Here is a 70,463-nt window from a genome sequence, read left to right on the forward strand (position 1 = left end):
CTCCTTCATCCCCAAGGCTCCCTTCCCCCGCATCTGACCCCCTCTCTGTGGGAGGAAGGCAAGGACCTTTGTGGGGAGGGGGAGTGGCAGAGAGAGGCAGAGGTGGGCGTGCAGTCCCAGGCCCCATCACCAGGCAATGTCCTTCCAGCCCTTCTTCAGGTCCATGCACATTTGTGGGATTTCGCGAAAATGATCAGGCACACGACAGGAAAGGGAGCCCTGCTCAGCTACGGTGCCTACGGCTGCTACTGTGGAGTGAGTGGCAGAGGATCCCCCAAGGATGCAACGGATCGGTGAGGCCACCCCAGCCCTCCCGCCTCTGCCCACTTGTGGCCCCGGCTGGGGTGGGAGCCGAAGTCCCCACGTCAAAGAACACCAGCGAGGCTCAGCTGAAACAGCAGCCATCCTGGTCAAACTGTGCTCTAAACTAGTCCCGTGTCCCTGGGTCTCTGCTCGGGGTCAGGTGGGTGAAACCACGGGCACCGGGCTCCCTGGAGCGTGGGGAGGCCGCCCCATAGCTCAGTCTTGTCACAGGTGCTGTTGGGCACATGACTGCTGTTACAAAAAGCTGAAGCATCATGGATGTGGCACCAAGTTCCTTAACTACAATGTGTCTATCCGCCGGGGCCAAATCACGTGTGGTAAGAGCAAGTCCTACCGACTGCACCCAGCCTCCTCTGCTCTTTTTCCTGTGTTCGCGTGCCAGGCACCAGAGCTAGATACAAAGGGACAGGTCTCTGCCTCAAGGGGCTCACAGTTGAGTGGGAAGTAAGGAAAAGGAAAATACAACTCGGTGGAGTCTGATGCGCAGTGAGGAAAAGGGCGGGGCTCTGAACACAGCCTGAGGGTCAAGGAAGGCTCCTCAGAATGGTGACCTCCAAGCTGCAGCCTCAAGGCGGAGAGGAGTCAAGGGGAAGGAGGGTTGGGGCATCCCACCAAGACAACACAGCAGGGTCCAGGGGACCAGAGTGGGCTGGAGCAGTTCTGTGCTGTGGAAGGGAAATGTGAGGATGAGACAGAGTGGTGAGTAATAATGCCAGAGAGAAAGACATTTCAGAGGACTTACTCTGGCTGAGGGTGGATGGAGACTGATGGAAGGGGGTGTATTGTCATGATGCAGACAAAAGACAGCAAGCCCTTGACCTATAGCAATGGTGGTCAGCTGGGGCAGCTTCTCAGCTGTGTTGCCAAGGATCCAGTCCTTTCCCAACCTTCTGCTCTGCCACATTGGCAATGTGATTCCAAGGCACACTTAGAGCTTCAAGAGTTATGGCTTCACCCTACAAAAGAGGATTTCCTTTACAAGCCTCTTTCCAGAGAGAGGAAATTCATCCTTCCCGGAAGCCCCCAGCAGACTTACCCTTGGGGCTCACTGGTCAGGGCAAGGTCACGTGCTTCCCCTACACCAATCACTACAAAGGAAACGGACGACCATGACCTATCAAGAACCATTCCCCGGCTCCAGCGGCCCGGGACTTTGCACCTGAACACATCTGCTGGGGAGAAGAAAGAGACAGTGGCTAAGAGAAAGGCTTTTCACAGAATCCCAGTGCTCAGCTGCTGGTGCTCTCATGACACTGGGTGTGGGCTTTCTGAGGGCCCACACAGGGCCAGGCCCTCATCAGCCAGTAATATCTGAACGTCAATGCTTGTCCCAGACTAGAAACCCTGGGAGAATAGGGGCTGTGTCTTGTCCCTCGGAATTCCCAGAAGAAACCATAGAATATGAACTAACCCCCACCCTGTTTTTATTTTCTTGTGGTTTCAGCGGATCAAGGTGTGTGTAGACGTATAGTCTGTGAATGTGATAAAAAAGCTGCCCTCTGTTTTGCAAGGAACCAGAAGACTTATAATAAAAAGCTCCAATACTACAGAAACTCTCTGTGCACAGGGCGTGCCCCGCAGTGCTGAGAGGCCCCCGATCCTGGACGCCTTACCCCCCAGTGCTGAGCCTCCACTCTGACACCCAACTCCCTGCCCTAGCCACGTTCCCTTGCAAATGAAGGAAACCCCCTCTTCCATTCTAGAGACCAGCCAGGAGCCCTTCTCTCCCCCAACAGAAGCCTTCTATCTGGAAAGAGAAGCACAGATCTGGGCATGTATGCCAAGCTCCTTGCCCCCACTTCCTTGGACAGCCAGAGGTTTTGTTCCTCCCATTTCCACTCTTCTTCAAGTCCAAAGTCATGTTTAGCTGTGGCAGCTACACTCCTGGTGGGCTCTTCTGAATAAAACAATTTATTTGGCAAACTGTATGTGAGTGTGTGTGTGTGTGTGTGCGTGTGTGTGGTACTCACAGGTACTTCTAGTGTGAAAACAAACCAGTACAAGGGAATGGCTTGAGAGGGGTTAAAAATATGGGCTTCCCTGTTGGCTCAGTCGGTAAAGAGTCTGCCTGGTGTGCAGAAGACCTGAGTTCGATGCATGGTTGGGGAAGATCCCCTGGAGAAGGAAATGGCAGACCACTCCAGTATCCAGTATCCAGCCTGGCAGGCTCCATGGGGTCCACGGGGTCCCAAAACATTGGGCATGACTGAGGGATTGACACTTCACTTAGCGTCAGACTGGCTGGGTCAAATCCCCACCACCACCACTTCCCTGAGCCTTAGCGTCCTCATCTAAATGGAGATTGCTTTGTCCCAAGTGCCCCCTGGCTTACTGGGGAAGTTAAATGGATAATGGACATAAACCGGCGGCTCTGACATGTCTGCCTCTGTCCTTATTGTTACAAGAAAAACCCAGCCTTCCACCTCTCCTACCCTGGGCAAGAGCAGCTCCTGCTGGCCTGTTGGGGAGAGACAGAAGCACAGCTCCTGGTGTTTGGGGGTCTATAATCCAAGTCTTCTGTGAGGCACAGTCTTCTATGTTGCTGCCCAGAGGTGGGTCAGTGTAACACTGGCCACCAGTGGGACTCTCAGGGCACTTACCCCCTCACCCAGGGCTGGCTTCCTGGGCTTGTGACCCAGGCAGAGTCCCAGTGAGCACTGCGCCTACTTTACAGCTCTGTCCAGCCATCTCAAGTTGTTAATGACGTGGAATCCAGCATTTTGTTCTGCACAGGGACCCACAAAGTAGGTAACTGGTCCATCCCTCACCTGGATGCTACTTCCCCTCTTGTTATCCAAGGCTCCTCTGAGATATTCCCACCTGGACCAGAATTCTTCAATAATCTCCACCAGAGCTGCTGGCTCTGTACAGTGGGGAAGGGCTCAAGGAAACAAAGAGTCTGTGGCTTTTCATGGGCTGAGTCCTTACCAGGAAGGAAGAGGACTCGTTCCTTCTTCCCACTGGGCTCTGCTAACCTTCCAGGATGTAAGACCTCTGCCTTCTGGCTCCTTAATTATATTTCATTGAGGTTTCTGTTTATTTGTTTCTTACATAATTTTCACATAAATATATTTCCACATTAGAAGTTTTTTTTAAAGAGTATTAAATAATTTTTCCTCACAAAGGAAGATTAAGAATCAGAGCACAGAAAAAGTTCAGTCATAATTCTGATTTTGGAAACAATCACTTATACGAGGCTAGCTCTTCTAATTATTAATAAATGAAAACATTTCTGAGCGTTGACTATCCTGTTTGAACATGTCCATCCCATGGAAAGTAACAGGACCTCCCCTAGGATGCTCCTGCTGCCCCTCATCCATTTCTGCTGCCTCTTCCCTCTTGCTTCATCACTGTCTAACACCCCACCATTGACTCTTGAACAACAAGGATTTGAATTGCTCAGGCCCATTTATACACAGATTTTTTTTTCAGTAAATAGACATATACACTACAGTACTACAAAAAGATGGCTTAAAACTCAACATTCAGAAAACTAAGACCATGGCGTCCAGTCCCATCACTTCATAGCAAATAGATGGGGAAACAATGGAAACAGTGACAGACTTTATTTTCCTGGTCTCCAAAATCGCTGCAGATGGTGACTGCAGCCATGAAATGAAAAGACACTTATTCCTTAGAAGAAAAGCTATGAGAAACCTAGACAGCATATTAAAAAGCAGAGACAATACTTCACTGACAAAGATCTGTATAGTCAAAGCTATGGTTTTTCCAGTAATCATGTATGGATCTGAGAGTTGGAACATAAAGAGGGCTGAGTGCCAAAGAATTGATGCTTTTGAACTGTGGTGTTGGAGAAGACTTTTGAGAGTCTCTTGGACCGCAAGGAGAGTAAACCAGTCCATCCTAAAGGAGATCAGTCCTGAATATTCATTGGAAGGACTGATGCTGAAGCTGAAGCTCCAATACTTTGACCACTCTTCAGCGAAGAGCTGATTCAAAGACCCTGATGTTGGGAAAGACTGAAGGCAGAATGAGAAGGGGATGACAGAGGACGAGATGGTTGGATGGCATCACCGACTCAACGGACATGAGTTTGAGCAAGCTCCAGGAGATGGTGAAGGACAGGGAAGCCTGGCGTGCTGCAGTCCGTGGGGTCTCAAAGAGTCGGACATGACTGAGCGACTGGACGACAACAGTGCTACATAATCTGAGGTTGGCTGAAGCCACGTATATGGGGAATCACAGATACTGGGGCCCACTGTGAAGTTACAGGCAAATATCTGACTGTGCAGAGGCTCAGTGCTCCTGACCCCCATGCCATTCAAAGGTCACCTATGTATCACTCACCTATTGTATCTTTTGTTGCATAACCTGTCTCTCTCCACTAAAATGTAGGCCCCATGAGAGTACTTTTGTTTTTTTATCAAAGTACTCCAAGTGTTTAAATTAGTTCTTGGATGAAGGTCGCTGTCAAGAAGCCAGACCGCTGATTTTGAATTATTGGGAAAAATCCTGAGAAGATGGGAAAAGGCATCACCAGAGTCCTTGAGTGCTGGAACCTGGACACGATGCCAGGGGCCACCAGGATACACGAGGGTGGGGCGCGTTGCCGCCATAGAAACAGCAGTGTTCCAAAGCTGAGGTGAGTGGCAGAAGCCCAGGGTCTAGCGCATCACCTCTGCGCCTGCATCTAGACCCAGGACAGACATGAGAGCAAAAATCTGTTGATGGAAAAAATGCGGAACGTAAACATTGAGAATTATGCTTTATTGGGGGCTTTACAGAGGACTTCAGCCTGGATACATACTGTTGGGCAGGTCTGAGGGCTGTCCTCAGGGGTAAGGGAGGAGTTGGGATATGTAGGAGTTTTTGCAAAAATAAGCAAACAAAAAAGCCTGGGTGGTTAAACACCAAAAGATATCTGCCAGCTAAAAGAAAACCTGGTATCTCCAGCTAATAAATTTGGTGCTTTTCTACGTGTTAAAAGATGCAACAGTCTGGAGTTGATGCAATCATCCCTGTGCCTTACCTCGTGCACCTTACCTGCCTAGGGCTGGTACCCTGTTTTCCTCCGTTCTGAGTCCCCTCGGGGGCACTGTCAGGGCTGGTACCCTGTTTTCCTCTGTTCTGAGTCCCCGCGGGGACACTGTCGGGGTGGTACCGTTTTCCTCCATTCTGAGTCCCCGCGGGGACACTGTCGGGGTGGTACCGTTTTCCTCCATTCTGAGTCCCCACGGGGACACTGTCGGGGTGGTACCGTTTTCCTCCATTCTGAGTCCCCACGGGGACACTGTCGGGGTGGTACCGTTTTCCTCTGTTCTGAGTCCCCGCGGGGACACTGTCGGGGTGGTACCGTTTTCCTCCATTCTGAGTCCCCACGGGGACACTGTCGGGGTGGTACCGTTTTCCTCCGTTCTGAGTCCCCACGGGGACACTGTCGGGGTGGTACCGTTTTCCTCTCTTCTGAGTCCCCGCGGGGACACTGTCAGGGTGGCTGATAGCTTGACGGCCACAACGTCTTTGTCTCCTGAGATGGCAGGGGGCATTCTTTGTCCTGAAATCCCATATTGTCAAGACCCATGGGGATCTTCAGAGGCTGTGTAATTTGCTAGGAATTTGTACCAGGAACCATGACCTGAGTAGCCTAAACAACAGAAGTATCTGCTCTCTCAGTTCTGGAGCCCAGAAGTCTAAGATCAAGGCGCCGGTGAGGTTGGCTCCTTCTGTGGTCTGTGGGGGAGGGTCCGTTCCCTCCACTCCCCAGGCTCTGGTGGTGACCTGGCCGTCTTCAGGATTGCTTGGTGTATGGAAGCATCGCCACCTCCTCTCGGCCTTCACCTTCACGTGGAATTCTCCCAGTGAAGACGCATGTGCATCTTTGTTCAAACATCCCCTCTTTCTAAAGATACCAGTCATCCTGCGTTAGGTCCACCCTAGTAACCTTATCCTAACTCATCATCCCCACAAAGACCCTCTTTTCCAAATAGAGTCACATCCTGAGGTCTTACTGGAGGTCAGGATTCAATGCAGGAATTTGGCGGCGACACAAGTCAACCCTTAATGCAGGTCTAGCTCTTCAAGGAAACTATATTCAAGACGAAAGCGGCCTGGGATGGCTGTTAATAGATAGGTTACTGTAGTGTAAAGCCTGACAGTTGTGTTGGTTTTTTGTAAGGTATTTTCCTGATAACCTTCGATTGGTGCCTGATAACCTCTGGTTGCCAGGCATCCAGGTCAAAGATAGCTATCTAGAATCAACATCTTGCCAGCCATGCCTTCATTTTATAGATTTTGGTTAATTTGACTATTTGGCCACCTGTTTTTGTGGGGGTTTTTTTTCTCTTCCTGCGCTTTATATTACTGCTCATGTATTTTAAATCCACCAACTAAGAGTGAGCCAACAAAAGCCTAGGCCCCTACCCTCAACCCAAATAAAAGCAGAACCCCAGACCCAAGATCTCAGGCTCTCTCTACCCTTGACCTCACTGTGGGGCTCCAGCTGCGGTGTGTAACTTCCAGGTCGTGTAAGTAATAAACCTTTATTAAAGGATTTCTGATAATTATCATGAATGGGTGTCATGCAATCGTAACAACCATGAGGTCTAATCCAGCCACTGCATTGATTATTGATGGGCTGAGACCACCATGCTTGCTGCTCACTGATCTCAATGATCAGTAGTTTAACAAACCAAAGTGTATTTCTCACTCATGCAAAGACCACTCCCGGACAGGGTCCTCCACACGATGACTCAGGGACCCAAGCTGCCTCCATCTCCCGGTTCACCATTCAGGGCACAGAAACTGGGGCACAGGACGTGGCCTTTGCCTCACTTCCGCCTGGCGGTGACCCTCAGCACTGATGCACACATTTTGCTGGCAAGATTCAGTCTCCTGAGCCTAACCTGGAGGGGGGCCTGGAGAATGTGGGGAGCAGGCAGAATGGGGATGGGCACCGTAGCCTCTGGTCTCTGGCTTTTGGGGGGGGTGAGTGTTGGGGACTATTAACTGAAGGTCACACAAGTTAAACTCTTAGCAGTGGTGAAGGGCTTGAAAAAGGCATCTATTTGGGAAATAGAGTCACTGTCTCCCTGAGGCTGAAGAAGAAAGAGCAATAGATCCCAGGAGCATCAGTCAGCTCCATCCCCACACAGGTGAGGACTGGGGAGGAGGGGGCAGCAGTACATGCCTGGGGTGGGAGTGCCGGGACCCCTGGACAGTCTCTGGCTTTTTCTTGAAGGGGAGGGGGAGGAAGAGAGGAAGGAGGAGCCAGAGAGAAGCTGGAGGTGCTGTTCCCAGCCAGGCGAGTAGGTGTCATCTGCGTCATGCAGCTCTTTCCCTGCTGGGGCCTCCAGGGCCCCTGGGGGTGGGACAAGCTCTCATCAGCTCCTGAGAGGTTCTCGGGGGTCCTGGCACTTTGCGGAGGCTTAGCGTGTACTTCTTGAATGACTGGTTTATGGAATGAATGAATAACACCAACTGCCCTGATTCTTATTCCCAAGTGGCTTACTTAGCAGCAGAAAGGAAAAATCCTTGGTCAGCAGCAGATGGCCCTCTCCTGGAAGTGGGTTCAGGAGGGTCACACCTGGACCCAGTTATGGGGATTTATTCACTCAGGAGGGAGACCCACAGGAAAGATGACAAAATAACCGACAATTTCGGCATCAGTTAATGGAACATAAGGATGGAAAAAACCTCAGTTCTGTACTGTTGATGAGAGGGGAAAAAAGAGGATTGCCTGGGGTGAGTAGCATGCCAAACTCTGAGTCCCCCAACTAAGGGGAGTATCCCCACCCCATCCCCTACCCCACCAAGCTCCCAGAGGGATCAGCTATTTAACTGGAGTTCAGAATAAACAAGGTGGTCGCTTGGAGACACCAATTCAGGATCCTCTGAGAAGTAAAAAGCCAAAAATGAATATCCAGTCCCTGATTACTGGCCGCCTTCAAGGGTGCCTATAGTGTGTGTGTGTGTGTGTGTGTGTGTGTGTGTGTGTGTGTGTACTTGTGTGTGTGTGTACTTGTGTGTGTATACGTGTGTGTGTACTTGTGTGTGTACATGCATACATCCATGAGCACAAGCCTGCTGTGCCTAATTTGGTATGACAAGAAGGTATCTGTGCACAAGAGCATTGTGTGCATACGTGAATATATTGTGTAAGAGGGTGTCCACATTAGCAGATGAGTATAGAGTGTGTATGTGTACGTATGTGTGTGTGAGTAGTTGTGTATTTGTGCATGTACAAGTGAAAGTGAAAGTTGCTCGGTTGTGTCTGTCTCTTTGTGACCCCATGGACTGTACAGTCCATGGAGTTCTCCAGGCCAGAAGACTGGAGTGGGTAGCCTTTCTCTTCTCCAGGGGATCTTCCCAACCCAGGGATCGAACCCAGGTCTCCCACATTGCAGACGGATTCTTTACCAGCTGAGCCACAAGGGAAGCAGGTACGTGTTTAAGGTTTGAAAGAGAGGGTGCTGCTATAGTTCTGGAGAAAGACACCGCGGATCCAACTCCATGGGTGGGGTTCGCAAGCCTTGACTCCAGTGTGTGTGGGGGAGTAAGATACAGCTACTGGGGGGCACAACACACAGCCTAGGACCTCAGGGATCTCCCAGTCTGGTGGGGTGGCCTTGTCACAACCTTCCAGGAGCTCTCAGCGGGGTGAGGAGCATGGAGGTCTCTGCAGTGTTTCATGGGGGCAGGGGGTTCTTGACCAGTGAAACTCAACAGAGCTGGGAAGCGCCCCCTCCACGTGTACTGTGTGCCCGATGAAGGCAGTCACGCTGGACCCACCTAGAGCTGAGGAGCGTGTCTGCGAGTTCTCTTAAAGACGTCTTCATCTGGATCATTGAATGTGAGCAGGACAGCAGGGGTCGGGGCTGATGCTGGCGCCACCCGGGAGGGTCTGTCTGTAATTCTCTCAACATGAAGACCCTCCTGCTGCTGGCATTAATCATGGCTTTGTTAAGAGTCAACAGTGACCTTTCACCAGAAGGGGAGCAGCCCATGGAGGGAGGCACCTCCAAACCCAGCTTCCATTCCCACTGCATCTGGCCCCCTCTCAGTGGGAGGAAGAGAGGTTGTCTTGTGGGGAGGGGAGAAACAGAGGGAAGTCACAGCATCTCAGGCCCCATCACCAGGCAGTGCCCTTCCAGCCCTGCTGCAGGTCCGTGGAAACCTGGTAGATTTTCAGAAAAAGATCAAGTACATGACAGGAGGAGAACCTGTGACCACTGATGGCTTCTTGGACTGCTCCTGTGTGGTGGTGGCAGAGGACCCCCCCAAGGATGCAATGGATCGGTGAGGCCACCCCCAGCCCTCCCGTCTCTGTCCACTCGTGGCCCCAGCTGGGGTGGGAGCCGAAGTCTCGTGTTGGTATTCCATGATCAAAGAACCCCAGGAAGTCCCTGCTAAAAAAGCAGCCAGCCTGCTAGAAACTCCGCTCTAGACTATTGGAATGTGCCTGGGTCTCTGCCCAGGGTCAGTGGGGTGTGACCTGGGGCCCTGAGCTCTCTGGAGATTGGTGGGGGCCGGGGGCAGCCCCAGTAGCACAAGCTCATTTCAGGTGCTGCGCAGTGAATGACTGTTGCTACAAAAAGCTGAAGAATCGTAGGTGTGGTACCACATCCCTGAAATACAACTTTACTCTCTGCTGGGGCCTAATCGTTTGTGGTAAGAAAGAGTCCTACTCCTCCACCCAGCCTGCGATGTCCATTGTCCTGAGTGTCCTCTGCGCTGGGCACCAGAGCTAGATATTAATTCAAAGGGACAGTGCCCTGCCTCAAGGAGCTCACGGAGGACTGGGGAGTTACAAAAATGAAAATACAACATGGTAGATTCTGATAGGAAGTGAGGCAAAGGGCTCTGAACACCAAGAACAGTGACCTCCAAGTTGAGTTTTCCAGGCTGTGAGGGGTCGGGGGAAGGCAGGTTGGGCACATCCTAGCAAGAGGACATAGTCGGGGTCCAAGGGGCCAGAGGGAACTATGATTCTGTGCTGATGAAAGGAAATGTGAGGATGAGACCGAGTGGTGAGTGATGATGCTGGAGAGGAAAAAAGGGGCTAGTCAAGTCCCCAAGACGATACTGTATTTAGATTTTGTCTGAAAGAATTAGGGAGTTCTCAAGCAAAGACATGTTGTATTCAGGTTTACCTTGCAGAGGACCAACTCTGGTTGAGTGTGGATGGAGACAGATAAGGGGGGCATCGTCAAGATGCAGACAAGACACAGAAAGCTGTTGACCTTTAGCAATGGTGGGTCAGGATGCAAGGGTGGAGAGTGCCATTATGATAGGCCTGAGGGTCACCTGAGCTTGGCGCTTGACTGGGAGCTGTTGGATGGCTGTACCACCGTGAGGATGGTACAACTGAGAGGGCCTGGTGGGAGAGGGCAGGAAGACTTCTACTGGGAACACGTTGAGTTTGGAAACTTCCGGAACACCGAGGGAGATGAGCAGTAGGCAGCGGATAAAGAAACACACAGATGAAAGGAAGGTCTGGACACAGATTCAGGAGGTGGCCTCAGAGAGCCGAGAGTTGGATGGACCCACCCACTTGATGTTTAAAGGCCCAGAAAGGAGAAAAGCAAGGAGGTCAAGGAGTTGGGCAGGAGGAGATGATTAACAGCAGCCAGTTTAACAGAGGGGTCCTCCAGGATAAGGGCTGACCGGGCTCCTTGGGTTTAGAGGCAGGAAGACCACTGAAGACTCAGGGGGAGCTGTTCCCATGGATCTGTGAAGGCAAAGCCAGATTAGAGTGGGTTGGAAGGTAGGTGGGAGGAAGAGAGGTTGAAAGTGTAAACAACCTTCTGGAGCAAGTTTGGCCATGAAGGGGAGGAGAGGTGGGCGGTGGCTGGAAGAGATTGCCTAATGCCCCAGACAGCTGACCCACGAGTGGGATTTTTAGAAACCATGGACTTTTCCTTAACAGCCTGAGGTCTATGAGATCAGAAATTCTGTCTTCCCATCATGACCTTTCCATAAGGTCATGTGTCTTTAGCAGGCTCTGGGTCAGTTCAGTTCAGTTCAGTCACTCAGTCTTGTCCGACCCCATGCACTGCAGCACACCAGGCCTCCCTGTCCATCACCAACTCCCGGAGTTCACTCAAACTCATGTCCATTGAGTCGGTTATCCCATCCAACCATCTCATCCTCTGTCATCCCCTTCTCCTCCTACCTTCAATCTTTCCCAGCATCAGGGTCTTTTCAGATGAGTCAGTTCTTCGCATGAGGTGGCCAAAGTATTGGAGTTTCAGCTTCAGCATCAGTCCTTCCAATGAATATTCAGGACTGATTTCCTTTAGGATGGACTGGTTGGATCTCCTTGCAGTCCAAAGGACTCTCAAGAGTCTTCTCCAACACCACAATTCAAAAACATCAATTCTTTGGCACTCAGCTTTCTGTATAGTCCAACTCTCACATCCATACATGATTACAGGAAAAATCATAACTTTGACTAGACGGACCTTTGTTGGCAAAGAAATGTCTCTCCTTTTTAATATGCTGTCTAAGTTGGTCATAACTTCTCTTCCAAGGAGTAAGCATCTTTTAACTTCATAGCTGCAATCACCATCTGTAGAGATTTTGGAGCCCCCCAAAATAAAATCTGTCACTGTTTCCACTGTTTCTCCATCTATTTGCCATGAAGCGATGGGACTGGATGCCATGATCTTCGTTTTCTGAATATTGAGCTTTAAGCCAACTTTTTCACTCTCCTCTTTCACTTTCATCAAGAGGCTTTTTAGTTACTCTTCACTTTCTGCCATAAGGGTGGTGTCATCTGCATATCTGAGGTTTCTGATATTTCTCCCAGCATCTTGATTCCAGCTCGTGCTTCCTCCAGCCCAGCATTTCTCATGATGTACTCTGCATATAAGTTAAATAAGCAGGGTGACAATATACAGCCTTGACATACTCATTTCCTGATTTGGAACAAGTCTGTTGTTCCATGTCCAGTTCTAACTGTTGCTTCCTGACCTGCATACAGGTTTCTCAAGAGGCAGGTCAGGTGGTCTGGTATTCCCACCTCTTAAAGAATTTTCCAGTTTGTTGTGATCCACACAGTCAAAGGCTTTAGCATAGTCAATAAAGCAGAAATAGTTGTTTTTCTGGAACTCTTTTGCTTTTTCGATGATCCAGTGGATGTTGGCAATTTGATCTCTGGTTCCTCTGCCTTTTCCCAATCCAGCTTGAACATCTGCAAGCTCACAGTTCACATACTATTGAAGCCTGGCTTGGAGAATTTCAAGGATTTCTTTACTAGTGTGTGAGATGAGTGCAATTGTGTGGTAGTTTGAGCAGTCTTTGGCATTGCCTTTCTTTGGGATTGGAATGAAAACAGGCCTTTTCCAGTCCTATAGCCACTGCTGAGTTTTCTAAATTGGCTGGCATATTGAGTGCAGCACTTTCATAGCATCATCTTTTAGGATTTGAAACAGCTCAACTGGAATTCCATCACCTCTACTAGCTTTGTTCATAGTGATGCTTCCTAAGGCCCACTTGACTTTGCATTCCATAATGTCTGGTTCTAGGTGAGTGATCACACCATCGTGACTATCTGGGTCATGAAGATCTTTTTCGTATAGTTCTTCTGTGTATTCTTGCCACCTCTTCTTAATATCTTCTGCTTCAGAAGGCTCTGGATGACAAGCAACAAGATGCCCACCTAACAGAGGTTCAGAGAAGTCTGACTCTCCTGTAACAGAGTCTGGTAGAAGGCAGTGCCAGAGCTGGGGCACCTTCTCAGCTGTGTTGCCAAGGATCCAGTCCTTCCCAACCTTCTACTCTGCCACATTGGCAGAGTGATTCCAAGGCACACTGAGAGCTCCAAGAGTTATGGCTTCACCTTACGGAAGAGGCTCTCCCTTCACACATGGCTCTTTTTGGAAATTCATCCTTCCTGGAAGCCCCCAGCAGACTTTCCCTTGTGGCTCGTTGGTCAGGGCAAGGTCACGTGCTTCCCCTACACTAATCACTACAAAGGAAACAGGGATGACCATGACTGGCTTACACCCATCAAGAACCATTCCCCGACTCCAGGGAACAGGGGCTTTGCACCTGAACACATCTGCTAAGGAGGAGAAAAAGACAGAGCTAACAGCAAGGCTTTTCACAGAATCCCAGTTCGCAGCTCGTGTCCCCATCAGACTGGGTATGGGCTTCTGAGGGTAGGAATTCTGTCTCCCCATCAATCAGAAATATCTGGACATTGGTGCTTGTCCAAGACTAGAAATTCTGGGAGAACACAGGCTGTGTTATCCCCTCAGATTTCCCATGAGAAACCCGAGAATATTAACCAACCATCCAGTGTTTGGCCTTCCTGGGTGGTGCTAGTGGTAAAGAACCCACTTGCCCATGCAGGAGAAATAAGAGACTCAGGTTCCATCCCTGGGTTGGGGAGATCCCCTGGAGAAGGGAATGGCTGTGCACTCCAGTACTCTTGCCTGGAAATTCCATGGACAGAGGAGCCTGGTGGGCTACAGTCCATATGGTCCCAAAGAGACAAAATTGAAGCAACTTGGCACACACATGTATTCCATGTATATTTTCTTGTGATTTCAGAGGATTAGGACTACCGTAAGCATCAAGTGTGTGAATGTGATCAAATAGCTATCCTTTGTTCTGCAAGAAACAAGAAGACCTATAATAAAAAGCTCCAATACTACAGCAACCGTCAATGCAAAGGGAGTACACCCAAGTGCTTGAGAAGCCCCTGAGCCTGGACACTTTGCCTCCTAAAACCGAGTTTCCACTTAGCACCCCACTCCCTATCCTAGCCACATTCCCTGGCAAATGAAGGAAACCCCCTCTCCCATCCTAGACACAAGTCAGGAGGTCTTCTCGCCCCAAACAGAAGCCTCTGTCCAGAAGGAGACGCTCAAGGCTGGGCCTGGATGCTCAGCCCCTTCTCCCCGCTTCCTTGGGGAGCAGGTAATTTTTCCACAGCTCCACTCCTCGTCAAGTCCAATGTCATGTTTTGCTATGGCAGCTACACTCCTGGTTGACTCTTCTGAATAAAGCAATTTATTTGGCAAACCATGCATGTGTGTGTGTGAGTGTGTGTGTGCGTGTGAGTGTGTAAGTGTGTACATGTGTGTGTGTGTGTGTGTAGTGTGTGTGAGAGTGCATGTGTGTGCGTGCGCGCGTGTGTGTGTGCATGTGTGTGTGAGTGTGTGCGTGTGTGAGTGTGTGTGAGTGTGTGTAGTGTGTGAGAGTGCATGTGTGTGTGTGCGCACATGTGCGTGTGTGTGTGCATGTGTGTGTGAGTGTGTGTAGTGTGTGTGAGAGTGCATGTGTGAATATGTGTGTGTGAGTGTGTGCATGAGTGTGTGTGTGAGTGTGTGTGTGTGTGTTGTGCTCCCTGGCTCTTCTAATGCAAGAACTAACTAGTACAAGGCAATCAAATGTAAAGGGTTAAAAATACCAGCCTTAGAGTGAGAAGGGCTGAGTCAGATCCCACCACCGCTTCCATACGCCTAGCGCCCTTATCTAAGTAGACAGCACTTTGGTACCAGCGCACAGGCTTGTTAGAGATGGAAAAGGGACACCGGGTGTGAAGCACTGGGCCTGGCGTGTCCACATCTGTGCTTCTCACTGCAAGTAAAGCCCAGCCTTCCAGCCTCCTTCCCTGGGCAAGAGCAGCTCCTGCTGGCCAGCTGGGGGCAAACAGCAGGCCTGCTCCTGATCTGGGGGAGGCACAGGCCCGTCTTCTGTAAGGTATGGTCTCCCACTTTGCCAGCCTGCTGAAGGTGGGTCAGTGCATTGGGAATTCAGACCACCACCGGGACTCTCAGTGCATTTGTCCCCTCACCCAGGGCTGGCTTCCTGGCTTGTGACCCAGGCAGACCCAGTGGGCCCTGCGCTTGGTTCACGGCTCTGTCCAGCCATCGCGATGTTGTTCATGACGTGGAATCCTGCATTTAATTCTGCACTGGGACCCACAAAGTAGGTAGCTGGTCCTACCCTCACCTGGATGCTACTTCTGCTTTTTTTTTCTTCTAGCTTCCTCTGAGATATTCCCACGTGGACCAGAATTCTTTAATAATTGTCATCAGAGCCGCTGGCTGTGTACAGTGGGGAAGGGCTCTAGGAAACTGAGCCTGTGTCTTTTCATTGGCTGTCTTTTCTGAGAAGGGAGTCTTTCTTTCCTTCTTTCCACTGGGCTCTTCTGTCCTTACAGGATGTGAGGGCTCCCCCTTCTGGTCGCCTGGCTGTATTTCAATAAGGCTTCTGTTCATTCCTTTCTTACATAACTTTCTTGTAAATGTATTCCCCAAATAGAAGGTTTGTTGTGTGTCTGTGTGTGTTTTTTTTAAAGAACAGTAATGAATATTTTTTTCCTCACAAAGGGAAGATTAGGAAACAGAATACAGAAAAAGTTCAGCCATAATCCTGATATTGGAAACATCCGCTGACTCTTGACTCTTCGGATTATTAAAAGTTGAAGGACCCTTTTCTGAGCGGTGACTGTCACACGTGAGCACATCCGTCCTCTGTAAAGAGGCAGCCGTCTTCCCCGTGACGCCCTCGCCACACCTCTCCATCCCTGCTGCCCCTTGCCCTCTTGCTTCACCTAATATTCCACAGTTGACTCTATTATTTTTCATCTTTTATTTCCTATGGGGTATAGCCGATTAACAAACAATATTGTGACAGTTTCAGGTGAGCAGCGAAAGATCTCAGCCATACATACACACGCACCCATTCTCCCCCAGCTCCCTTCCCGTCCAGCCTCATAACTTTAAGCTGAGTTCCATGTGTTATACAGCTGGTCCTGGTTAGTATCCGTCTTAAATACAGCAGTGTGTACGTGTCCATCTCAGACTCCCAACTATCCCTTCCCCCATCCTTCCTCACAGCAACCATGACCACATTCTCGAAGTCACAGGTGACTCTTGAACGACGGGATTTGAATTGTGCAGGTCTATGTATACTAGGAGTTTTTCAATGAACAGGCTCTACAGTAACGCAGAATCCGTGCTTTGTTGAATCCATACATATGGGGAGTCATGGGCACAAGAGCCCACTGTGAAGCTATGCACAGATCTCTGACTGTGCAGAAGCTCGGTGACCCTGACCCCGGTGTCCTTCAAGGATCAGCTGTATCTCATTCACCCATTACGGCTTTTGTTTCATTGTCTGCCTCTCGACACTAAAAAGTAAGCCTCATGAGAATATTTTTGTTTTTTCACTAATGTACTCCCAGTGTTTAAATTAGCACTTGGATGAAGGTGGCTGAACAAGATGCTAAACCATGGACTTTGAATTCTCAGGAGAAAACCCTGAAAAGATGGGGAAAAGGAGAGGCATGTGTGACATCACCAGAGTCCTTGAGTGCGGGGACCTGGACATGATACCAGGGGCCCCCAGGATGTACGGGGTGGGGCAGTCTGCCTGCCATAGAAGCAACAGTGTTGTGAAGCTGAGGCGCTTATCAAAAGGCCAAGGTCTGGCCCATCACCTCTGAACTTCATTTAGGCCTGAAACAAATGGCCATGAGAGCAAACACCTGTTGATGGGGAAAAAAATGTAGAAACTAAACGTTGAGAATTATGCTTTGTTTGGAGCTTTACTGAGGACTTCCGCCCAGATACAGTCTCTCAGTAGCTCTGAGGACTGTCCTTAGGGGTAAGGGAGGAGCCAGGATATATAGGAGGTTTTTCAAAAATAAATAAACAACAGCAAAGAAAACTTGGTAGTCAATCTTCAAAAGGTCCTCCCAACTAAAGAAATACCAGACATCTCAAGGTAACGAATTTAGTGCTTTTCTGTATATGGGAAGAGGCGAGAGTCTGGGTTTCAGGATGTCGCCCCTGTGATGTGCACCTTGCTATGGGGGCCAGTTTCCTGCTCCCTCCTGAGTCCCCCCAGGAAGCACTGTCAGGGGCGGCTGCTGCCTTGATGGGCACACTCCCTATTTAACTGAGATGGCAGGGGGCATTCTTTGTCCAACATCCCAGATTTCACAGACCTACAGAGATGCCCAGAGGTTTTATTATTTGCTAGGGTAGTGCTCCAGGTGCCACAAACTGGTGCCAGTGGTAAAGAACCCGCGTGCCAGTGCGGGAGACATAAGAGACCTGGGCTCAGTTCCCAGCTCAGGAAGATCCTCTGGAGGAGGGAATGGCAACCCGCTCCAGTATTCTTGCCTGGAGAATCCCAGGGACAGAGGAGACTGGTGGGCTACAGTCCATGGGCTCCCAAAGAGTCGGACATGACTGAAGTGACAGCACACACACCTCCAACTGAGTAGCTTAAACAATAGAAATATCTGCTCTCTCAGTTCTGGAGCCCAGAAGTCTAAGATCAAGGAGCCAGTGAGGTTGGCTCCTTCTAGGTCTATGGGGGAGGGGCTGTTCCTTCCTCTCCCCAGGCTCTGGTGGTGACCTGGCCATCTTCAGGATTGTTTGGTGTGTAGAAGCATCCCCACCTCCTCTCAGCCTTCACCTTCATGTGGAATTCTCCCAGTGAAGATGTGTGTCTGTGTCCAACCTTCCCTTCTTCTAAGTCATCTGCATTAGGCCCACCCTAATAGTGTTAGACTCTTTGTGATCCCATGGACTGTAGCCCACCAGGCTCCTCTTTCCATGGGATTCTCCAGGCAAGAATACTGGAGTGGGTGGCCATTCCCTAACCTTATCCTAACTCATCACCTCCACAAAGACCGTCTTTCCAAATACAGTCACATCCTGAGGTCTTACTGGAGGTCAGGACTTCAATGTAGGAATGTGGTGGGAACACGAGTCAACCCATAATACAGGTCTAGCTCTTCAAGGAAACTGTATCTTCAAGATGAATGCTGCCTGGGTCGGCTGTGAGTCTGTATAGTTAGGTTACTGTAGTGTAAAGCCTTGAACCCAAACGGGACCTTCTGGTCTTCGCCCCACTATATCCTCTGCCTGCCTTATGTCTGTGGAAAAATCTGAGCCAGAGAAGAAGTTTAATCAGAGAAGTGAGCACATGAAGAAACAAAGGAGAGCAGTCAAAGGAGACCAAATAGTAATAATGTAGTCAGTAAGCATGCCAAGGACTTTCAGTTCCTCCTCAAGGCTGTAGATGAGATTCTGAGTCATCTCCTGTGCGCTAATGTACAGGTACTGAAATCCCCACCAGGTGGAAGAAGTTAGCTACATGACGACCAGACTCTAGCTGTGATATCAGCTGCCACAATTCTGAGAATTGTCCTCACGGAAATGGAAACCAACCAAGCCTGGAACTAAAGATTTCTTGCACCTAAAAGAATCGAGATGACACTGGTTAGCTCTCTGATGACCAGTTTCAAGATGAGCGTCAGAGCTGACTGTACTGGTTCTGCATGTAGCCCTTCCCTACGCTTTTTGGGCTTCACTGGAGGCTCACTCCATAAAGAAACGAGCCTGCAATGCAGCAGACCCAGGTTCAGTCTCTGGGTCGGGAACACCCTCTGGAGAAAGAAGTGGCAACCCGCTTCAGTATTCTTGCCTGGGAAATCCCTTTGGACAGAGGAGCCGGGCAGGCTACAGTCGTTGGGGTCACAAGAGTCAGACACGACTTAGTGACTAGACCACCAGCACTGGGTTCCCCTGTCTAAGGATGTCCTGCCCCCTGACTGTCCAGTGGGGAGAGTGGGCATTTGGACAGGCACCCACCCTCTGTGCCACCTGACTGTCCAGTGGGGAGGGCAGGCGCTTGGACAGGCACCCACCCTCTGTGCCACCTGACGGTCCAGTGGGGAGAGCGGGCGTTTGGACAGGCACCCACCCTCTGCGCCACCTGATTGTCCAGTGGGGAGAGCGGGCGTTTGGACAGGCCCTCTGCACCACCCACCACCAGGATGTCAGCACCCAAAATAAAGCAAGCTTTCCTTTCTCCCAACTGGCTTCTTTGTCGGCTTCTGAGCGGTGAGCAGCCGGAACCTGGGTTCCGTAACATCCTAACAGTCATTTGGGGGGTTTGTTTGGGTTTTTGTAAAGTAAATTCCTGATAACCCTCAATTAGTGCCTGACAAGCTTTGATAAGCGCCTGATGTCCTCTGATTGCCCGGCGTCCACTCCAGTGATGGTATCTAGAATAAACACCTTGCCAGCCACATGCCTATAGCGACCTTGCCAGGGCCATATGCCTCCCCTCACTAAGGCGCCTTTGTATTGGAGATTTTGGGTAATTCGGTTCTTTTGGGCCACCTGCTGTTCCTCTTCCCATGCTTTACACTGACACTTATGTGGTTTAGACTCACCAATAAAGGGTGAGCACACAAAACCCCCGGGCCCGCCTTCAGCCCCAATAAAAGCGGAACCCCAGACCCGAGGTCTCCAGCTTTCTGTCTGCCCCTGACCTGCTGTGGGGTCCCAGGTACGCCGTGTAACCTCCACGTCCTGTAAGTAACAGACCTTTTTTCTTTCAAAATTTTCTGCTGATTATTGCTGAAGGGCCTCTTGCAGTAGTAACCACCCTACTGTCTGGTCCAGCCACCACACTGGTTATTGAGGGGTTAAGATCGCCACGCAACAGTTGTGCTGTGCGTGAGAGATCAGTGAGCAACTGATCTTAACGATCAGCGGCTTAACACAACCAACTTGTGTTTCTTGTCCAGGCAAAGACCACTGAGGGTGTGCAGAACTCTCTCCAACAGGTGTCCTCCCGTGACTGAGGGATCCCAGCTGCCTCCGTCTCTGGTTCCGCCAGGAGGGGAGGAGAAAGGCTGAGGCGACGCATATGGTTTCCACCTCATTGCAGCCTGGCAGTGGGCATCAGCATTGATGCCCACATGTGTTCTGGCCAGATTCAGTCTCCTGGGTCTAACCTGGACGGGGACCCAGAGAATGTCAGGGGAGCAGGCTGAATGGGGATGGGCACCATAGCTTTGGCACACTGGCATTGGGGGATGTGTATTGGAGTGTTAACTGAAGGTTATGGGGGCCAAATGCTTAGCAGTGTTAGAGGGCAGGAAAAGGGCATCTGTTTTCGAAATGAAAGCTAGAATCACTGTCTCCCTGAGGCTGAGGAAGAGAGAGCAGTCAGCCCAGTCTCCAAACAGGCAAGCCCTGGGCATGAGGTGGCAGCAGTTTCGGGGTGGGGGGGAAATGCCAGGACAGTCTCTGGCTTCTTCCAGATGGGGGTGGGGAGGAGAGGAGAAGAAAGAGGAGCAAGAAGAGAAGCTAGAAACGCTGCCTTGAATCTAAAAAAGGGACCATCTGCCCCCTACGGTCCTCTTTCTGCTAGACAGGTTCTCACCACCTCCTGAGAGGTTTCCATGATTCCTGAGACTTCGCTGAGGCTTAGAATGTACTTCCTGTGAATGGCAGGTTTATGGAATGAACGAATACCAGTAAATGCCCTGTTTTTTATTCCCAAATAGCATATTTAAAAAAAAAACAAAAAAACAAAAAAAAAACTTGTTCAACAGCAGATGGCCATTGCCCTCTCCTGGAAGTGGGTTCAGGAAGGTCACACCCAGACTCTATTATGGGAATTTATTCACTTAGGAGTGAAACCCATTGGAAAGATGACAAAGTATTTTAAAATTTTGGCATCGGCTAATGGCACATAGCTTTTTTCTATCCTCAGTTCTGTCCTGCCAGTTGATAAGAAGAAAAAAGAGGATTGCCCAGGGGCTGAGGCATGCCAAATTCTTAGTCCAGTAACTGGCGGTATCCCCACCCCATCCCCTATCCCACCAAACCCCAAACTCCCCGAGGGCTCAGCTGTTTAACTAGAGTTCAGAATAGACAAGGCAGTCACTGTGAGAAGTCAACCTGAGATCCTCTGAGAAGTCCATAGCCAGAAATGAATACTCAGGCCCTGATGATTGCCCGCCCTGACGAGTGGCTGTGTCCTGTGTGTGTGCACATGTGTGTGTGTGCACATGTGTGTGTGTGCACACGCAGGCGCCCACGAGCACAAGCCTGCTCGTGCCTGGTTTGGTATGACAGGGGGGATCTGTGCACAGGTGTGTTGTGCGGGAACGTGATTATATTGTGTGAAATGAAGTCCGCACCAGTAGATGAGCACAGAGTGTGTGTGCATACACACGCATGTGTGTACGAGTAGGTGTGTGTTCTGGGTACAAGTGTAAGGGTGAAAGAGATGGTGCTGCTTTAGTTCTGGAGAAAAACACTGCGGATCGGACCCCATGAGCAGAATTCCCAAGCCTTGACTCCAGTGTGGGGGTGCGTAAGCTACGTACGCTGGGGGACACACAGCCTACGACCTCTGGGTCTCCCAGTTTGGTGGGATGGCCTGGTCACAGCCTCCCCGGAACTCTCAGGAGGGTGAGGAGCACGGAGGTCTCAGCAGCGTACCACAGGGGAGAGGTGGTCTCGCCCAGCGAGTCATGTAACAAAGCTGGGAGGTGCCCCCTGCACGCATCCTGCATGCCCGATGAAGGCAGTCATGCTGGACCCACCTGGGACGGAAGAGCGTGTCTGCGATCTCCTTTGAAGACTCTCTTCATCAAGATCGTTGAATGTGAGCAGGACAGCAAGGGCCAGAGCAGAAGCTGGACTGCCTGTTAGAGGATTTAGGCTGGTCTGTCTGCATTTCTCCTCACAGAATCCTCAGCATGAAGACCCTCCTGCTGCTGGCAGTGATCATGGCCATCGGTAAGACTTGAACCTCACCTCTGGCCACAAGGGGCCCAGCCCCGGAGGGAGGCACCCTCCTCCCCCAGCTTCCCTTCCCACCGCATCTGGCCCTCTCTCAGAAGTGGGGCAAGGGGTGGCAGGGAGAGGCCAAGGGAGGAGCTCGTAGGGTCCCAGGCCCCATCACCAGCTGCTGTCCTTCCAGGCCTGCTGCAGGTCCATGGAGGTTTGCTGAATTTCCGGAAAATGATCGAGTTCACGACAGGAAAGGAATCTGTGACCAGTTATAGACGCTATGGCTGCTACTGTGGAACGCGTGGCAGAGGAACCCCCAAGGATGCAACAGACTGGTGAGGCCACCCCAGCCCTCCCTCTGCCCACTTGTGGCCCCACAGGGGGCCAGGAGCTGGAAAGCTCCTGTTATCCCATTTGCACAGAACCCCAGGAAGTCCCAGCTGAAAAAGCAGCCAGACCGTTGGACATTCTGCTCTAGACTGTACCAACGTCTGGGTGTCTCTGCCCAGAGCACAGGCCTGAGACCACAGGACACTGGGCTCCCTGGAGCCTGGGGAGGCAGCTCCAAGAACATACTCTTGTCACAGGTGTTGCAGGGCACATGACTGTTGCTACAGAAACCTGAAGAGTCGCGGGTGTCGCACCAAGTTCCTGAAATACAACGTTACTTATCAAGAGGACCAAATCGTCTGTGGTAAGAAACAGGCTGACAACTCTCAGCCTCCTTGGCTCATTTTCTCCTCTGGGCACTGTGCTGAGCCCAAAGGTAGATACACAGGGACAGTGTCCCTGCCTCAAGAATCTCACAGTGGCCTGGGAAGTAAAGAAAGCCAACACACAACACGGTAGACTCCGCCAGGAAATAAGAAAGCTGGCGGGGCTCTGAATGCAGCCTGTGGTTCAAGGAAGCTCCCTGAAGATGGGGAATCCTAAACTGAGTCTTCAAGGCTGAGAGGAGTCAGGGGAAAGGAGAGCTGCAAGCATCCCAACAAGAGGACACAGCAGAGTCCAACGGGCCAGAAGGAACTGCAGCCTTTCTGGGCGGCAGAAGGGAAACGTGAGGATGAGACGGAGTGAAGAGCGATGATGCTGGAGAGACGGGAAGGGGCTAGGTCAAGTTCCCAAGGCCATGTTGTACTTAGATTTTTGTCCTAAAGCAGTTCAATTCAGTCAGTTCAGTCATTCAGTCATGTCCAACTCTTTGTGACCCCATGAACTGCAGCACGCAAGGCCTCTGTGTCCATCACCAACTCCCAGAGTCCACCCAAACCCATGTCCATTGAGTCCGTGATGCCATTCAACCATCTCATCCTCTGTTGTCCCCTTCTCCTCCTGCCCTCAATCTTTCACAGCATCAGGGTCTTTTCAAATCAGTCAGTGTTTCATATCAGGTGGCTAAAGTATTGGAGTTTCAGCTTCAACATCAGTCCTTCCAATGAATATTCAGGACTGATCGCCTTTAGGATGGACTGTTTGGATCTCCTTGCAGTCCAAGGGACTCTCAAGAGTCTTCTCCAACACCACAATTCAAAAGCATCAATTCTTCGGTGCTCAGCTTTCTTTATGGTCCAATACTCACATCCATACATGATCACTGGAAAAACCATAGCTTTGACTAGACGGACCTTTGTTGACAAAGTAATGTCTCTGCTTTTCAATATGCTGTCTAGGTTGGTGATAACTTTTGACAGTCCTTAAGGAAATGAGTTAAAACCCAAAATTGCATTTCAGAGGCTCTTGCCAAGTGTGGAAAGAGATACGTAGAAGGGGGAGCCAGGAAAAGGCCATTGCCATCGTGCAGAAAAGAGACAGGAGAACTTGACCTATAGCAATGGCGGTTAGGATGGAAGAGGTGGAAAGTCCTGTCAAAATAGCTTTGAGATAGAATCAGTGGAGCTTGGTGGTTGATTGGGCAGGGTTACTGGGAGTTGTTGGTTGGCTGTAGTACTGCATCGGTGGTATAACTGAGGAGGGCCTGGTAGGAGAGGGCAGGAGCAGTTCCACGGGGAGCATGTTGAGTTTGGAAACTTCCAGAACATCCAGGGAGATGGGCAGCAGGCTGCTTGTGAAAAAACTCACAGCTCAAGGGACGGTCTGGACACAGATGCAGGAGGCGGCCGCAGAGAGAGGAGAGTTGGAGGTACCCACTCATTTGGTGTTTAAAGGCCGAGAAAGGAGACAGAGGAGGGACAGTCAGAGAAGGAAGGGGGGAGACAAGAAGGCCGAGGAGTGGGCCAGGAGGAGAGGATTAACAGCAGCCGATTTCACAGAGGGGTCCTCCAGGATGAGGGCTGACCAGGCTCCTTGGGTTTAGAGGCAGAACGACCACTGAGGACCTCAGTGGGAGTTGTTTCCATGGATCTGTGAGGGCAAAGCCAGATTAGAGCGGGTTGGAAGGTGGGTGGGAAATGAAGAGAGGTCATGAGTTCTGGAGCAAGTTTGGCTGTGGAGGGGAGGAGAGAGATGGGTGGTGGCTGGAAGGAATTGCCTAGTGCCCCAGACCTACTGACCCATGAGTGAGATTTTGAAAACCCACGGACTATTCCTCAACAGCCTGAGGTCTCTAAGATCAGAAATCATGTCTTCCCATCATGACCTTCCACAGGGCTCTGTGGCTTTTGCAGGCTCTGGGTGTCAAGCAACAAGATGCCCACCTAACAGAGGCTCAGAGAGTGAGGAAGTCTGACTCTCCTGTAACAGAGTCTGGGAGAGCACAGTGCCAGGGCGAGGGCAGCTTCTCAGCTGTGTTGCCAGGGATCCAGTCCTTTCCCAACCTTCTGCTCTGCCACTTTGGCAGTGTGATTCCAAGGCACAGTCTAGGGCTCCAAGAGTCATGGCTTTCCTTTTGCACATCTTTCTTTTTGAGAGAGGAAATTCATCCTTTCTGGAAGTGTCCAGCAGACTTTCCCTTGTGGCTCATTGGTCAGGGCAAGAGTACATGCTCCCCGGACACTCATCACTACAGAGGAAACAGGGATGACCATGACTGGCTTACACCCATCAAGACCCATTCCCAGACCCCAGGGGCCAGGGGCTATGCACCTGAACACATCTGCTGGGGAGAAGAAAGAGACAGTGTCTAACAGCAAGGCTCTTCACAGCATCCCAGTGCATGACTTCTGGTGTCCCACGAGATGGGGTGTGGGCTTCCTGAGGGCAGGAGTTCTGTCTCCCCATCAGTCAGAAATACCTGGACATCCGTGCTTGTTCCAGACTAGAAACCCTGGGAGAACAGGAGCTGTCTTTCCCCCAAGAATTCCCATAAAGATCCATGGACTACTAATGAACATCATTCCGTTTATTTATTGTGATTTCAGAGGATGCGGATGACTGCAAGAGTCAAGTGTGTCAGTGTGATAAGATCGCTGCCAATTGCTTCGCAGCAAACCTGAAGACCTACAACAAGACGCTCCGCTTCTACAACAAGTTTCGGTGCCGAGGGGCTGCCCCCGCGTGCTGAGGGCCCCTCGTCCTGGGAGCCTTACCGCCAGATGCTCTTTCCTTCCCTAGCGCCCGACTCCCTACCCTAGCCATGTTCCCTGGCACATGAAGGAACACCCCTCTCCCACCCTAGAGTCCAGCCAGGAGTCCTTCTCTCCCCAGACAGAAAGCTTCCGTCCAGAATGAGAAGCTCAACGTCTGGGTGTGTCTACCGGCCCCTTTCCTCTGCTTCTTTGGACAGCAGGATTTCCCCTCCTTTTCCACTCTTCTTCAAGTCCAAAGTCATGTTTAACTGCACAGCTACACCCCTGGCTGGCTCTCCTGAATAAAGCAGTTCACTTGGCAAACTATGTGCCCATGTGTGTGTGTGTGTGTATGTGCTCATGCACACCTGGGCGTAGGCATTCACACACTGCCCCAGGCCCTTCTAGTGTGAGAACACACTAGTACTCGTATGGTAGTACAAGTGGAAGGACTTGAAAACACAAGCTTCAGTGTCAGACTGCCCGAGTCAGAGCCCCACCACCGCCACTTCCCTGAGCCTTAGCAACCTCGTCTAAGTAGCGGTCACTTCGGTACCCAGTGCACAGGCTTGCTGGAGAAGTAAAAGGGATAACGGATAAGCACTGGGCCTGACATGCCTGCCTCTGTCATTATCACAAGCAAAACCCAGCCTTCCTCCTCTCCTACACTGGGTGAGGGCAGCTCCTGCTGGCCTGTTGGGCAAAAACCGAAGTGCGGTTCCTGGCGTCTGGGGTCTATAGTCCGAGCCTCCTGTGAGATACGTTCTTCTATGTTGCCGCCCAGAGGTGGGCCAGTGTAACACTGGCCACCAGTGGGACTCTCAGGGCATTTGTCCCCTCGCCCAGGGCTGGCTTCCTGGCTTGTGACCCAGGCAGCCCCAGTGGGCCCTGCGCTTGGTCCACGGCTCTGTCCAGCCATAGCAATGTTGTTCATGACGTGGAATCCTGCACTTAATTCTGCACTGGGACCCACAAAGTAGGTAGCTGGTCCTACCTTCACCTGGATGCTACTTCTGCTTTTTTTTCTTCTAGCTTCCTCTGAGATATTCCCACGTGGACCAGAATTCTTTAATAATGGTCATCAGAGCCGCTGGCTGTGTACAGTGGGGAAGGGCTCTAGGAAACTGAGCCTGTGTCTTTTCATTGGCTGAGTCTTTTCTGAGAGTCTGTCTTTCCTTCTTTCTTGGGCTCTTCTGTCCTTACAGGATGTGAGTGCTCCCCCTTCTGATCGCCTGACTGTATTTCAATGAGGCTTCTGTTCATTCCTTTCTTACATTAACTTTCTTGTAAATGTATTCCCCAATAGGAAGGTGTGTTGTGTGTTTGTGTGTGTTTTTTTTTAAAGAACAGTAATGAATATTTTTTTTCCTCACAAAGGGAAGATTAGGAAACAGAATACAGAAAAAGTTCAGCCATAATCCTGATATTGGAAACATCCGCTGACTCTTGACTCTTCGGATTATTAAAAGTTGAAGGACCCTTTTCTGAGCGGTGACTGTCACACGTGAGCACATCCGTCCTCTGTAAAGTAGCAGCCGTCTTCCCTGTGACGCCCTCGCCACACCTCTGCATCCCTGCTGCCCCTTGCCCTCTTGCTTCACCTAATAATCCACAGTTGACTCTATTTTTTTTTAACCTTTTATTTTCTTCAGGGGTATAGCCAATTAACAAACAATATTGTGACAGTTTCAGGTGAGCAGTGCAAGGTCTCAGCCATACATACACACGCACCCGTTCTCCCCCAGCTCCCTTCCCGTCCAGCCTCATAACTTTAAGCTGAGTTCCGTGTGTTATACAGCAGGTCCTCGTTGGTTATCCGTCTTAAATACAGCAGTGTGTACATGTCCATCTCAGATTCCCTGCTGCCCCTTGCCCTCTTGCTTCACCTAATAATCCACAGTTGACTCTATTTTTTTTTAACCTTTTATTTTCTTCAGGGGTATAGCCAATTAACAAACAATATTGTGACAGTTTCAGGTGAGCAGTGCAAGGTCTCAGCCATACATACACACGCACCCGTTCACCCCCAGCTCCCTTCCCGTCCAGCCTCATAACTTTAAGCTGAGTTCTGTGTGTTATACAGCTGGTCCTCGTTGGTTATCCGTCTTAAATACAGCAGTGTGTACGTGTCCATCTCAGACTCCCAACTGTCCCTTCCCCCATCCTTCCTCACAGCAACCATGACCACATTCTCGAAGTCACAGGTGACTCTTGAACGACAGGATTTGAATTGTGCAGGTCTATGTATACTAGGATTTTTTCAATGAACAGGCTCTACAGTAACGCAGAATCCGTGCTTTGTTGAATCCATACATATGGGGAGTCATGGGCACAAGAGCCCACTGTGAAGCTATGCACGGATCTCTGACTGTGCAGAAGCTCGGTGACCCTGACCCCGATGTCCTTCAAGGATCAGCTGTATCTCATTCACCCATTACGGCTTTTGTTTCATTGTCTGCCTCTCCACACTAAAAAGTAAGCCTCATGAGAGTATTTTTGTTTTTTCACTACTGTGCTCCCAATGTTTAAATTAGCTCTTGGATGAAGGTGGCTGAACAAGATGCTAAACCATGGACTTTGAATTCTCAGGAGAAAACCCTGAAAAGATGGGGAAAAGGAGAGGCATGTGTGACATCACCAGAATCCTTGAGTGTGGGGACCCGGACATGATACCAGGGGCCCCCAGGATGTACGGGGTGGGGCAGTCTGCCTGCCATAGAAGCAACAGTGTTGTGAAGCTGAGGCGCTTATCAAAAGGCCAAGGTCTGGCCCATCACCTCTGAACTTCATTTAGGCCTGAAACAAATGGCCATGAGAGCAAACACCTGTTGATGGGGAAAAAAATGTAGAAACTAAACGTTGAGAATTATGCTTTATTTGGAGCTTTACTGAGGACTTCCGCCCAGATACAGTCTCTCAGTAGCTCTGAGGACTGTCCTCAGGGGTAAGGGAGGAGCCGGGATATATAGGAGGTTTTTCAAAAATAAATAAATAAACAACAGCAAAGAAAACTTGGTAGTCAATCTGCAAAAGGTCCTCCCAACTAAAGAAATACCAGACATCTCAAGGTAACGAATTTAGTGCTTTTCTGTATATGGGAAGAGGCGAGAGTCTGGGTTTCAGGATGTCGCCCCTGTGATGTGCACCTTGCTATGGGGGCCAGTTTCCTGCTCCCTCCTGAGTCCCCCCAGGAAGCACTGTCAGGGGCGGCTGCTGCCTTGATGGGCACACTCCCTATTTAACTGAGATGGCAGGGGGCATTCTTTGTCCAACATCCCAGATTTCACAGACCTACAGAGATGCCCAGAGGTTTTATTATTTGCTAGGGTAGTGCTCCAGGTGCCACAAACTGGTGCCAGAGATAAAGAACCCACGTGCCAGTGCGGGAGACATAAGAGACCTGGGCTCAGTTCCCAGCTCAGGAAGATCCTCTGGAGGAGGGAATGGCAACCCGCTCCAGTATTCTTGCCTGGAGAATCCCAGGGACAGAGGAGACTGGTGGGCTACAGTCCATGGGCTCCCAAAGAGTTGGACACCACTGAAGTGACAGCACACACACCTCCAACTGAGTAGCTTAAACAATAGAAATATCTGCTCTCTCAGTTCTGGAGCCCAGAAGTCTAAGATCAAGGAGCCAGTGAGGTTGGCTCCTTCTGAGGTCTATGGGGGAGGTTCTGTTCCTTCCTCTCCCCAGGCTCTGGTGGTGACCTGGCCATCTTCAGGATTGCTTGGCGTGTAGAAGCATCCCCACCTCCTCTCAGCCTTCACCTTCATGCGGAATTCTCCCAGTGAAGATGTGTGTCTGTGTCCAACCTTCCCTTCTTCTAAGTCATCTGCATTAGGCCCACCCTAATAGTGTTAGACTCTTTGTGATCCCATGGACTGTAGCCCACCAGGCTCCTCTTTCCATGGGATTCTCCAGGCAAGAATACTGGAGTGGGTGGCCATTCCCTAACCTTATCCTAACTCATCACCTCCACAAAGACCGTCTTTCCAAATACAGTCACATCCTGAGGTCTTACTGGAGGTCAGGACTTCAATGTAGGAATGTGGTGGGAACACGAGTCAACCCATAATACAGGTCTAGCTCTTCAAGGAAACTGTATCTTCAAGATGAATGCTGCCTGGGTCGGCTGTGAGTCTGTATAGTTAGGTTACTGTAGTGTAAAGCCTTGAACCCAAACGGGACCTTCTGGTCTTCACCCCACTATATCCTCTGCCTGCCTTATGTCTGTGGAAAAATCTGAGCCAGAGAAGAAGTTTAATCAGAGAAGTGAGCACATGAAGAAACAAAGGAGAGCAGTCAAAGGAGACCAAATAATAATAATGTAGTCAGTAAGCATGCCAAGGACTTTCAGTTCCTCCTCAAGGCTGTAGATGAGATTCTGAGTCATCTCCTGTGCGCTAATGTACAGGTACTGAAATCCCCACCAGGTGGAAGAAGTTAGCTACCTGACGACCAGACTAGCTGTGATATCAGCTGCCACAATTCTGAGAATTGTCCTCACGGAAATGGAAACCAACCAAGCCTGGAACTAAAGATTTCTTGCACCTAAAAGAATCGAGATGACACTGGTTAGCTCTCTGATGACCAGTTTCAAGATGAGCGTCAGAGCTGACTGTACTGGTTCTGCATGTAGCCCCTTCCCTCTGCCTTTTGGGCTTCACTGGTGGCTCACTCCTTAAAGAAACGAGCCTGCAATGCAGCAGACCCAGGTTCAGTCTCTGGGTCGGGAACACCCTCTGGAGAAAGAAGTGGCAACCCGCTTCAGTATTCTTGCCTGGGAAATCCCTTTGGACAGAGGAGCCGGGCAGGCTACAGTCGTTGGGGTCACAAGAGTCAGACACGACTTAGTGACTAGACCACCAGCACTGAGTTCCCCTGTCTAAGGATGTCCTGCCACCTGACTGTCCAGTGGGGAGAGCGGGCGTTTGGACAGGCACCCACCCTCTGTGCCACCTGACTGTCCAGTGGGGAGAGTGGGCGTTTGGACAGGCACCCACCCTCTGTGCCACCTGACGGTCCAGTGGGGAGAACGGACGTTTGGACAGACACCCACCCTCTGTGCCACCTGATTGTCCAGTGGGGAGAGCAGGGGTTTGGACAGGCCCTCTGCACCACCCACCACCAGGATGTCAGCACCCAAAATAAAGCAAGCTTTCCTTTCTCCCAACTGGCTTCTTTGTCGGCTTCTGAGCGGTGAGCAGCCGGGACCTGGGTTCCATAACATCCTAACAGTCATTTGGGGGGTTTGTTTGGGTTTTTGTAAAGTAAATTCCTGATAACCCTCAATTAGTGCCTGACAAGCTTTGATAAGCGCCTGATGTCCTCTGATTGCCCAGCGTCCACTCCAGTGATGGTATCTAGAATAAACACCTTGCCAGCCACATGCCTATAGTGACCTTGCCAGGGCCATATGCCTCCCCTCACTAAGGCGCCTTTGTATTGGAGATTTTGGGTAATTCGGTTCTTTTGGGCCACCTGCTGTTCCTCTTCCCATGCTTTACACTGACACTTATGTGGTTTAGACTCACCAATAAAGGGTGAGCACACAAAACCGCCGGCCCCGCCTTCGGCCCCAATAAAAGCGGATCCCCAGACCCGAGGTCTCCAGCTTTCTGTCTGCCCCTGACCTGCTGTAGGGTCCCAGGTACGCCGCGTAACCTCCACGTCCTGTAAGTAACAGACCTTTTTTCTTTCAAAATTTTCTGCTGATTATTGCTGAAGGGCCTCTTGCAGTAGTAACCACCCTACTGTCTGGTCCAGCCACCACACTGGTTTTTGAGGGGTTAAGATCGCCATGCAACAGTTGTGCTGTGCGTGAGAGATCAGTGAGCAACTGATCTCAACGATCAGCGGCTTAACACAACCAACTCGTATTTCTCGCCCAGGGAAAGACCACTGAGGGTGTGCAGAACTCTCTCCAACAGGTGTCCTCCCGTGACTGAGGGATCCCAGCTGCCTCCGTCTCTGGTTCCGCCAGGAGGGGAGGAGAAAGACTGAGGCAACGCATATGGTTTCCACCTCATTGCAGCCTGGCAGTGGGCATCTCTGGCCAGATTCAGTCTCCTGGGTCTAACCTGGACGGGGACCCAGAGAATGTCAGGGGAGCAGGCTGAATGGGGATGGGCACCATAGCTTTGGCACACTGGCATTGGGGGATGTGTATTGGCGTGTTAACTGAAGGTTATGGGGGCCAAATTCTTAGCAGTGTTAGAGGGCAGGAAAAGGGCATCTGTTTTCGAAATGAAAACTAGAATCACTGTCTCCCTGAGGGTGAGGAAGAGAGAGCAGTCAGCCCAGTCTCCAAACAGGCAAGCCCTGGGCATGAGGTGGCAGCAGTTTCGGGGTGGGGGGGAAATGCCAGGACAGTCTCTGGCTTCTTCCAGATGGGGGTGGGGAGGAGAGGAGAAGAAAGAGGAGCAAGAAGAGAAGCTAGAAACGCTGCCTTGAATCTAAAAAAGGGACCATCTGCCCCCTGCGGTCCTCTTTCTGCTAGACAAGTTCTCACCACCTCCTGAGAGGTTTCCATGATTCCTGAGACTTCGCTGAGGCTTAGAATGTACTTCCTGTGAATGGCAGGTTTATGGAATGAACGAATACCAGTAAATGCCCTGTTTTTTTATTCCCAAATAGCATATTAAAAAAAAAAAAAAAAAAAAACTTGTTCAACAGCAGATGGCCATTGCCCTCTCCTGGAAGTGGGTTCAGGAAGGTCACACCCAGACTCTATTATGGGAATTTATTCACTTAGGAGTGAAACCCATTGGAAAGATGACAAAGTATTTTAAAATTTTGGCATCGGCTAATGGCACATAGCTTTTTTCTATCCTCAGCTCTGTCCTGCCAGTCGATAAGAAGAAAAAAGAGTATTGCCCAGGCCCTGAGGCATGCCAAACTCTTAGTCCAGTAACTGGCGGTATCCCCACCCCATCCCCTATCCCACCAAACCCCAAACTCCTTGAGGGCTCAGCTGTTTAACTGGAGTTCAGAATAGACAAGGCAGTCACTGTGAGAGTCAACCTGAGATCCTCTGAGAAGTCCATAGCCACAAATGAATACTCAGGCCCTGATGATTGCCCGCCTTGACGAGTGGCTGTGTCCTGTGTGTGTGCACATGTGTGTGTGTGCACACGCAGGCACCCATGAGCACAAGCCTGCACGTGCCTGGTTTGGTATGATAGGAGGGGGTCTGTGCACAGGTGTGTTGTGCGGGAACGTGATTATATTGTGTGAAATGAAGTCCACACCAGTAGATGAGCACAGAGTGTGTGTGTGTGTGTACACACGCATGTGTGCACGAGTAGGTGTGTGTTCTGTGTACAAGTGTAAGGGTGAAAGAGATGGTGCTGCTTTAGTTCTGGAGAAAAACACTGCGGATCGGACCCCATGAGCAGAATTCCCAAGCCTTGACTCCAGTGTGGGGGTGAGTAAGCTATGTACACTGGGGGACACACAGCCTACGACCTCTGGGTCTCCCAGTTTGGTGGGATGGCCTGGTCACAGCCTCCCCGGAACTCTCAGGAGGGTGAGGAGCACGGAGGTCTCAGCAGCGTACCACAGGGGAGAGGTGGTCTCGCCCAGCGAGTCATGTAACAAAGCTGGGAGGTGCCCCCTGCACGCGTCCAGCATGCCCAATGAAGGCAGTCAAGCTGGACCCGCCTGGAATGGAAGAGCGTGTCTGCGATCTCCTTTAAAGACTCTCTTCATCAAGATCGTTGAATGTGAACAGGACAGCAGGGACCGGGGCAGAGGCTGGACCGCCTGTTAGAGGATCTAGGCTGGTCTGTCTGTATCTCTCCCCATAGAACCCTCAGCATGAAGACCCTCCTGCTGCTGGCAGTGATCATGGCCATCGGTAAGACTTGAACCTGACCTCTGGCCACAGGGGGCCCAGCCCCGGAGGGAGGCACCCTCCTCCCCCAGCTTCCCTTCCCACCGCATCTAGCCCTCTCTCAGAAGTGGGGCCAAGGGGTGGCAGGGAGAGGCAGAGGGAGGAGCTCATAGGGTCCCAGGCCCCATCACCAGCTGCTGTCCTTCCAGGCCTGCTGCAGGTCCATGGAGATTTGCTGAATTTCCGGAAAATGATCAAGCTCACGACTGGAAAGGAACCTGCGACCCGTTATAGCTTCTATGGCTGCTACTGTGGAATGAGTGGCAGAGGAACCCCCAAGGATGCAACAGACTGGTGAGGCCACCCCAGCCCTCCCTCTGCCCACTTGTGGCCCCACAGGGGGCCAGGAGCTGGAAAGCTCCTGTTATCCCATTTGCACAGAACCCCAGGAAGTCCCAGCTGAAAAAGCAGCCAGACCGTTGGACATTCTGCTCTAGACTGTACCAACGTCTGGGTGTCTCTGCCCAGAGCACAGGCCTGAGACCACAGGACACTGGGCTCCCTGGAGCCTGGGGAGGCAGCTCCAAGAACATACTCTTGTCACAGGTGTTGCAGGGCACATGACTGTTGCTACAGAAACCTGAAGAGTCGCGGGTGTCGCACCAAGTTCCTGAAATACAACGTTACTTATCAAGAGGACCAAATCGTCTGTGGTAAGAAACAGGCTGACAACTCTCAGCCTCCTTGGCTCATTTTCTCCTCTGGGCACTGTGCTGAGCCCAAAGGTAGATACACAGGGACAGTGTCCCTGCCTCAAGAATCTCACAGTGGCCTGGGAAGTAAAGAAAGCCAACACACAACACGGTAGACTCCGCCAGGAAGTAAGAAAGCTGGCGGGGCTCTGAATGCAGCCTGTGGTTCAAGGAAGCTCCCTGAAGATGGGGAATCCTAAACTGAGTCTTCAAGGCTGAGAGGAGTCAGGGGAAAGGAGAGCTGCAAGCATCCCAACAAGAGGACACAGCAGAGTCCAACGGGCCAGAAGGAACTGCAGCCTTTCTGGGCGGCAGAAGGGAAACATGAGGATGAGACAGAGTGAAGAGCGATGATGCTGGAGAGACGGGAAGGGGCTAGGTCAAGTTCCCAAGGCCATGTTGTACTTAGATTTTTGTCCTAAAGCAGTTCAATTCAGTCAGTTCAGTCATTCAGTCATGTCCAACTCTCTGTGACCCCATGAACCGCAGCACACCAGGCCTCTGTGTCCATCACCAACTCCCAGAGTCCACCCAAACCCATGTCCATTGAGTCGGTGATGCCATTCAACCATCTCATCCTCTGTTGTCCCCTTCTCCTCCTGCCCTCAATCTTTCCCAGCATCAGGGTCTTTTCAAATGAGTCAGTGTTTCATATCAGGTGGCCAAAGTATTGGAGTTTCAGCTTCAACATCAGTCTTTCCAATGAATATTCAGGACTGATCGCCTTTACGATGGACTGGTTGGATGTCCTTGCAGTCCAAGGGACTCTCAAGAGTCTTCTCCAACACCACAATTCAAAAGCATCAATTCTTTGGTGCTCAGCTTTCTTTATGGTCCAATACTCACATCCATACATGACCACTGGAAAAACCATAGCTTTGACTAGACGGACCTTTGTTGACAAACTAATGTCTCTGCTTTTCAATATGCTGTCTAGGTTGGTCATAACTTTCGACAGTCCTTAAGGAAATGAGTTAAAACCCAGAATTGCATTTCAGAGGCTGTTGCCAAGTGTGGAAAGAGATACATAGAAGGGGGAGCCAGGAAAAGGCCATTGCCATCGTGCAGAAAAGAGACGGGAGAACTTGACCTATAGCTATGGCGGTCAGGATGGAAGAGGTGGAAAGTCCTGTCAAAATAGCTTTGAGATAGAATCAGTGGAGCTTGGTGGTTGATTGGGCAGGGTTACTGGGAGTTGTTGGTTGGCTGTAGTACTGCATCGGTGGTATAACTGAGGAGGGCCTGGTAGGAGAGGGCAGGAGCAGTCCACAGGGAGCATGTTGAGTTTGGAAGCTTCCAGAACATCCAGGGAGATGGGCAGCAGGCTGCTTGTGAAAAAACTCACAGCTCAAGGGACGGTCTGGACACAGATGCAGGAGGCGGCCGCAGAGAGAGGAGAGTTGGAGGTACCCACTCATTTGGTGTTTAAAGGCCGAGAAAGGAGACAGAGGAGGGACAGTCAGAGAAGGAAGGGGGGAGACAAGAAGGCCGAGGAGTGGGCCAGGAGGAGAGGATTAACAGCAGCCGGTTTAACAGAGGGGTCCTCTAGGATGAGGGCTGACCGGGCTTCTTGGGTTTAGAGGCAGAACGACCACTGAGGACCTCAGTGGGAGTTGTTTCCATGGATCTTTGAGGGCAAAGCCAGATTAGAGCGGGTTGGAAGGTGGGTGGGAAGTGAAGAGAGGTCATGAGTGTAGACAAAGTTCTGGAGCAAGTTTGGCTGTGGAGGGGAGGAGAGAGATGGGTGGTGGCTGGAAGGAATTGCCTAGTGCCCCAGACCTACTGACCCATGAGTGAGATTTTGAAAACCCACGGACTATTCCTCAACAGCCTGAGGTCTCTAAGATCAGAAATCATGTCTTCCCATCATGACCTTCCACAGGGCTCTGTGGCTTTAGCAGGCTCTGGGTGTCAAGCAACAAGATGCCCACCTAACAGAGGCTCAGAGAGTGAGGAAGTCTGACTCTCCTGTAACAGAGTCTGGGAGAGGGCAGTGCCAGGGTGGGGGCAGCTTCTCAGCTGTGTTGCCAGGGATCCAGTCCTTTCCCAACCTTCTGCTCTGCCACTTTGGCAGTGTGATTCCAAGGCACAGTCTAGGGCTCCAAGAGTCATGGCTTTCCTTTTGCACATCTTTCTTTTTGAGAGAGGAAATTCATCCTTTCTGGAAGTGTCCAGCAGACTTTCCCTTGTGGCTCATTGGTCAGGGCAAGAGCACATGCTCCCCGGACACTCATCACTACAGAGGAAACAGGGATGACCATGACTGGCTTACACCCATCAAGACCCATTCCCAGACCCCAGGGGCCAGGGGCTATCCACCTGAACACATCTGCTGGGGAGAAGAAAGAGACAGTGTCTAACAGCAAGGCTCTTCACAGCATCCCAGTGCATGACTTCTGGTGTCCCACGAGATGGGGTGTGGGCTTCCTGAGGGCAGGAGTTCTGTCTCCCCATCAGTCAGAAATACCTGGACATCCGTGCTTGTTCCAGACTAGAAACCCTGGGAGAACAGGAGCTGTCTTTCCCCCAAGAATTCCCATAAAGATCCATGGACTACTAATGAACATCATTCCATTTATTTATTGTGATTTCAGAGGATGCGGATGACTGCAAGAGTCAAGTGTGTCAGTGTGATAAGATCGCTGCCAATTGCTTCGCAGCAAACCTGAAGACCTACAATAAGAAGCTCCGCTTCTACAATAAGTTTCGGTGCCGAGGGGCTGCCCCCGCATGCTGAGGGCCCCTCATCCTGGGAGCCTTACCGCCAGACGCTCTTTCCTTCCCTAGTGCCCGACTCCCTACCCTAGCCATGTTCCCTGGCACATGAAGGAACACCCCTCTCCCACCCTAGAGTCCAGCCAGGAGCCCTTCTCTCCCCAGACAGAAAGCTTCTATCCAGAATGAGAAGCTCAACGTCTGGGTGTGTCTACCGGCCCCTTTCCTCTGCTTCTTTGGACAGCAGGATTTCCCCTCCTTTTCCACTCTTCTTCAAGTCCAAAGTCATGTTTAACTGCACAGCTACACCCCTGGCTGGCTCTCCTGAATAAAGCAGTTCACTTGGCAAACTATGTGCCCATGTGTGTGTGTGTGTGTATGTGCTCATGCACACCTGGGCGTAGGCATTCACACACTGCCCCAGGCCCTTCTAGTGTGAGAACACACTAGTACTCGTATGGTAGTACAAGTGGAAGGACTTGAAAACACAAGCTTCAGTGTCAGACTGCCCGAGTCAGAGCCCCACCACCGCCACTTCCCTGAGCCTTAGCAACCTCGTCTAAGTAGCGGTCACTTCGGTACCCAGTGCACAGGCTTGCTGGAGAAGTAAAAGGGATAACGGATAAGCACTGGGCCTGACATGCCTGCCTCTGTCATTATCACAAGCAAAACCCAGCCTTCCTCCTCTCCTACACTGGGTGAGGGCAGCTCCTGCTGGCCTGTTGGGCAAAAACCGAAGTGTGGTTCCTGGTGTCTGGGGTCTATAGTCCAAGCCTCCTGTGAGATACATTCTTGTATGTTGCCACCCAGAGGTGGGCCAGTGTAACACTGGCCACCAGTGGGACTCTCAGGGCATTTGTCCCCTCGCCCAGGGCTGGCTTCCTGGGCTTGTGACCCAGGCAGAGTCCCAGTGGACCCTGCACCTAGTCTACGGCTCTATCCAGCTGTTGCAAATTATTGATGACGTGGAATCTTGCATTTTATTCTGCACAGGGACCCACAGATTCGGCAGCTGGTCCTGCCCTCAAGGCTACTTCCTCTTTTCTAATCTAGGGTACCTCTCGGATATTCCCACCTGGACCAGAAGTCTTTATTAATCGTCATCAGAGCTGCTGTCTGTGTACAGTGGGGAAGCACTCTAGGGAACAAAGAGTCCATGGCTTTTCATGGGCTGAGTCCCTACCAGGAAGGATGAGGAGCCTTCCCTTCTTCCCACTGGGGGTCTTCTATCCTTACAGGATGCGATAATGCCCCCTTTTGGGCCCCTGACAGTATTTGATTGAGGTTTCTGTTTATTCATTTACTACATAACTTTCTTTTCGTAGGCTTCCCTGGTGCCTCAGACTGTAAAGAATCTTTCTGAAATGCAGAAGAACCGAGTTCAATCCCTGGGTTGGGAAGATCCCCTGGAGAAGGAAATGACTACCCACTCCAGTATTCTTGCCTGGAGAATCCCATGGACAGAGGAGCCTGATGGGCTACAGTCCGTGGGGTCGCAAAGAGTCAAACACGACTGAGCAGCTAACACTTTCACTTTGGGGCTTCCCTGCTCCCTCAGATAGTAAAGAATCTGCCTTCAGTGCAAGAGACCTGGGTTTGATCCCTGGATTGGGAAGATACCCTGGAGGAGGGAAAGGCTACCCACTCCAGTATTCTTACCTAGAGAATTCCATGGATAGAGGAGCCTGACGGGCTGGAGTTCATGGGTTGCAAAGCGTTGGACATGATTGAGTGATTGACACTTCCTTTTGTAAATGTATTTTCAAATTAGTTTCTTTAAAAAGCAGAGTAAAGAAAAAGTAGGAAACAGAGAGTATAGAAAAAGTTCAACCATGATCCTGATATTGGAAGCAACCACTGACAATAGGCTGACATGTCTAATTATCAACAGCTTCAGAAAACTTTTCTGAGCACTGACTGTCCCGCGTGAGCAAGTCCATCCTGTGCAAAGCAGCAGCCTTCTTCCCCGTGACACTCCGGCCATCCCCACCCATCATTGCTGCCTCGTTCCCTCTTGCTTCATCACCACCTAATATTCCACCGTTGACTCTCTTTTTAACTTTGTATTTTCTATTGGTGTATAACTGATTAATAAATAATGTTGTGAGAGTTTCAGGTGAGCAGCCCTACATATACATGTATCCATTCTCCCCCAAAACTCCCCCCCACATCCAGCCTGCCACATAACAGTGAGCTGAGTTTCATGTGCTACAGAGGAGGTCCCTGTTGATTACCCACTTTAAATATAGCGGTGTGTACCTGTCCACCCCAAACGCCCTAACTATCCCTGCCCCTCATCCATCCCCTGGCAACCATAAGCTCATTCTCAAAATCATAGTTGACTCTTGAAGAACCAGGATTTGGATTCCATTTATACTAGGATTTTTTTTCAATAAATAGGCGCTCCAGTAACACATAATCCAAGGTTAGTTGAACTGACATATATGGGGAATGGATGACACCGAGAGCAGACTATCAAGCTGGGTGCACATCTGCGACTGTGTAGAGGGTCGGTGCTGCTAACCCCCGTGTCTCTCAAGGGTCAGCTGTGTATCGCTCACCTATTGTGCCTTTTGTTTCATTGTCTGTCTCTCTCCACCAAAATGTAAGCCCCGTGAGAGTGTTTTTGTTTTTCACTAATGTACTCCAAGTGCTAAAATTAGCCCTTGGATGAAGGAGGCTGAACAAGAAACCAGACAATGAATTTTGAATTCATAGGGAAAATCCTGAAAGATGAAAAAGGAGAGGCAGTCTGTGACATCACCAGAGTCCTTGAATGCGGGGACCTGGACATGATACCAGGGGCCCCCAGGATACACGGGGGTGGGGCAGTTTGGCTGCCATAGAGACAACAGTATTCCCAAGTTGAAGTGCTTAGTAAAAGGCGAAGGTCTAGCCCATCACCTCTGAACTTCATTTAGGCCTAAAACCAATGGCCATAAGAGCAAAAATATAGATGGGAAAAAAAAGGCATAACCTAAACATTCAGAATTATGCTTTATTGGGGGCTTTACTGAGGACTTCAGCCTGGATACAGTCTCTCAGGTAGGTCTGAAGACTGTTCTCAGGGATAGGGAGGAACCAGGATATATAGGAATTTTTGCAAAAAAGGCAAACATACAACAACCCAAAAAAGCCCAGGGAGTTAACATCAAAAGATACCTGCCAACTAGAGGAAAACCAGATGTCTCAAGTTAACGAATTTGTCACTTTTCTGTGTAGTAAAAGAGGCAAGAATCTGGGCTTGATGCGATCATTCCTGTGATAGACACCTGACCTACCTGGGGCCGGTATCCTGTTTCCCTCCAACCAAAACCCCCTCGGGGACACTGTCAGGGGCGGCTGCTGGCCTGATGGCCATGCCATCCTCTGTTTACTGAGACTGAAGGGGGCATTCTTTGTCTTCAAACCCCAGATGGCAAGGACCCACAGAGATCCCTGGAGGTTTTTTGATTTCCTAGGAATTTGTAACAGGTACCACAAGTACCTGAGTAGCTTAAGCAATAGAAATTTCTGGGCTCTCATTTTGGAGACCTGAACTCTAAGATCAAGGTGCCAGTGAGGTTGGTTTCTTTCTGAGGTCTGTGGGGGAGGCTCTGTTCCTCCCTCTCCCCAGTATCTGGGGATCCTGGCCATCTTTAGGCTTCCTTGGTGTATAGAAGCATCCCCACCTCAATCTCAGCCTTCACTTTCATGTGGAATTCTCCCTGTGAAGATGTGTGTCTTTGTCGAAATTTCTGCTTCTTCTAAAGACACCAGTCATCCTGCATTAGGCCCACCCTAATAGCCTTATCCTAACTCATCACCTCCATAAAGACTGTGTTCCCAAAGACATCCTGAGGTCTTAACAAAGGTCAGGATTCAATGTAGGAATTTGGTGGGGACAAATTTGGTGGTCAATACTTCACACTGGTCTAGCTCTTCAAGGTCAGCTCTTCAAGGTCTAGTATCTTCAAGATGAATGTTGCCTGAAATGGTTATGAGTCAGTACAGATAGGTTCAGTGCAGTCACTCAGTCGTGTCCGACTCTTTCCAACCACATGGACTACAGGACGCCAGGCCTCCCTGTCCATCACCAACTCCCGGAGTTTACTCAAACTCATGTCCATTGAGTCAGTGATGCCATCCAATCATCTCATGTAGTCCCCTTCTCCTCCTGCCCTTAATCTTTCCCAGCATCAGGGTCTTTCCAATGAGTCAGTTCTTCACATCAGGTGGCCAAAGTATTGGAGCTTCAGCTTCAACATCAGTCCTTCCAATGAATATTCAGCACTGAAGATGGCAAGAATACACAGAAAATCTATACAAAAAAGATCTTCACGACCCAGGTAATCACTGGTGTGATCACTCACCTAGAGCCAGACATCCTGGAATGTGAAGTCAAGTGGACCTTAGGAAGCATCACTATGAACAAAGCTGGTGGAGGTGATGGAATTCTTGAGCTATTTCAAACCCTAAAAGATGATGCTGTGAAAGTGCTGCACTCAAGATGCCAGCAAATTTGGAAAACTCAGCAGTGGCCACAGGACTGGAAAAGGTCAGTTTTCATTCCAATCCTAAAGAAAGGCAATGCCAAAGAATGCTCAAACTACCGCACAATTGCACTCATCTCACATGCTAGCAAAGTAATACTCAAAATTCTCCAAGCCAGGCTTAAATAGTATGTGAACCATGAGCATCCAGATATTCAAGCTGGTTTTAGAAAAGGCAGAGGAACCAGAGATCTAATTGCCAACATCTGCTGGATCATGGAAAAAGCAAGAGAGTTCCATAAAAACATCTATTTCTGCTTTATTGACTATGCCAAAGCCTTTGACTGTGTGGATCACAACAAACTGTGGAAAATTCTTCAAGAGATGGGAATACCAGACCATCTGACCTGCCTCCTGAGAAATCTGTATGCAGGCCAAGAAGCAACAGTTAGAACTGGACATTGAACAAAAGGCTGGTTCCAAATTGGGAAAGGAGTACATCAAGGCTGTATATTGTCACCCTGCTTCTTTAACTTATATGCAGAGTACATCATGAGAAACACTGGGCTGGATGAAGCACACACTGGAATCAAGATTGCCAGGAGAAATATCAATAACCTCAGATATTCAGATGACACCACCCCTATGGCAGAAGGTGAAGAAGAACTAAAGAGCCTCTTGATGAAAGTGAAAGAGGAGAGTGAAAACATTGGCTTAAAAGTCACGATTCAGAAAACAAAGATCATGACATCTGGTCCCATAACTTAGTGGCAAATAGATGGGAAAACAATGGAAACAGTGACAGACTTTATTTTGGGGGGCTCCAAAATCACTGCAGATGGTGACTGAAGCCATGAAATTAAAAAAGGCTTGCTCCTTGGAAGAAAAGTTGTGACCAACCTAGATAGCATATTAAAAAGAAGAGACATTACTTTGTCAAAAAAGGTGCATCTAGTCAAAACTATAGTTTTTCCAGTGGTCATGTATGGATGTGAGAGTTGGACCATAAAGAGAGCTGAGCGCTGAAGAACTGATGCTTTTGAACCGTGGTGTTGGAGAAGACTCTTGAGAGTCCCTTGGACTGCAAGGAGATCCAACCAGTCCATCCTAAAGGAGATTAGTCCTGAATATTCATTGGAAGGACTGATGCTGAAGCTGAAACTCCAATACTTTGGCCATCTGATGTGGAGAACTGACTCATTTGAAAAGACCCTGATGCTGGGAAAGATTGAAGGCAGGAAAGAAGGGGGTGACAGAGGATGAGATGGTTGGATGGCATCACCAACGCAATGGACTTGAGTTTGAGTAAGCTATGAGAGTTGGTGATGGACAGGGAAGCCTGGCGTGCTGCAGTCCAGGGGGTCACAAAGAGTTGGACATGACTGAGCTACTGAACTGAGCTGAACAGCTTTTGGCACCAGATGACCCAAGTATCGGAGCTTCAACCTCTATATCAGTCCTTTCAATGAATCTTCAGTGTTTATTTACTTTAAGATTGACTGGTTTGATCTCCCTGCAGTCTAAGGGACTCTCAAGAGTCTTCTCCAGCACCACATTTCAAAAGCCTCAATTCTTTGGCACTCAAGCTTTCTCCATGGTACAACTCTCACATCCACACATGATTACTGGAAAAACTATCTCTTTGACTACAAAAGATAAACTGTACATAAAACAATCCAGTTGATGCTGGTAAGACCACCAATGGCTAATTTCAAGATGACTCTGAGAGCTGACTGTGCAGTTTCTGCATGTAGCCTTCTCCCTCTGCCTGTAAAAGCGTATACCTGATTGTCTGTTGGACAGGCATCCGCCCTCTGCACCCTATCCCTACCCAGTCATCAGCATCCAACAGAAAGCAAACTCTCCACCAACCTCTCCTCTTCATGGCCTTTTAAGTGGCAAGCAGCCGGACCTCAGTTCCGTAACATCCTGACAGTTGTTTCAGGATTTGTTTAGTCTTTTATAAATTAAGTGCCTGATGACCTTTGCCTGGGGCCTGACAGCCTTTGATTAGCACCTGATATCTTCTGATTGCCAGGCACCCACTTCAAAGACAGCTATCTAGAATAAACACCTTGCCAGCAACATGACTACATAAAGGGCCATATTGCTTCCCCTCTAAGGCTCCTTTGTATTGGAGATTTTGGTTAATCTTTTGGGCCACTTGTTTTTCCTCTTCCAGCACTCTACAGTGCCGCTCACTTGTTTTAAATTCACCAGGAAAGAGTGAGCACACAAAACCCTAGGCCCCAACCTTCAACCTCCATAAAAGCAGAACCCCAGACCCGAGATCTCCAGCTTTCTCTACCCCTGACCTCCCTGTGGGGTCCCAGGTGGGCCATGTAACTTCCAGGTCCTGTAAGTAATAAAACTTTATACTCTCAGTTTTCTGATGATCATGGCTGAAGGGTATCTTGCAGTAGTAATAACCGTATGGTCTGGTCCAGCCACAACATTGCTTATTAAGAGGTTAAGACTGCTATGCAACACTTTTCCTCATCACTGATCTCAAAGATCAGCTGTTTAACACAAGAAACTTGTATTTCTCGCCCAGGCAAAGATCACTGAGGGTCTGCGGGCCTTTCTCTGATGGGTGTCCCGCATGCTGTGACAGAGGGATCCAAGCTGCCTCCAGCTTCTGGTTCCAACATGAGGGGCAGAGAGAGCCTGGGGCATCGCACACACATTTACCTCACTGCAGCCTGGCATGGCCCTCAGCACTGATACCCACACTTTCCTGACCAGGTTCAGTCTCCAGGGCCTAACCTGGAGCGGGGGCTGGAGAAGGTGGGGAACCAGCCAGAAAGGGGATGGGCATCACAGGCTCTGCTATCTGCCTTTTGAGGGATGGTTGTTGGGAAGTGTTAACTGAAAGCCATCGCAGCTAAATTCTTAGCAGTGGTGAAGGGCTTGAAAAAGGCATCTGTTTTGGAAATAGAATCACTGTCTGTCTGAGGCTGAAGAAGAAAGAGCAATAGATCCCAGGAGTGTCTATCCGCTCCATCTCCAAATGGGTAAGGACTGGAGACGAGGGGGTGGCAATACTTGAAGGGGAAATTCCAAAACACTCTCTGGCTTTTTCCAGTTTGGGCAGGAGGAGGAGAGGAGAAGAAAGAGGAGCAAGAAGGTGGAAGTGCTGGTCCAAGTCCTAGGAAAGGGACCACCTACCCCACTGCAGTTCTTTCCCTGCTGAGGCCCCTGGGGGCGGGACAAGTTCTCATCACCTCCTGAGAGGTTCACAGGGGTCCTGGCACTTTGTGGAGGCTTAGTATGTACTTCTTGAATGACTGGTTTATGGAATGAATGAATAACACTAACTGCCCTGCTTCTTATTCCCAACTGGCTTACTTAGCAGCAGAAAGGAAAAATCCTTGGTCAGCAGCAGATGGCCCTTGCCCTTTCCTGGAAGTGGGTTCAGGAGGGTCACACCCAGACCCAGTTATAGGAATTTATTCACTCAGAGAGAGAACCACAGGAAAGATGACAAAATAATCTTCAGTTTTGTCATCAGCTAATGCCACATAAGGATGGAAAAACCCTCAGTTCTGTACTGCTGATGAGAGAGGAAAAAGGATTGTCTAGGGGCAGTGGCATTTCAAAGTCTGAGTCCAGGAACTGGTGGTATCCTCACCCGTCCACTAACCCACTTATCCCAAGCTCCCCGAAGGATCAGCTATTTAACTGGAGTTAGGAATAAACAGGGCAGTCACTTGGAGCCGTCAACTCAGGATCCTCTGATAAGTAAAGAGCCGGAAATGAACACCCAGTCCCTGATGACTGGTCGCCTTCCAGAGTGGCTGTGGTGTCCATGTGTGTACATGTGAGTGCAAGACTGCACGTGCTTGATCTGGTGAGACGAGAAGGTGTGGTGTGCACAAGTGTGTTGTGTGCGTACGTGAATAAATTATGTAAAAGAATGTCTACACTAGTAGATGAGCTCAAGACTGTGTGTGTGTGTGTGTGCATGAGTAGGTGTGTGTTTGTGTATGTACCTGTGTAAGGGTTCAAAGAAAGGGAGATGCTTTATTTCTGGAGAAAAACACTACGGATCCGACTCCATGAGTGGAATTCCCAAGCCTTGACTCCAGTGTGGAGGGTAAGTAAGATTTATCTAATGGGGGACACACAGCTTAGACCTCAGAGATCTCAAAGTTTCTTCTGATGACCTGGTCACAACCTCCCAGGAACACTTATTCAAATGAGAATCATGAAGGTCTCAGTGTTTCATGGGGCGAGGGGTGGTCTTGAGCAGTGAAATGTTTACCAAAGCTGGGAAGCGCCCTCTCCACGTGTACTCTATGCCTGATGAAGGCAGTCACACTGGACCTGCCTGGGCTGAGAAGCGAGTCTGCGAGTTCTTTAAATACTCTCTTCATCTGAACTGTTGAATGTGAGCAGGACAGTAGTATTCTGGGCAGAAGTTAGTATTCCCCTGGAAGAGGAGTCTAGGCCGTTCTATCTGTATTTCTCCCCCACGGAACCCTCAGCATGAAGACCCTCCTGCTGCTGGCAGTGATCATGGCCTTTGGTAAGAGTTGACCCTACTACCAGAAGGGGGACAGCCCAGGGAGGGGGGCACTTTCAATCCCAAGGCTCTCTTCCCACTGCATCCGGCCCCCTCTCTGTGGGGAGGGGAGAGAGGCGGAGGAGTGCGCGCTGCCCCAGGCCCCATCCCAGGCCTTCTCCTTCCAATCCTCCTGTCGGTCCACAGAGATACGGTGGATTTGGGGAAATGATCAAGCATACAACAGGAAAGGGAGCCCTGTTCAGCTACGGTGCCTACGGCTGCTACTGAGGAGTGGGTGGCAGAGGATCCCCCAAGGATGCAACGGATCGGTGAGGCCACCCCAGATGGTGAGACCAGCCCTCTGCCCACCTGTGGCCCCAGCTGGGGTGGGAGCTAAAGGCTCATGCCATCGTCAAAGAACTCCAGGGAATTCCAGCTGAAAAACCAGCCAACCTGGTGGAAACTGTGCTCTCAACTATTCCCATGTCCCTGGGTCTCTCCCAACGGGGGCAGAGACCAGGAGGCACTGGGCTCCCTGGAGCATAGGGAGGCAGCCTCAATAGCTCAGTCTTGTCACAGGTGCTGTTGGACGCATGACTGGTGGTACAGAAAACTGCAGAATCGTGGGTATGGCACCAAGTTCCTGAAATATAGTTATTGCCATGGCCAAATCATCTGTGGTAAGAACGAGTTCTACAACTGCACCCAGCTTCCTCTGCTCTTTTTCCTGTGTTCGCTGTGCCAGGCACCAGAGCTAGATACAAAGGGACAGGGTCTCTGCCTCAAGGGGCTCACAGTTGAGTGGGAAGTAAGGAAAAGGAAAATACAACTCAGTGGAGTCTGATGCACAGTGAGGAAAAGGGCGGGGCTCTGAACACAGCCTGAGGGTCAAGGAAGGCTCCTCAGAATGAGGGTCAAGGAAGGCTCCTCAGGATGGTGACCTCCAAGCTGCAGCCTCAAGGCGGAGAGGAGTCAAGGGGAAGGAGGGTTGGGGCATCCCACCAAGACGACACAGCAGGGTCCAGGAGGCCAGGGGGTGCTGGAGCAGTTCTGTGCTGCGGGAGGGAAATGTGAGGATGAGACAGAGCGGTGAGTGATGATGCCGGTGAGAAAGAAAGGCGTCGTGTTCCATTTACATTTTGTCCTAAAGAACCAGCGAGCTCTTGGGGAGAGGAGTGGCGTGACCAGACCTGCATTTCAGACGACTTGCTCCGGCTGAGGGTGGATGGAGACAGAGCGGAGGGTGGCATTGTCGTGATGCAGAAAAGAGACAGGAAGAGCTTGACCTATAGCAAAGGTGGTCAGGATGCAAGAGGTGGAAAGTACTATCGAGATATCTTTGAGATAGAATCAATAGAGCTTGGTGGTGGACTGGGACTGCTGGTTGGCCGTACGACTGTGTCCGTTGTAGAACTGAGGAGGGCCTGGTAGGAGAGAGCAGGAGGAGTTCCGTAGGGAGCAGGTTGAGTTTGGAAGCTTCCAGAACACCCAGGGAGATGGGCAGCAGGCAGCGGGATGAAGGAACTGGCAGCTTAAGGGAGAGTCTGGACACAGATTCATGAGGCGGCCGCAGAGACAAGAGAGCTGGATGAACCCCCCACCATTTGATGCTTAAAGGCCCAGAAAGAAGAGAGAAGACAGTCAGAGAGAGAGGAGACGAGCCAAGAAGGTCAAGGAGTTGGCCAGGCGGAGAGGATTAACAGCAGCCAGGTTAACAGAGGGGTCCTCCGGGATAAGGGCTGAGCAGACTCCTTGGATTTAGAGGCAAGAAGACCACTAAGGACTCAGTGGGGGCTGTTTCCATGAGACTGTGAGGGCAAAGCCAGATTAGAGCGGGTTGGAAGGTGGGTGGGAAGTGAAGCAGAGCTAAGAAATGTAGACCACCATCTAGAGCAAGTTTGCCGGGGAAGGAGAGAAGGGGGATTGGATGGTGGCTGCAAGGGATTTCCCAGTGCCCCAGACAGCTGACCCATGAGTGCAGTTTTCAGACACCATGGACTATTCCCCAACAGCCTGAGTTCCTCAAACTCAGAAATTTTATCTCCCCGTCATGACCTTTCCATAGAGTTATGTCCCCTTAGAAGGATCTAGCTAGCAAGCATCAAAATTCCCAACAGAGGCTCAGACAATGAGGAAGTCTGACTTTCCTGTAACAGAAGAATGGAAGACAGTGTCAGGACTGGGCAGCTTTCCCAGCTGTGTGGACAAGATCCAGTCTTCCCTAGCCTCTCTGCCACGCTGGCAATGTGACACTTAGGCACGCTCAGAGCTCCAAGGGTTGTGGCTTCACCCTATGGAAGAGGCCTTCCCTTTACACGTCCCCGGAAGCCCCAGCAGACTTTCCCTCGTGGCTCACTGGTCAGGGCAAGGTCACGTGCTTCCCATACACTAATCACTACAAAGGAAACCGGAACGACCATGACTGGTTTACACCTATCGAGAACCATTCCTCGACACCAGGGGCCAGGGGCTTTGCCTCTGAAAACACAGCTATGGCGATGAAAAGACAAGGGCTGACAGGTTTTTCACAGAATCCCAGTGCTCAGCTGCTGCTGTCCCCATCAGACGGGGTGTGGGCTTCCTGCAGGCAGCAATTCTGTCTCCTCATCAGCCAGAAATATCTAGACATCGGCGCTTTTCCCAGACTAGAAACCCTGGGAGAACACAGCATGTGTCTATCCCCCATGTTTCCCACAAGAATATTGTTAATATTGTTAATATTCCTAGAATATTAACAAACCCCTATCTGGTGTTTGGTCTTCCTGGGTGGCACGAGACGTAAAGAATCTTCCTGTCAATAGAGGAGTCATAAGAGACTCAGCTTCCATCCCTAGGTCGGGAAGATCCCCTGGAGGACAGTATCCTTCCTAGAGAATCCCTTGGACAGAGGAGCCTGGTGGGCTACAGTCCAGAGGGTCACAAAGAGTTGGACCCAACTGAAGTGATTTGGCACATACACACTCATCCCGTGCTTATTTTCTTGTGATTTTAGAGGATCGGACCTACTTTAAACGTCAATGGTACAAATGTGATCAAATAGCTATCATTTGTTGCAAGAAACAAGAAGACCTATAATAAAAAGCTCCAAGACTACAGCAACCGTCAGTGCAAAGGGAGTACACCCTGAGCCTGGACACCTTGCCTCCTAAAGCCGAGTTTCCACTTAGCACCCCACTCCCTAGCCTAGCCATGTTCCCTGGCAAATGAAGGAAACCCGCTCTCCCATCCTAGACACAAGTCAGGAGGTCTTCTCGCCCCAAACAGAAGCCTCTGTCCAGAAGGAGACGCTCAATGCTGGGCGTGGATGCCCAGCCCCTTCCCCGCCTCCGCTTCCTTGGGAAGCAGGCAATTTTTCCACCGCTCCACTCCTCTTTAAGTCCAATGCCATGTTTTGCTGTGGCAGCTACACTCCTGGTTGACTCTTCTGAATAAAGCAATTTATTTGGCAAACCATGCATGTGTGTGTGTGTGTGTGTGTGTGTGTGTGTGTTGTGCTCCCTGGCTCTTCTAATGCAAGAACTAGTACAAGGCAATCAAGTGTAAAGGGTTAAAAACACCAGCCTTAGAGTCAGAAGGCCTGAGTCAGACCCCACCACCGCTTCCATATGCCCTTATCTAAGTAGATAGCACTTTGGTACCAGCTCACAGGCTTGTTAGAGATGGAAAAGGGACACCGGGTGTGAAGCGCTGGGCCTGGCCTGTCTGCATCTGTGCTTCTCACTGCAAGTAAAGCCCAGCCTTCCAGCCTCCTTCCCTGGGCAAGAGCAGCTCCTGCTGGCCAGCTGGGGGCAAACAGCAGGTCTGCTCCTGATCTAGGGGAGGCACAGGCCCGTCTTCTGTAAGGCATGGTCTCCCACGTTGCCAGCGGGCTGAAGGTGGGTCAGTGCATTGGGAATTCAGACCACCACCGGGACTCTCAGGGCATTTGTCCCCTCACCCAGGGCTGGCTTCCTGGGCTTGTGACCCAGGCAGACCCAATGGGCACTGCGCCTAGTTCACTGCTCTGTCCAGGCATCGCAATGTTGTTCATGACGTGGAATCCTGCATTTAATTCTGCACTGGGACCCACAAAGTAGGTATCTGGTCCTACCCTCACTGGGATGCTAATTCCCTTCTTGTTATCCTGGGTTCCTCTGAGATATTCCCACCTGGACCTGTATTCTTTAATAATTGTCATCAGAGCCACTGTGTACAGTGGGGAAGGGCTCTAGGAAGCAGAGTCCGTGTCTTTTCATTGGCTGAGTCTTTTCTGAGAAGGGAGTCTTTTCTTTCCTTCTTTCTTGGGCTCTTCTGTCCTTACAGGGTGTGAGAGCGCCCCCTTCTGGTCCCCTGACTGTATCTCAATGAGGCTTCTGTTTATTCTTTTCTTTTTTTTTTTTAAACTTTTTTTTTAATTTAATTTTATTTTTAAACTTTACATAATTGTATTAGTTTTGCCAAATATCAAAATGAATCCGCCACAGGTATACATGTGTTCCCCATCCTGAACCCTCCTCCCTCCTCCCTCCCCATACCATCCCTCTGGGCAGTCCCAGTGCACTAGCCCCAAGCATCCAGTATTGTGCATCGAACCTGGACTGGCATCTCGTTTCATACATGGTATTTTACATGTTTCAATGCCATTCTCCCAAATCTTCCCACCCTCTCCCTCTCCCTCTCCCACAGAGTCCATAAGACTGTTCTATACATCAGTGTCTCTATTGTTGTCTCGTACACAGGATTATTATTACCATCTTTCTAAATTCCATATATATGCATTAGTATACTGTATTGGTGTTTTTCTTTCTGACTTACTTTGCTCTGTATAATAGGCTCCAGTTTCATCCACCTCATTAGAACTGATTCAAATGTATTCTTTTTAATGGCTGAGTAATACTCCATTGTGTATATGTACCAAAGCTTTCTTATCCATTCATCTGCTGATGGACATCTAGGTTGCTTCCATGTCCTGGCTATTATAAACAGTGCTGCGATGAACATTGGGGTACACGTGTCTCTTTCCCTTCTGGTTTCCTCAGTGTGTATGCCCAGCAGTGGGATTGCTGGATCATAAGGCAGTTCTCCACTATGGAGAACAGTGTGGAGATTCCTTAAAAAACTGTTTATTCTTTTCTTACAGAGTGAAGCTCAGTCGCGTCAGACTCTTTGTGACCCCATGGGTTATACAGTCCATGGAATTCTGCAGGCCAGAATACTGGAGTGGGTAGCCTTTCCCTTCTCCAGGGGATCTTCCCAACCCAGGGATAGAACCCAGGTCTCCCACATTGCAGGCGGATTCTTTACTAGCTGAGCCACCAGGGAAGCCCAGAGTTTCTTTACTTTCTTGTAAATGTATTTTCAAATTAGAAGATTTTTTTAAAAAGAAGAGTCATGAATAATTTTTCCTCACAAAGGGAAGATTAGGAAACAGAGTACAGAAAAAGTTCATCCATAATACTGCCACTGGAAGTGATCGCTGATAATAGGCTGACTCTTCTAATTATTAAAACTTAGGAAAACTTTTCTGAGCACTGACTATCCTGCTGGGGCTCGTCCATCCCACGTGAAGTAGCAGTCTTCTCCCCCCATGACACTCCCGCTGCCCCAGCAGAGATGTCCCCTTCTCTCGGCTTCACCAAACATTCCACAGTTAACTCTTTTATTTTTTTAACTTTCTATTTTCTATAGGGGTTTGCAGACTAACAAACAATATTGTGACAGTTCCAGGTGAACGGCGAAGGGTCTCAGCCATGCATATACATGTATCCATTCTCCCCCAAACTCCCGTCCCATCCAACCTGCCACATAACATTTAGCTGAGTTCCATGGGCTACACAGTAAACCCTCATTGGTTATCCATTTTAAATACAGCAGAGTGTACATGTCCATCCCAAATTCCCAACTATTCCTTCTTCCCAACCTTCCCCAGCAACCATAAGCTAATTCTCGGATGCACAGTTGACTCTTGAGTAACAAGGATTTGAATTGTACAGGTCCATTTACACATAGAACTTTTTTCAATCATAGGCACTACAGTGATACATAACCCAAGGTTTGTTGAATCCATATATATGGGGAATTGTGGATACTGAGGGCCCACTCAGATTTCTGACTGTGCAGAGGGTCAGTGCCCCAACCCCCGAGCCCTTCAAGGACCAATTGTATATCATTCGCCTATTGTATCTTTTGTTTTCTTGTCTGTCTCTCTCCACTAAAAGGCAAGCCCTGTGAGAGTATTTCTTTTTACAGTAATGTACTCCAAGTGCTAAATTAGTCCTTGGATAAAGGTGGCAGAACAAGAAGCTAAACCAGGGACTTTGAATTCTTAGGGAAAATCATGCAAAGATGGAAAAGGAGAGGCAGTGTGACGTCACCAGAGCTCTTGAGTGCTGGGACCTGCACATGGTACCGGGGCCCCCAGGATGTGCGGGGTGGGGCGGTCTGCCTGCCGTAGAAGCGACAGTATTCTGAAGCCGAGGTGCTTATCAAAAGGCCAAGTTCTAGCCCATCACCTCTAAACTTCATTTAGGCCTAAAACAAATGGGCATGAGAAGCAAAAATCTGCTGATGGGAAAAAAAAATGCAGAACCTAAATGTTGAGAATTAATGTTTTATTTGGGGCATTACTGAGGACTTCAGCCTGGATACAGCCTCTCGGGTAGGTCTGAGGACTGTCCTCAAAGGTAAGGGAGGAGCCAGGATATGTAGGTGCTTTTGCAAAACAAGCAAACAAACAAAAATGCCCAGGGAGTCAAACATCAAAAGATTACTGCCAACTAAAGGAAAACCAGATATCGCAAATTAATGAATTTGTAACTTTTCTATGTATGGGAAGATGCAAGAGTCTGAGCCTAATGCAATCACTCCTGTGATCAGCCCCTTACCTGGCAGAGCCCATATCCTCTTTTTTTCTCCATCCTGAACCCCGTCAGGGTGCACTGTCAGGGGTGGCTGATGGTTTCATGGCCGCAACCAAACCCCAGATTGCAGAGACCCGGAGATGACCTGAGAGTTTTTTATTTGGTAGGAATTTGTACCAGGTACCACAACCTGAGTACCTTAATAGAAAGCTACAATAGAAATTCCTGTTCTCTCAGTTCTGGAGGCCAGGAGTCTCAGACCAAGGTGCCAGAGAGGTTGGTGTCTTCTAAGGACTGTGGGGAGGGCCTGTCCCTTCCTCTCCCCAGACTCTGGTGGTGTCCTGTCCATCTTTATGATTCCTTGGTTTATAAAACATCCCCACCTCCATCTCTGCCTTCACCTTCACCTGGAATCCTCCCAGTGAAGCTGTGTGTGTGTCCAAACTTCTCTTTCTAGAGACACCAGCCATCTCACGTTGCTGTTGTTGTTGAGCCACCCAGTCGTGTCCAACTCTTTGTGACCCCAGGGACTGCAGCACGCCAGGCTTCTCTGTCTCTCACCATCTCCCGAAGTTTGTCCAAGTTCATGTCCCTTGCGTCAGTGATGCCATCCAGCCATCTTATCCTCTGACGCCCTCTTCTCCTTCTGCCCTCAATCTTTCCCAGCATTGGGAACTTTTCCAATGAGTCAGCTGTCAGCATCAGATGACCAGGGTACTAGAGTTTCAGCATCAGTCTTTCCAACATGTATTCAGGGTTGATGTCCCTTAAGGTTGACTGATTTGATCTCCTTGCAGTCCATGGGACTCTCAGGAGTCTTCTCCAGCACCACAGTTTGAAGGCATCAATTCTTCGGTGCTCCACCTTCCTTATGGTCCAGCTCTCACAACAAAGGACTGTACAGACCTTTGTTGGCAGAGAAATGTCTGCTTTTCAACTCACTGTCTAGGCTTGTCATAGCTTTCCTACCAAGAAGCAAACATCTTCTGACTTCATGGCTGCAGTCACCACCTGTAGTGATTTTAGAGGCCAAGAAAAGGAAATCTGACACTGTTTCTACATTTTCCCCCCTCTACTTGCCACGAAGTAATGGGACCAAATGCCATGATCTTAGTTTTTTAATTTTTTAATATTTAGTTTTAAGCCAGCTCTTTCACTCTCCTCCTTCACCCTAATCAAGATGCTCTTTAGTTGCTCATCACTTTCTGCCATTAGGGTGATATCATCTGCATATCTGAGGTTGTTGATGTTTCTCTCACCTATCTTGATTCCAACTTGTAACTCATCCAGCCTGGCATTTCTCACGACGTGCTCAGTGTATAGGTTAAACAAACAGGGTGACAGCAGACAGCCTTGTCGTGCTCCTTTCTCAATCTTGAATCAATCAGTTGTTCCATGCAGGGTTGACTGTTGCATCTTGACCTGCATACAGGTTTTTCTGTAGAAGGTAAGATAGTCTGCTATTGCCATCTGTCTATAAGAGCTTTTCACAGTTTATTATGATCCACACAGTCAAAGGCTTGGGCGTAGTCAAGAAACAGGTGGATGTCTCTCTAGAATTCCCTAGTTTTCTCTGTGATCCAGCGCATGTTGGCAATTTGATATCTGGTTCCTCTTCCTTTTCTAAAGCCAGCTTAGACATCTGGAAGTTCTTGGTTTGCATAAGGCTGAAGCCTAGCATGCGAGATTTTAAACATGACCTTATTAGCATGGGAGGCGAGTGCAATTGTCCCACGGTTAGCACATTCTTCAGTAGTACCCTTCTTGGGGACTGGGATGAGGATTGACCTTTTCCAGTTCTGTGGCCACTTCTGGGTCTTCCAGATTTGCTGACATAATGAATGCAACACTTGATGGTATCATCCTTTGGGGCTCTGAATAGTTCTGCTGGAATTCCATAGCATCCTCTAACTTTATTAACAGCAGTACTTCCGAAGGTCCACTTGACTTTGCTCTGCAGAATGTCTGGCTCTGGGTAGCTGAACACACCATCGCAGCAGTCTGGTTCATTGGATCTTTCTTATACAGTTCTTCCAAGTATTCTTTCCATCTCTTCTTAATCTCTTCAGTGTCTACTAGGTCCCTACCATTTATGCCCTTTATTGTGCCCATCTTTGGGCAAAATATTCCCTTGATATCTCCAATTTTCCCCAAGAGATCTCTAGTCTTTCCCGTTCTGGTGTTTTCTTCTAGTTTTATACACCGTTCATTGAAGGCCTTCTTTTCTCTCCGTACTGTTCTTCAGAAATCTGCGTTTCATTGCATAAACTAGTCCTTTAGTTATTTAAATTAGTCCTTCCCTTTCTCCCTTGCATTTCAAGTCTCTTATTTCTTTAGCTAGGACTTCCCTGTAGCTCAGTTGGTTGAGAATCTGCCTGCAATGCAGGAGACCTGGGTTCAATCCCTGGGTCAGGACAATCCTCTGGAGAAGGGCATGGCAATGCACTCCGGTATTCTTGCCTGGAGAATCCCACAGACAGAGGAGCCTCCAATAACCAGTTTGCCTTCTTGCTTTCCTTTTTCTTTGGGATGGCTTTGTTTGCTGCGTCCTGTACGATATTACAGACCTCCATCCATAGTCCTTCAGGCACCCTGTCTACCAGACCTAATCCCTTGAAGGTATTCATTACCTTTGCTGCATATCCATAGGGGATCTGATTTAAGTCATACCTGGCTGGCCTACTGGTTTCCCTCACTTTCTTTAAGTCTGAATTTTGCTATGAGAAGTTGATGATCTGAGCCATAGTCAGCTCCAAGTCTTGTTTTTGCTGACTGTATACAGCTTCTTCATCTTCAGCTACAAAGAATGTAGTCAATTTGATTTCGGTATTGACCATTTGGTGATGTCCATGTGTAAAGTCATTTCTTGTGTTGTTGAAAAAGGGTCTTTTCTCTTACACTGCATTCTCTCGGCAGAATTCAGTTAGCCTTTATTCTGCTTCATTTTGTTCTCCAAGGCCAAACTTGCCTGTTACTCCCAGCATCTCTTGATTTCCTACTTTTGCATACCAATACCCAGTGATGAATAAAATATCTCTTTTCTGGTATTAGTTCTTCAAGTTCTTCTAGGTCTTCATAGAATGGATCAACCTCAGCTTCTTCGGCATTGGTTGTAGGGGCATAGATTTGGATTACTGTGGTGTTGAATGGCTTGCCTTGAAAACGAACCAAGATCGTTCTGTCATTTTTGAAGTTGCACCCAAGTACTGCATTTTGGACTCTTTTTTTTGATTATAAGGGCTACTCCATTTCTTCTATGGGACTCTTGCCCACAGTATTATATATAATGGTCATCTGAATTAAATTTACCCATTCCCATCCATTTTAGTTCACTGATTCCTAAGATGTCAATGTTTATTCTTACCATCTCCTGCTTGACTAGGTCCAATTTTTCTTGATTCATGTTCCTAACATTCCAGGTTCCTATGAGATACTGTTCCTCGCAGCATCGGGTTTTACCTTCATCACCAGCCTCATCCACAGCTGAGCATCATTTCCCAGCATCATTTCTGAGCATCATTTGGCCCAACCGCTGCACTCTCTCTGGGACCGTTTGTAGTTATCCTCCACTCGTGCCCAGTAGCGCATTGGACACCTTCCACCCTGGGGAACTCGTCCTTTGGCGTCAAACCTTTCTGTCCATTCCTGAGGTTCCCACAGGAAGTGCACTGGTGAGGTTTGCCTTCCCTCCTGCAGTGGACGACGTTTTGTCAGAACTCCCACTATGACCCGTCCGTTGTGGATGGCCCTGCATGACACGGCTCATAGCTCCGTGGAATTACGTGAGCCCCTTTCCACAAGGCAGTGATCCATGAAGGGCATACCGCGTCAGGCCCACCAGGGAACCTTATCCTTTTCTCCTTTGCCTTTTGCTTCTCTTCTTTTTTTTTTTAAATTAATTTATTTATATTAATTGGAGGCTAGTTACTTTACAATATTGTGATGGGTTTTGCTATACATTGACATGAATCAGCCATGGGTATACACGTGTCCCCCATCCTGAACTCCCCTCCCACCTCCTTCCCCACCCCATCCCTCAGGGTCATCCCAGTGCACCAGTCCTGAGTACCCTGTCTCATGCATCGAACCTGGACTGGTGATCTAGTTCACATATGGTAAAATCTATGTTTCAATGCTATTCTCTCAGATCATCCCACCCTCGCCTTCTCCCACAGAGTCCAAAAGTCTGTTCTTTACATCTGTGTCTCTTGCTGTCTTGCATATAGGGTTTTCATTATCATCTTTCTAAATTCCGTATATATGCGTTAATATACTGTACTGGTGTTTTTCTTTCTGACTTACTTCACTCTGTATAATAGGCTCCAGTTCATCCACCTCATTAGAACTGATTCAAATGCATTCTTTTTAATAGCTGAGTAATACTCCATTGTGTATATGTACCACAGCTTTCTTATCCATCCGTCTGCTGCTGGACATCTAGGTTGCTTCCATGTCCTGGCTATTGTAAAGCTTCTCTTCTTTTCTCAACTATTTGTAAGACCGCCTCAGACAGCCATTTAGCCTTTTTCATTTCTTTTTCCTGGGGATGGTTTTGACCGTGTGGATTACAACAAACTGTGGAAAATTCTTCAAGAGATGGGAATACCAGACCTGCCTCCTGAGAAACCTGTATGCAGGTCAAGAAGCAAAAATTAGAATCAGACATGGAACAATGGACTGGTTCCAAATTGAGAAAGGAGTTTGTCAAAGTTGTATATTGTCACCCTGCTTATTTAACTTATATGCAGAGTACATTATGCAAAATGCCAGGCTGGATGAAGCACAAGCTGGAATCAAGATTGCCGGGAGAAATATCAGTAACCTCAGATGTGCAGATGATGCCACCCTTATGGCAGAAAGTGAAGAAGAACTAAAGAGCTTCTTGATGAAAGTGAAAGAGGAGAGTAAACCCAGTAAACAAATTCCTTCAACACAGGAATTTGGCGGGGACACAAGTCAGTGCTTAACACAAGCCTAGCTCTTCAGGGAAACTGTATCTTCAAGACGAACGCTGCCTGAGGCGGCTGTGAGTCAGTGTGGATCGGCTACGATGGGGAAAGCCTTGGGCCCTGCAGTCCTGGCCCCCTCTACATCCCCTTCCTGCTTTTGTCTGTGGAAAAATCTGAGCCAAGGAGTAAGCTTAACCAGAGAAGTGAGAATGTGCAGAAACAAAGGAGAACAGTCAAAGAAAGAAAGAAAAAAGTGAAGTCGCTCAGTCGTGTCCAACTTTGCGGCCCCATGGACCGCAGCCTGCCAGGCTCCTCCATCCAGGGGATTTTCCAGACAACAGCACTGGAGTGGGGTGCCATTGCCTTCTCCAGGCAAAGGAGACCAAATAATAATAACGTAGTCATTAAGCAAGTCAAGGATCTTTAGTTCCTCCTCAAGGGCTATAGTAAACATCCTGAGCCGCCTCCTGAGAGCTGTCTTATAGATGCTGAAACTCCCACCAGGTGGAAGAAGCTAACCAAGAAGGTGACCAGACTGTACCTATGACATAAGCATCCACAGTTCCAAGATTTGGCTTCACAGAAAGGGAAACAAACCAACCACAGAACTAAAGAGGAACACCTTGTTGTTGGTCAGTAACTAAGTCACGTCCAACTCTGTGATACTGTGGACTACAGCATGCCAGGATTCCCTGTCCTTCACTGTCTCCTGGAGTTTGCTCAAATTCATGTCCATTCAGTCAGTGATGCTACTGAACCATCTCATCACCTGTCATCCCCTTCTCCTGCTCTCAATCTTTCCCAGCATCAGGATCTTTTCCAATGAGTCAGCTCTTCGCACCAGTTGCCCAAAGTATTGGAGCTTCAGCTTCAGCTTCAGCATCAGTGTTTTCAATGAATATTCAGGGTTGATTTCCTTTAGGATTGACTGATCTGATCTCCTTGCAGTCCAAGGGACTCTCAGCACTACAGTTTGAAGTATAAGTTCTTCAGCTCTCAGCCTTCTTTATGGTCCAGCTGTCACATCTGTATATGACTACTGGAAAACCCATAGCTTTGACTATAGAAAATAAAGAAGAAAGCTGCTCAGTCATGTCCAACTCTTTGAGACCCCATAGACTATAGAGTCCATAGAATTCTCCAGGCCAGAATACTGGAATGGGTAGCCTTTCCCTTCTCCAGGGCATCTTCTCAACCCAGGGATCAAACCCAGGTCTTCTGTATTACAGGCAGATTCTTTACCAGCTGAGCCACGAGGGAAGGCTTTGTGGGCTCCTAAAACAGTAAAGATAAAATGTTCCTAAAACAATCAAGATGATGCTGGTTAAACCATTGATGACCAATTTCAAGATGGTTCTGAGAGCTGACATATATGTTTACACATGTAACGCTTTTCCTCTCTATAAAAGCCCATATCTGATTGTTCTCAGGAGTCTGGCTTTGGACAGGCAGCTGTCCTCTGCAACCCTGTCCCACCCATTTGCCGGCATCCAACATAAAACAAGCTCCTTTCCACCAACATCTCCTCTTTATTGTCTTTCAAGTGCCGAGCAGCTGGACCTCGGTTCCATAACATCCTGACCGTTGTTTGGGGGTTTGTTTAGTTTTGGGTAAAGTAAATTCCTGATAACCTTAGAGATTGATACCCTCTGATTGCCAGCCACCCACTTCAAAGACCACTGTCTAGAATAAACACCTTGCCAGCCACATGACTACATAAAGGGCCATATGCCTCCCCTCACTAAGACGCCTTTGTATTGGAGATTTGGGGTAATTTGACTGTTTTGGGCCACACGCTGTTCCTCTTCCCATGCTTTACACTGACACTCACGTGGTTTACATTCACCAATAAAGGGTGAGCACACAAAACCCTAGGCCCCACCTTCAATCCCAATAAAAGCGGAACCCCAGACCCGAGATCTCCAGCTTTCTCTCTACTCTGACCTACCTGTGGGGTCCTGGGTGCGCCGTGTAACTTCCAGGTCCTGTAAGTAATAAGCCTTTATTCTTTCAAAGTTCTCTGATGATTATTGCTGAAGGGCATCTTGCAGTAGTAACAACCCTACAGTCTTGTCCAGCCACGGCCCTAGCTATTGAGAGGTTGAGATCAGCATGCAACAGTTTTTCCCAGTCACTGATCTCAAGGACCAGTGGTTTAACACAATAAACTTGTATTTCTCATGCAGACAAAGATCACTGAGGGTCTGCGGGCCTTTCTCTGATGGGTGTCCTCCATGCTGTGACTCAGGGACCCAAGCTGCCCCCAGCTTTTGGTCCCATCCTGAGGGGCACAGAAACACTGGGGCATGGTGCCCATATTTACTTCACTGCAGCCTGGCAGTGGCCCTCAGCACTGATGCCCACATCTTCTTAGCCAGATTCAGTCTCCTGGGCCTAACCTGGAGGGGGGCCTGGGGAATGTGGGGATGCAAGGAGAAGGCAGAATGATGATGGGCAACATAGCCATGCCACTCTGGCTTTTGAGGGGATGGGTGTTGGAAAGTGTTAGCTGAAGGCCTTGGGAGCTGAATTCAAGCACTATGAAAGGGCTGGAAAAGAGTTTCAGAAGTGAAAACTAGAGTCACTGTCTGCCTGAGACTGAAAAAGAAGAAGCAACAGATCCAAGGAGACTCAACCAGCTCCATCTCCAAACAGGTGCGGACAGGAGACAAGGTGGCAGCTGTGCGTGGAGGGGAAATCCCAGGGCAGCCTCTGGCTTTCTCCAGAGGGCGGGGGGATGGGGGAAGGGAATAATATAGAGAAGCGAGAGGAGAGGGTGGAGGCGCTGGCCCCAGTCGGAGGAGGGGACCACCTGCTCCCCTGCAGTCCGTTCCCTGCTGGGGTCCCCAGGGCCCCCGGGGCCCCCAGTGTCCCAGGTCACAGGACAAGTTCTCATCGCCTCCTGAGAGGCTTACATGATTCCTCCCACTTTGAAGAGCCTTAGTACGTACTTCCTGTGAATGACTGGCTTATGGAATCAATGAATACCAGTACATACCATGTTTCTTATCCCCAGATGGCCGGCTTAGCAGCAGAAAGGAAAAATCCTTGCTCAGCAGCAGATGGCCCTTGCCCTCTCCTGGAAGTGGGTTCAGGAGGGTCACACCCAGACCTGGTTAGGGGAATTTATTCACTCAGGAGGGACACCCACAGGAAAGATGACAAAATAATCCACAATTTTGGCATCAGCTAATGGCACATGAGGATGGATAAACCTCAGCTCTATAAGGCCAACTGAGAGGAAAAAGAGAGGGTCGCCTAGGGTGAGGGAGATGCCAAACTCTGAGACCAATAACGGGCTGTACACCCACCCTATTTCCCACCCCACCAACCCCCAAGCTTCCAGAGGGATCAGCTATTTAACTGGAGCTCAGAATAAACAAGGCGATTTTAACTTGGAATCCTCTGAGAAGTAAATAGCCAGAAATGAATACTCAGTCCCTGATCACTGGCTAAGTTCAAGAGTGGCTATAGTGTGTGTGTGTGTGTGTGTGTGTGTAAGGCATGTGCATGCACATGCAGGCACCCACGAGCACAGGCCTGCACGTGCCTGATTTGGTATGACAAGAGGGTATGTGTGCACAGGTGTGTTGTGTTGGAACTTGAATATATTCTTTAAAGAATGCCCACACTCGTAGATGAGCACAGAGTATGTGTGTGTGTATTCATGAGGTGTGTGTGAGTGTGTGTTTGTGCATATACAAGTGTAAGGGTAAAAGAGATGGTGCTGCTTTAGTTCTGGAGAAAAACACTTCGGATCCAACCCCATGAGCAGAATTCCCAAGCCTTGACTCCAGTGTGGGGGTGCGTAAGCTACATACGCTGGGGGACACACAGCCTACGACTTCTGGGGTCTCCCAGTTTGGTGGAATGGCCTGGTCACAGCCTCCCCGGAACTCTCAGGAGGGTGAGGAGCACGGAGGTCTCAGCAGCGTACCACGGGGGAGAGGTGGTCTCGCCCAGCGAGTCGTGTAACAAAGCTGGGAGGTGCCCCCTGCACGCGTCCTGCATGCCCGATGAAGGCAGTCATGCTGGACCCGCCTGGGATGGAAGAGCGTGTCTGCGATCTCCTTTAAAGACTCTCTTCATCAAGATCGTTGAATGTGAACAGGACAGCAGGGGCCGGGGCAGAGGCTGGACTGCCTGTTAGAGAATCTAGGCTGGTCTGTCTGTATCTCTCCCCACAGAACCCTCAGCATGAAGACCCTCCTGCTGCTGGCAGTGATCATGGCCATCGGTAAGACTTGAACCTGACCTCTGGCCACAAGAGGCACAGCCCAGGGAGGGAGGCACCCTCCTCCCCCAGCTTCCCTTCCCACCACATCTGGCCCTCTCTCAGAAGTGGGGGCAAGGGGTGGCAGGGAGAGGCAGAGGGAGGAGCTCGTAGGGTCCCAGGCCCCATCACCAGCTGCTGTCCTTCCAGGCCTGTTGGGGGCCAGAGTGAGGTACTCCGCCCGTGACAAAGGTCATGAGGAAGGAGGCTCGACATACGCAAAGGCGGGATCGAGCCTCAGGAGTCCCCCTGGAACTCCTCGAGCATCTACCCCCATAACCAGAGCCTGCCTACTTTACTACTTTGTGCTCACCTACACCTCTGACTTTACGGGGGGCTGTCCCCCACCACCTCTTTTGGAGAAGGAGTTAACTTAGAGCTCCAGTTTATAATAATTCCTGGGCGTGATAAGAGTGTTTTAACCTACAAACTCCTCTGAAGGTTCTCTAGCCTGCCTGACAGGCTCATCCGGCCACATGTGATTGCTCACAGCCTCCCAACCTTGAGAGGCACGAGATGCTTTAAACCTTCTAAAAACAGGTTCCTTAGAAAAGTTAGAAAACTATTAGTATAAATATAATAGGCTGATTAGAAATTGTATTGGTGAAGGGTTTTTCATTTGTTGAGCCAACGTTTGTTGCTAAGTCTCCACATCCCCTGCCCTTACACACATTAATGAATATATAGAAGAAATAAGTATTAACCTTTGATATTAATCACGTTAGACCTTAGGCTAAGTAAATTCTTTCCTTAGCTAAAACCCACTACACCCTCACCCTGTAGGAATGTAACTTTATTTGGGTGGCGTCTGTTTTGAGAATAATCAGCCCTGGAGAAATAAGTGTCCTGATTGACTGACCGCTGTCACAAGGAGAGGGTCGTAAATTGTCAGCAGGCCCCCCTGGCCAGAAGATGATGTAACACCCCTAAGACCTCTGTATACCTTTGTATGAAGCACCTGACTTTGATAAAAGTCAGGACTGCTGTCCCCACGTGACTTTTGCATAACATCTCAGTGTATAAAAGTAGACCATGGAAAATAAAGAATTGGGATCAGTTTCTCAAAATACTGGTCTCCCCATGTCGCTCTCTCTCTCACTCTGGTTGAGTCTCCATCTGGAGCGCGGAACCCACCATGCTTACTAATTATGCCTGGGCTTCTAAGATCCGACCGGGGAGGCCTCAGTGTCTCCTCTCCTTCGGGAGAACGGAAGGACGCCTGCGGCCTACGTAAGTGGTGCAAACTTCTTGTCTTGAAGTTTTATTGGTCTCCCGCGTAAACCAAGCTACTCAGCCTCTTTTCTCCACTGAATTTTCCTACTGAGCTATCCTTATTCTATTACTCTTTATATCTTTAATTAATATCTAATTGAAGCTATTATATCCTGATCCTCGCCTACGCCGTCTCTCCTTCGAATACCCTGGATCAGCCGGGGCTGGTCCCCGGCAGGTGGCGCCCGAGACAGGGACTTTCGAAGGTAAGCTCCCCAAAGCAATCAGAGCCATCAGCCCTATTGCTCCCCGTTCTCGGAACAACTGGGTCAGCAGCCCTCTTGTTCCCCCACGGAGCAGTTTGGGTCACCAGCCCTACTGCTCCTCCCTCGGAACAGTTTGAGCCATCAGCCTACTGTTCCTCCCCCCGGAACAATCTGGGCCATCAGCCCTATTGTTCTTCCAATGTTCGGGACGGCTAGGACCCCACTCGAGGGTGCCGCGGACCCCCCTGTAGGATAGACAGGGTGAGAGGAGTGGGAAGTGTTGAAAGTGTTAAAGAGTTAGAGTTAGAAAAAACAGTTTCTGAAGTTAAAAGGCCAAAGAAAAGCCTGATCTTTTGATAGCTTAAAGCAAAATCTTTTACTATACTTAATTTTCTGACATGGGTAACACTGAAACTAAGAATGGCAACTCTTTATACAAGTAATCTTGAAACTGTTAAAGAGGCTACTGTTAATTTAGATACTTGGGTGAAGGTGAAAAAACAACTAAACACTTATCCTATAAATATGATTAAAAATGTTCTGGATCCTCATCATGAGGCTGTGGGATGACCTATGGGAGAGGCTATAGCGGTGGATGGTAGTGGGTCTCCACCTTCTGCACAGATCATATTTTCTGCCATTGACAAGGAAGAGGAGGGACACTGTGCTCTACCTCCCGAGGAGTGAGAGGGCTTACAGGACGCTGCGGCCGGGCGCCCTGGCGAGCCCCCTCTCCCTCTACACAAACCTTTAAAATTTATCCAACAATTTCTGATTTAAGGCGACTACTCCACCTCCGCTTGCACCTCCCAGGGCCTAAAAATTCCCCAGTTTACATCCAAAGCCTCCCAGAGCATTGCCTAAGGTTGAAAAAGATTAAAAAGTTTTATTTTTAAAGAAAGGAGCTTTTAAAAAATACACAATATACAGAGCCTACTCCTTGCAGAAAAACCCCCTCAGGGGGGCTTCACCCAAGCAAAAAAAAGCAAAAAAAGAGAGAAAAAGAAAAAAGAAAAAAAGTGAAAAAGAAAAAAGGAAAGAAATAGAGAAAGATCTAAAGATAGAAAAAGAACTAAAGAGTGAAAAGGAGAGAGGAATGGAGGAGGAAGGAATCAGGGAATGCAGCAAGATAGAAAAAGGAAAAAAGGAAGTTAGAAAAAGAGATACAGAGAGAAAGAGAGGGAGGAGGAAAGAAAAAGTTAGAGAGAAAGAGGGTAAAGGAAAGAAATGAAAGAAAGAGAAGACAGTAAGAAGGAAGAAGGGAGAATGAAAGAGGGAAACAAGAAGGAAATGATAGAAAGTAAAAGAGAAGAGAAGAGGAAGGAAAAAAGAGTGAGGGAAAGAAAACTTGAGAAAGATTTAAAGAGAAGAAGGAAGAAAAAATCAGCAGAGGAGAGAGGAGAGGACTTACAGGACACTGTGGCCAGACGCCCTGGCGAGCTACCTCCCCCTCTGCGCAAACTTTTAAAAAAAATTTATCCACCACTTTCTGATTTGGGGCGATAGCCGCCGCCTCCGTTTGCGCCTTCCAGGGCCCAAGAGTTCCCCACTTTGCCCCCAAAGCCTCTCAAAGTGTTGCCTAAGCCTGAAAAAGATAAAAAGTTTTTTAAACAGTGGAGCTTTTAAAACAGACTGCATGCACAATATGCAGAGCGTGCTCCTTGGAGAAAACCCCCTCAGGGGGGTCTCACCCAGGCTAAGAGAAAAGCCAAACGGTAAGGGGATTTAGCAACAATATTAACCCTTGACAAGGTTACTCCAATTCCAACGGGAGTGGCTGGCCCCCTACCTGAGGGCATTGTAGGACTTGTGCTAGGGCGTAGCTCGCTTTCTTAAAAAAAAAAAAAAAGAAAGAAAGAAAAAGAGTAAATAAATAAATAAAAAGAAAAAGAAAATTTCGGTGGTGCATGGTGTAGTAGATTCTGATTATATTGAGAAATTAAAGTTTTGTTCTCACCGCCTACTAAAACTGTGCAAATTAATAAAGGTCAAAGAGTAACACAGCTTTTGCTTTTTACCTTATTATCAGACAAGAAAAAACCTTGACTTCTCAGGCTAGGAGCCACAGAACATTTGGATTTAGTGATCTAGCCTTTCGGGTGCAGAAAATTACAGCTCCAAGGCCTTTAAAAGATCTTTTAATTCAAGAAAATAAAATGTCAGGGCTATTAGACACAGGAACAGATGTCTCTTAACATTGCTGGGAAAGACTGGCCTAGTTCCTGGCCCACATATAATACTAAAAATGAGTTGGTGAGATTAGAGAAAGTGATATGCGGGGTGAGAATGCTGTAGAAAAAAAAAAGGTGAGGGAGAGTTTAAAACCTTGAAGAGTAGTGAGTTCCCTGTTGCTGGAAGTATTCAAGCAAAGATTAGATGGTTACTTGTCATCTAAAAAGCTATAGACCAGATTTAGGTTACAAAACAAAAACTGGAGAAGCTTATAAAGATGTTGTGCAACACCTCTTTACTTGCTTCTCATATTTAGGTGTGCCAAAAGTTTTAAAAACTGATAATGCCCCTTTGAAGCTGCGGAGAGATTGTTTACTAACTTTAAATGATTTCCAAAAAGTATTAGGGGACATTAATTGGATATGCCTACATTTAAAACTGACTACTACAGATTTAAAGCCTTTGTTTGATTGCTTAAAAATTGATCCTAATTCCAGTTCTAAGAGAAAGTTGACTAATGAGACAGAGTTAGCTCTTGTTGAAGTGTATGAGACTTTAAATGGTCAGTTAATTAGGATTAATATTACCAAAAGATGAGATTAAATTATTCTTGCCATAAAACATACACCTACAGGGTGCTTGTGACAAAAAGGCCTATTGGTTCCATCTACCAGTGACCCCAAGAAAAATAGTTTTATCTTATCCCAGCTTGGTGGCACAATTAATTATAAAAGGAGGAAAAAAGAAGTGTGGAACTTTTTAGAAAAGAAGTAGCAAATATAGTAATTCCATTCAATAAGGATCAACTACAAGTCTTTTACAAAGTAGTGATGATTGGCAAGTTGCCCTGATAGATTTCAGGGGTCAAATTTTGCTTCATTTGCCCTCAAGCCCCCACAGTAGTTAAAAGTTCAAAAATGTTAGATTGGCAGTTTGAAGATACCTGTGGAACTTTCCAACCCTACGTAGTTCCTACGCTCCCCTTTACCCTATGCGGGAGGGACATGCTGTCTCAAATAGGAGATACTCAGAGAAGGATTTTCTCAATTTCTTAGTTATCAACAGGCAGTACAATTAATAATACTATATATATTATTATAAATACATAATATAAATATATTTGCCTAATTGCAGTTCGCCTAATTAGGTATGGGTATAAATAAAATATAATAGAGGTATACCTAATTCTATTTATAGATCTATACTTAATTAATTTGTATATAATTAATATGTATAGTATATATGCATATTATATATATACTGTATAATCAAATATATATTGCAGTAATATAATGTGTGTGGCTGATATTAATTGGTATGGATTGATGTGCTGTGATGATATATGTTCTATATACTGTATAATTATATGTGTGTGACATGTATTATTGCAGTACATTGGTTTGTGTTGGCTGGTATTAGCTGTGTACGTGTTGTATTGCTGTAATATATATTAATTAACATTAATTATAAAGATTAATTCAAGTATATTATGTCAATAAGTTTATACTTGTTGAAATGTATAAATACATATATAAATACATTTTGCATTTAGATATATTTGTTTACCAAAATGAGATAAGGAGGTTATACATTTATTGTTTAAATTTATACAGAGACCCAAACTAAACATTAGACCTAAATTAACATATCCCTAAATTTATGTTGTTAAATTGTAAATTTTAAAAATTTAAAAAATTAAATTGACAACTGCTTGACAATTCTTTTACCATAAAACCCCCATAGGTGTAATTGGGGTAGCCAGACAAAAAATTGGTTTTATGGCAAAACGGCCCCCTAGAATGGGTCCATCTCCCCGCCCAAGCTAAAAAGGTAGCGGCTTCTTATCCGGGATTGATAGCTACTTTGATATTAAAGGAAAAAAGCAGAGCATTAAATTATTTGGTAAAGAGCCATCAGAAATTGTAATCCCATATAATAAGGAACAACTTGATGCTCTTCTAATGTTTGAAAATTGGCAGATTGCTATAGGAAACTATTTTGGTCAAAATTTTTGCATCATTTACCTTCGCATGTTTTGCTGAATTTTATATCCAGACATCCAGTTATTTTTCCTGTCAGATGTAAACAATCTCCTATTCCAAATACTCAAATAGTTTTTACTGATGGGTCAGCAGACGGTAAAGCCTCCATAGTTACTAAAAATCACCAAAAGGTTTTAGAAACATGGGAAACTTCAAACAGCATAGAGGCTTTTGCTATTTTTGCAGATGAAGAATTTAACCTTTATTCTGATTCTCAGTACATTGTCAGGTTGTTTCCACACATTGAAACTGCGGTTTTTGTCTGAAAATAAAACTACCATATTTCATTTGTTAACTAAATTACAGCAACAAATTTGGAAAAGAAATAAAATATTTTTCATTGGACACATTCGGGCTCATTCCAGATTGCCCGGCCCTTAAAATGCCTTTAATGATTTGGCTAACTTGTTAACCAGAAATACAGTGGCTACTGTGATTGAGGAGGCCAGAGCCTCTCACTCACTTCATCATCAATATGCTACTGCCTTAAGATATCAATTCCAAATTCCCAGAGAAACTGCTAGGGAGATTGTGCGTTCTTGCTTATATTGCCCCACTGTTTATAATATAGTCTACCTACGGGAGTTAACCCTCGCGGTCTCAAACCTAACGTGCTCTGGCAAATGGATGTAACTCATGTCTCTTCATTTGGAAAACTTTCCTTTGTTCATGTAACTGTAGATACCTTTTCTCATGTTATTATTGCAACTTCTCGTACCGGAGAGGCAGTTAAAGGTGTTATACAACATCTCTTTACTTGTTTTTCATATTTGGGCCTACCAAAAGCTCTGAAAACTGACAATGCTCCTGCTTACACTTCTAAGTCTTTTCAGGAATTTTGTTTACAGTTTCAAATTAAACACAATACAGGCATCCCTTATAATCCCCGGGGACAAGCCATTGTGGAAAGAGCACATCAAACATTAAAGCTTCAAATTCAAAAATTAAAAGAAGGGGAGTTTAAGTATAGTTCTCCCCATCAAATCTTGCAACATGCTCTTTTCGTAATAAATATTCTAAATGCTGATCTGGCTGGAACTACTGCAATGCTTCGTCATTGATGCCTGGAGCAATTAAATGTAAAACCATTAGTTAAATGGAAGGACCTCCTCTCAGGACAATGAAAGGGTCCTGACCCATTATTAACTAGCGGTCGAGGATGTGCTTGTATTTTTCCACAGGATGCAAATTCTCCAATTTAGATCCGGGACAGGTTGATTCTCCATGTTGCAGACCCCCAGACATCCAGTTCCCCCATTGCTTCGCTCACAAAAGAGGAGCCCGCCGGCAGGGGAGACAAGATAAACATCGAGATCCCGGCGAGACTGACAGGGCTGCTGCAGCGTGAACTCCAACCAGAAAATAATTCTACTTATTCTGTTTTAGCTTATCCACCCTTGCCTTATGTTTTCCTTTTTACTAATGACTCCAACAAACTTAATGTAGGCATGAATGACTTGTGAACAATGTATGCTTTCATCTTGTTTAAACCCTCAATGTAATGTTTGCTCCTTTGTGGTGTTACAATGCCCATCCTATCTTATGGTGCCTATATGATAGCTATGGTCTTACTGTGTTACAACAACTGCAGGATTTAATGCGATCGCGACGGTTTGTGGTCTTGCTTATCCTAGGAATATCAGCTTTGATAGCAACAATTACTTCTGTTACTGCGGCAGCAATATCATTGACTCAACAAGTGCATACTGCCCAATATGTTGATACCATGTCTAAAATTGTTTCTTTAACTCTAGCAACACAGGAAGCTATAGATAGGAAATTAGAGATGAGAGTAGACACCTTAGAAGAAGCAATTATGCATATTGGGATTGAGTTACAGGCTTTAAAGGTGAAGATGGTTTTGACGTGCCACGCTGATTACAGGTGGATATGCGTGACATCTTTGAAGGTAAACGAGACAGATTATGAATGGGAAAAGATTAAAAATCATATCTCAGGTGTTTGGAACAGTTCTGATATTGGCCTGGACTTAGGGAAACTTCATAATCAAATACAGACCTTGGAACACTCTCGACTGGATTTTACCGCCACTGGAGCAGCTAATGACTTTTTTCACACCTTCTCTAACTTTATTTCTGGAAAAAATATTCTGTCTAATATCCCTAGTCTCTAATTCTACTTCTCATAATCACTCTTCCTTGTATTGTCAGGATTCTTCGGCAGAGCATTCGGAAGCTCGCGACTGAGCTGCATCTGGTTGTTTTAAGAAATAAAAAAGGGGGAGATGTTGGGGGCCAGAGTGAGGTACTCCGCCCGTGACAAAGGTCATGAGGAAGGAGGCTCGACATACGCAAAGGCGGGATCGAGCCTCAGGAGTCCCCCTGGAACTCCTCGAGCATCTACCCCCATAACCAGAGCCTGCCTACTTTACTACTTTGTGCTCACCTACACCTCTGACTTTACGGGGGGCTGTCCCCCACCACCTCTTTTGGAGAAGGAGTTAACTTAGAGCTCCAGTTTATAATAATTCCTGGGCGTGATAAGAGTGTTTTAACCTACAAACTCCTCTGAAGGTTCTCTAGCCTGCCTGACAGGCTCATCCGGCCACATGTGATTGCTCACAGCCTCCCAACCTTGAGAGGCACGAGATGCTTTAAACCTTCTAAAAACAGGTTCCTTAGAAAAGTTAGAAAACTATTAGTATAAATATAATAGGCTGATTAGAAATTGTATTGGTGAAGGGTTTTTCATTTGTTGAGCCAACGTTTGTTGCTAAGTCTCCACATCCCCTGCCCTTACACACATTAATGAATATATAGAAGAAATAAGTATTAACCTTTGATATTAATCACGTTAGACCTTAGGCTAAGTAAATTCTTTCCTTAGCTAAAACCCACTACACCCTCACCCTGTAGGAATGTAACTTTATTTGGGTGGCGTCTGTTTTGAGAATAATCAGCCCTGGAGAAATAAGTGTCCTGATTGACTGACCGCTGTCACAAGGAGAGGGTCGTAAATTGTCAGCAGGCCCCCCTGGCCAGAAGATGATGTAACACCCCTAAGACCTCTGTATACCTTTGTATGAAGCACCTGACTTTGATAAAAGTCAGGACTGCTGTCCCCACGTGACTTTTGCATAACATCTCAGTGTAT

At 48.4% G+C, this 70,463-nt stretch overlaps 3 protein-coding genes across 3 annotated transcripts in view; all 3 read left to right on the plus strand.

Moving 5' to 3' along the window:
- The first annotated feature begins 21,802 nt into the window (after window positions 1-21,802).
- On the plus strand, window positions 21,803-25,642 carry LOC113881362 (phospholipase A2, membrane associated-like). The gene is made up of 4 exons (XM_027524357.1): window positions 21,803-21,857; window positions 22,042-22,186; window positions 22,439-22,545; window positions 25,169-25,642. Exons 1-4 carry the CDS (start codon window positions 21,818-21,820, stop codon window positions 25,309-25,311), a joined length of 435 nt encoding a protein of 144 aa, XP_027380158.1. The 5' UTR covers window positions 21,803-21,817; the 3' UTR covers window positions 25,312-25,642.
- Window positions 25,643-30,890: 5,248 nt separating this feature from the next.
- Window positions 30,891-36,970, plus strand: LOC113881363 (phospholipase A2, membrane associated). Its single transcript, XM_027524371.1, has 5 exons — window positions 30,891-30,991; window positions 33,125-33,174; window positions 33,360-33,504; window positions 33,757-33,863; window positions 36,497-36,970. Exons 2-5 carry the CDS (start codon window positions 33,135-33,137, stop codon window positions 36,637-36,639), a joined length of 435 nt encoding a protein of 144 aa, XP_027380172.1. The 5' UTR covers window positions 30,891-30,991; window positions 33,125-33,134; the 3' UTR covers window positions 36,640-36,970.
- Window positions 36,971-61,577: 24,607 nt separating this feature from the next.
- The window catches only part of LOC113879934 (phospholipase A2, membrane associated-like), a 12,452-nt gene continuing 3,566 nt past the window's right edge, over window positions 61,578-70,463 (plus strand). The window contains exon 1 of the mRNA XM_027521800.1: window positions 61,578-61,621. Coding sequence (XP_027377601.1) covers window positions 61,582-61,621 — 40 coding nt within the window. The 5' untranslated portion in view covers window positions 61,578-61,581. The remainder of the gene's footprint in view (window positions 61,622-70,463) is intronic.

Source organism: Bos indicus x Bos taurus, chromosome 2, assembly GCF_003369695.1.
Source record: "Bos indicus x Bos taurus breed Angus x Brahman F1 hybrid chromosome 2, Bos_hybrid_MaternalHap_v2.0, whole genome shotgun sequence".
Lineage (NCBI taxonomy): Eukaryota > Metazoa > Chordata > Mammalia > Artiodactyla > Bovidae > Bos > Bos indicus x Bos taurus.

What these genes read in the sequence shown, in the direction of transcription:
- LOC113881362 (XM_027524357.1), top strand. Translation starts at nt 21,818, where the DNA reads ATGAAGACCCTCCTGCTGCTGGCAGTGATCATGGCCATCG. An exon ending in GGCAGTGATCATGGCCATCG is followed by an intron (nt 21,858 to 22,041) that starts GTAAGACTTGAA and finishes CTGTCCTTCCAG; the next exon opens with GCCTGCTGCAGGTCCATGGA. An exon ending in AGAGGACCAAATCGTCTGTG is followed by an intron (nt 22,546 to 25,168) that starts GTAAGAAACAGG and finishes TTGTGATTTCAG; the next exon opens with AGGATGCGGATGACTGCAAG.
- LOC113881363 (XM_027524371.1), top strand. Translation starts at nt 33,135, where the DNA reads ATGAAGACCCTCCTGCTGCTGGCAGTGATCATGGCCATCG. An exon ending in GGCAGTGATCATGGCCATCG is followed by an intron (nt 33,175 to 33,359) that starts GTAAGACTTGAA and finishes CTGTCCTTCCAG; the next exon opens with GCCTGCTGCAGGTCCATGGA. An exon ending in AGAGGACCAAATCGTCTGTG is followed by an intron (nt 33,864 to 36,496) that starts GTAAGAAACAGG and finishes TTGTGATTTCAG; the next exon opens with AGGATGCGGATGACTGCAAG.